The sequence below is a fragment of the Elephas maximus genome, chromosome 1 (genome assembly GCF_024166365.1).
Source record: "Elephas maximus indicus isolate mEleMax1 chromosome 1, mEleMax1 primary haplotype, whole genome shotgun sequence".
NCBI lineage: Eukaryota > Metazoa > Chordata > Mammalia > Proboscidea > Elephantidae > Elephas > Elephas maximus.
The window spans coordinates 96706106-96778194 of record NC_064819.1 but is presented as its reverse complement, the minus strand read 5'-3'; the positions used below and the strand labels follow the sequence as shown (position 1 = coordinate 96778194).

The following is a 72089-nucleotide window of genomic DNA, read 5'->3' as shown; positions in this document are numbered from 1 at the left end:
AAAAAATTATGTGGGCCAATAATTACCCTTTGCTCTTTAAGCCAGTTGGAAGTGTGTTTTCTAAAATATTCCTTCCTGATGCTGCTGGTCTCTGCTGCAGAGAGTATCAAGGGTCATTCCCATGTGGGACAGAAAGACGAGGTCCTGACACAAGATGATACACACAGAGAGTTACTGAAGATGGAACACTGCTAGGTGTGTTCCACTGATTCATGAGGGACATCTCAGGTTGCCAACTGCTCAGGGATTTGGTCTCGTTAGAACCCATGGAGAGAACCTGTTTCCTCAAAGGGGAAGACTTACTTATGCAAAAGCTCTGGAGACCCCACTGGCACCACACAGCACTGTGCTCTGTTGTGGGCATTTTGAGCACGTTGGATAAGGGCTCAGGGGTATGTACCATAGCCCAGGCAACTGCAGAGCCTTCTCTTACTCTGCGCCCCACACTCAACGCTGGAAGCTTCCAGGTAAATTAGAAAAGGTGCCAGAAGAGTTGATCTTAAGGCTGCTTCTGACATCCAAAAAGTCCACCAAGCATTGTGTCTCCTTTTTCAGAGGTAAGGTGTTCAAGTTGCAGCAAACTCTCCTTCACTTTGAAGAGAATATTTCAACATGTCTCCGACAACTGGACTGATGGGACCCTCACTGAGGTGTCAGGCCCTGAATTTTGTCCCACTCTCTGTCACATGTGCATATAACCAAGACATCTAGGGCACCTGTGACCTGTGACTTCTTTCTGTGGTGCGGTGAATTACTTAATATGGCCCTTCTAGCCATTCATGGTCCTGTGACTCCCACAAAATGATTTGGTGAAACTATGCAAATTAGATGCTTGTGGCCCTCCAAGGAGATTGGACAGCTTGCTAACAATGTAAATAAAGTGCATTGAACTCCTTCAGGGATAGGACCATGCAAATAAGGTGTATGGAACCCTAATGAGGGGGTTGGTCAGTTTTGCCATCCCACTAGGCTTAAAATGAGCCACTCCACAGGTAGGAAGAGGGGACTTCACTACCATCAAGAAGAAGAGCCATGAGCAGAGTGAGTCCTTCTGACCCAGGGGTCCCTGAGCTGAGAATCTCCTAGACTCAGGAGACAGAGAGAGATGTAACACCAGAAAAGGTGGAGGTAGCAAGATGTAGCAGTAAACTCTGGCAAGCACAGCAGAGGAACAACAGCAGCAGAACCAGGAGGCTGGCGCAAGATGTCATGGTGGGCTCACCAACCCACTGAGCAAGCGAGAGAGCTGAGTGCCTTGGTGCCCAGGCTTAGTGGTGGAATGGAGTGCATCCAGGTACTTATTGGTGGAGCTAAAGATCTTTGTAACACTTTCCTGAGCAGGGCAGAGGCCAGGCCGAGGGACAGAGAGGCTCAGGGAGAGGCCTGCCTATGGGCACAGCCAAGAAGCTGTCCTGACCAAAGAACTCTATCCCTGAATCATTCCTGATCCAAATTGTTACCTGTTACTTCTCTAATAAACCCCGTAACTGTGAATATGGTTTGTGAGTTCTGTGTGGCCGTTGCAATAAACTGTCAGATCCAGCAGAGAAGTAGAGAGTGCCATGGGAGGGAAAGCTGGTGTCAATTGGTAAACAGGTCGGAGAGAGGAGGTATGTCTGACCTCCACCTCCTGGGGATCAGCCTTGGGCTGATGCTGATCTTGATTCTCTCTTCCCCTCATGAACTTAGACAAGGTTTGATGTCCACATGCCATTTTTACACCTTCCAAGCTGGTTTCTGGGTTTTAAGCCCATTCTCCAGGTGGTGCCCTGTGACATGGTGACAAGGCTGAGGGAGGAGCTACAAAACCTGCATCCCCTGAGGCATGATAGTAGAATTTACTACTGTCCTTGTCAGGTGCAAGCAAACTGTTTCTGGTGTTTTCTGTTTATCAGAAAGAGAGTACATTCTATTTTCCAGGTCAGCAACTGAATACCAAATGCCAGAGCTGAATTAATTTGCTCTGCCAAGGAGACCACATTTAGAAAAGTGGCTGCAAATGGAGTCACCACCTGATTAAGTTTACAATACACCATTGTGATTAGCTAGGATCTAGCTATTGTTTACCCTGGCCAACCAGTGGGATAAAATAGGGATATGACCAGAATCCTTACATCTGTATCTTCCTGATGTTTGATGGTGACTCTCATCTTTGCACTTTCCCTGGGGTTGCAGGATTGCTTTTGGTTTGCTGTATTTGAGTAGTGGGACCTCAGATGGCTTCCTCTTGGCCCTTCCCATCTCAACAGGCCTTAGTCTTCTGGCCAGGAAGCCAATGTGAGTTGTCTATCACCTGACAAGGAACGCTACTCCTCTCAGGAACTTAAGAAGTAACCACTGGAGGAATGTTGTCTTAGTTATCTAGTGCTGCTGTAACAGAAATACCACAGGTGGATGGCTTTAACAAAGAGAAATTTATTCTCTCACAGTCTAGGAGGTTAGAAGTCCGAATTCAGGGTGCCAGGTTTCTCTCTCTGTCAGCTCTGGAGGAAGGTGCTTGTCATCAATCTTCCCCAGTTGAGGAGCTTCTCAGCACAGCGACCCCAGGTCCAAAACTCACACTATTCTCCTGGCTCTTGTTCCTTGGTGATATGAGATCCCCATGTCTCTCTACTCGCTTCTCTCTTTTATACCTCAAAAGGGATTGACTTAAGACACAACCTAATCTTGTAAATCGAGTTCTGCCTCATTCACATCGTTGAGGTAGGATTTGCAACATATAGGAAAAGCACATCAGATGACAAAATGATGGTCCATCACACAATTCTGGGACTCATGGCCTAGTCAAGTTAACACACAATTTTGGGGGGACACAATTCCATCTAAAATGAGGGTCCAGTTCTCTGGGTGGTGCAAACAGTTTGAGTTTGACTACTAGCCGAAAGGTTGGTGGTTTGAATGCACCCAGTGGCACCAGGGAAGAAAGCCTGGCAATCTGCTTCCATAAAGATTATAGCCAAGAAAACCTTATGGAGCAGTTCTACTTTGTAACACATGGGGTCACCATGAGTTGGGATCAACTCAACAGCATTTTTTTTTCCATTTCAAGATGAGTTTAGGGGATAACGCAGTTATCCCTGGGCTCCTGAAGTGCCACCCTGACCTACAGACCACAGTCGCATCCCTGTCCCCAGGAGTTAGAGATGGCTCAGATCATCATCAAATTGTCTACTCCATTTCTCCCGTGCTAAGTGACCAGGTAAAGAGCAGCAGGTTCCTCTGGGGGACGCTGGATGGAAGATTCACTGTTTGCCTATGTGTGTGGTGTGATAACAGATCCCTGCTCAAAGCACTAGCTGTCCCTAAGTTTGAGAGGCTCTGGGTCTGTGAACCAACCCTGGCCTGGGAATGGGGTGAAGGGTCAGGAGTCAATCCCAGTGTACCTAAGTGAGCTCTTTGTTCAACTAACCTAGAGGGTTTTGGTTATGAAAATCATGTAAGACCTTAGTGGGCTGCTCACTCATTTCATCTCATGGGACTCCCTGATCAACTATCCATACTCAGAGATCTCTGCCTTGCAGATGAATCTTTTGGCCTCCTTCCTCACCCACCCTCTGCCTATTAGGAAATGACCATGCCCATTTTTCCCGCATGGTCACTTCACCTGAGCTGGGCCACCAAAGCTTCTCCCACCCACTAAGATTTCTAAGATTAGAAATTCCATTTCGGCAGCAGCCCTTTGACTAGGGTTCCTGGACCATAGAGACTAGCCAGCAAAGCTTATTTTAAAGGTTTGGGAGGAGTTAATAAGGGGTTTTACAGGGAATTGGCAATGTTTCATGTGGTGGCCGTGAAAATACGCCTCTCACCTGGCCAACTGCAATGCACACGGTTGACTGACGGTCCCAACTCTGCGCTCTGACTCCACCACGTGTTTGTGCCAAGGCTGTGCTTCCTCAGGCTGCTCTGAGCCAAGGACTGAGCATGGCAGGGACACCAAGGTAGGCCCATTCATGTGGGACTCAGGACTCCTCCCAGTCGCTTTTGGTTCAAGGGCTTCCCATTGGCCTTGCTGAAAATTTCCTAGAAGTGCACTGCAGGCTGAGACTCTTCCTATCCAGCCCTACTCCCTTCCCTTGGTCCCTCACAGGGGTCAGACCCACATCGCGATCTGACGGCTCTCCCCACTCTCCCACCCTCTCCTCATGTTCCTTCACAGGTGTTTTCTAGCCCTATCTTGGTGTCTGTTTCTTGGAGGACTTCAACAAACACATTCCATTTCTCAAGTTGGATAATAGGTTCATGGATGATGGTTACATTACTCTTTATACTTTTCGTATATCTGAAATATGTTATTAATTTTTTGGTAAAAAAAGAAAAGATTATGGTTCTTATCTCACTGATGCCATCCTCAAGGGAAGTTAAGAGCTGATGTGGAATGATGGATCCTATTCAGCATTCCCGTCTCAGTTATCTTTGACTCCGTTCCTCTAATTATGCCAGAGATTTTCTGGTCTTTACTTTTTTTCCAATTAGTGTGGATCATCATTTTGGTCCAGTTTCATGTTAGTGACTTCTGCAAAATGTCAGAACTTCTGCCAGCTGCCTGAAATAGCATAATGAATGAAGAATTTCTACTATCCATCAGCTGTCACTGGGGGGGGGGGGGGTGGTGGTGGGAGGGTGCAGACCATACCAGGTGACACTGTCAGAGTGAGTGACATCTAAATGACTGCCTACAAAATTTCTGTGCAGCATTTCAGCAGAAATTTATGATTTTTTATAAAAATATCCCTGTAGTTAGTTGTAACGAATTTTTTTGTAAATCCAGCTTACATATATCAGTATACCTATAAGGCTAAAACTCTGCTAATTTATTTTTTGAACCTTCTAGTGCACTCAGGAGCCCTGGTGGTGCAGTGATTAAGAGCTTGGCTACTAACCAAAAGGTTGGCAGTTCGAATCCTCTAGCCCTCCTTGGAAACCCTATGGGGCAGTTCTACTCTGTCTTATAGTGTCACTATGAGTCGGAATTGACTCGAAGGCAACTGGTTTGTTTTTTTTAATGCACTCTGGTCAGAGCTGCCTTTATTATTCAATTATAATGATACTTTGAATCACCTGTTTTTGTCTGCATGGTCTACAAGCACAGGCTATCGTTTTAGTTGCTGCTGGTATTTTTACAGCTGCTGATTTTGTCAAATATTCTGGTGTTTTAGCTACAATATTGTGGTAATTGGTATTGATGAACTTATATCAATAACTTTTTTTGAGAATGAAATAGTAGCTAAAGGAAAAGGAGAAAAATCCAAAGGCTTCCGCTCAATTTACTAATAATGTTGTGATCCAATGTAGAAAGATTTTACAAAACAGTTTTGTTGCTAGTATTCATATAATCTAAGAAATACTGAGTGTCATGCTCTACTAACTGAGCTAGCCATGGTTGAAAAGCAGGAAAGATGTGCATCAGGGTTGTATCCTTTCACCATATATACCTAACGTGAGGGCTGAGAAAATAATCTGAGAAGCTGGACTATGTGAAGAAGAACGTGGCATCAGGATTAGAAGAAGACTCATTAACAACCCGCATTATGCAGATGACACAAGCTTGCTTGCTGAAAGTGAATCACTTATTAATGAAGATCAAAGACTATAGCCTTCAGTATGGATTACATCTCAACATAAAGAAAAAAAAAAATCCTCACAACTGGACCAATAAGCAGCATCATGATAAATGGAGAAAAGATTGAAGTTGTCAAGGATTTATTTTACTTGGATCCATAATCAACGCCCATGGAAGCAGCAGTCAAGAAATTAAACACATTACTTTGGGCAGCCTGCTGCAAAACACCTCTTTAAAGTGTTAAAAAGCAAATATGTCACTTTGAGGACTAAGGTGCGCCTGACTCAAGCCATGATATTTCAAATGCCTCACGTGCATGAGGAAGCTTAACGATAAGAAAGGCTGAAGAAGAATTGATGCCTTTGAATTACAGCGTTGGCAAACAATATTGAATATAACACGGACTGCTGGAAGAATGAACAAGTCTGTCTTGGAAGAAGTACAGCCAGAAGGCTCCTAAGACGCAAGGATGGCAAGACTTCATCTCATGTACTTTGGACGTGTTATCAGGAGGAACCGGTCCCTAGAGAAGGACATCATGCTTGGTAAAAGACAAAGACCCTCAATGAGATGGATTGGCACAATGGCTGCGACAATGGACTCAAACATAGCAATGATTGTGAGGATGGCGCAGGACTGGGCATTGTTTCCTTCTGTTGTACATAGGGTCGCTATGAGTTGGAACCAACTTGATGGCACTTAACAACATTGACTATTACATTTAACCAAGTTACAGCTATATTTATCACATACTACTCTATGATTAAAACTTACAATAATCGTTGCTAAGAATTCTGTATGGCCTGGTACAGGAGGAGGTCCGAGGCGGAGGTGGGGGTGTGACACCATGAGTCACCACACTGGGTGACACCAACCCGTGACACCACTGCTATCCATTTCTATCTATGGAGCCCTGGTGGTGCAGTGCTTAAGTACTTGGCTACTCACCAAAAGGTCGGCAGTTAGAACCCACCAGCTGCTTCTTGGGAGAAAGATGTGACAGTCTGATTCCATAAAGATCGCAGCCTTGGAAACCCAATGGGGCAGTTCTACTCTATCCTATGGGGTTGTTATGAGTCAGAATTGACTGGATGGTGATGGGTTTTATGAATCTAGCTAGGTATCCACACTATACCCGTATCCACACTTACATCTCTCCCACCTTGATCAAAGCGTTCTCAAAATCCATTCTCACACGTATTCTTCATACCTTAGAATAAATGAGTGAATTCCTGCAATTCGTTCTGGGTATAACTCTTCCCTATCCTGATTCTGCATTTTATCACTTGGACCATGTTGAGTTCAGATCCTGAATACTCTTGGAGCAACAATGAGAGGTGAGGCATGAGAAACTCAAGGGAGGTACAGTGAGGTATTGAGGGGCATAGGGTCCTCCAAGTCCTCATAATATTCCCAGATATCACCAAATAGAATATGAATATTTCCTGATCAGTGTCCTCACTTTTACAGAAGAGACCCGGTGAAGTGGTGAATTCAACTGACACTGTAGTTCAGTAACTTCAAAATCAATCTCCAAGTTCACCCTTCAGCAATTTCAACTTGATGGCTGTAAAAGATTCTTTTAGCATGGTCATATAAAGGTCTTGAGTTTTATTCTGTGTCTTGAGGCGAACATTTTGATTTGAGCCTGTCATTTTTTTGCTTTAAATTATCCAGCATTGTTAGAAACAACCACCCCAGCCTGTGTTCCCTGTATTCCTCATCCTTTATAAATTCGTCCATGGCAGCTGCTACAGCCTTTCACACTTGGTTGGCACATGGTCCCAGGTGACCACAGGGTATAACATGATTAGCTGTTTCATCACTGTGTACCACTGACAATCATTTTTCTAACCAACAATATGAACCAGCATCCTGCTGCTTTTTGCCCCATGGAGTTCTAAAAGCCAATTCCAAGTAGTCCACATGTCCCCAAGGGTTTCTCACACATCCCACTCCTGGTACTAATTTCTGAATCATGATTTTTGGTTGCAAACACCAAAAATTGACTTTGAAAAAGTTAAACAAGAGCAAAACCCAAAAACCAAACCCAGTGCCATCGATTCAATTCCGACTACAAGAGCAAGGCATTTATTAAAGAGCTAGTGGGACAGGTTACAGAATGGAAAGAAAAGCCAGGCAACAGGCTCAGGAGTAACAGGAACCAGGGCAGCTCTGAAGGTCTGAGTAGGATGGACGATCATTCTGGGCACTGTCACAAGATGCCTCAGCTCTTACCACCTTTCATCCCTGTGAATCTCCATCAAAGATGTAGAGAGATTCTGGTTGGATTAGATTGGGTCATTGACCTAAACTTACACAGAGGGATACAGGGACTGTGTTTGGCTGCCTGAGCAAAGCCGTACAGGGCTGTGGAAGCTGTGGTCCCCCCAAGGAAAAAACGTTGAGCAGGCAAAACCAGCATGTGGATGACACGCACCGTTCCCATAGAACTCTGAGACTTCTGTTCCCTCTTCCTGGAGTGCTCTGTTCTCCTGCAGGCCTTGACTTAGATGTCACCTCCTCTAGGAAGTTTCTGTGAGTTACTAAGCTGGGGATCAGTGCCCCTCCGAAGTGATTCCGTAGCACTTATCTCATTTTATTGCAATTGTCTGTTTACTTGTCTTCCTCTCAATGATAGGGGTTATGATTGCCTTGCTTATAGTTATACCCCCAAACTGACATGATTCGTGCCACATAGTAAGTCCTCAATAGCGATATGTTACATGAATAAAGGATAAAGACCCAGTTCTTTCCCTAATTTGTGATCTTAGGGAAGGCCCTTCCCTTCTGGGTTTGAATGCTCTTATTTATAAAATGCAGGGTAGGAGAATGTTCTATTCAACCACAGTCTGGTGAGAAGAAATGGAGATCCACTCATGCTAACTCAACAAATCATTTGCCATCAAGTTGATTTGAACTCACAGCAACCCTGTGAATGTCAGAGTAGAACTATGCTCCACGTAGTGGAGCTCCGCAGTGGCTGATTTTTCAGAAGTAGATCACCAAGCCTTTCCTCCAAGGCACTTCTAGGTGAACTCTAACCGCCAGCCTTTCAGCTAGCAGCCAAGTGCACTAACTGTGTGTACCACCTAGGGACTCAGCTCAACCAGCAGGGAGGTTATTATGAAGAACCAGGCGTGCCTCATGGAATCTGAGGGTTTCACTAGGAGCTGACCCCAGGAGTTGGACAATGTTCCAGAATCAGCACAGACACTTGCTTCATCTTGCTCCTTCCTTGGGGCCATGTAGTCTTTCATGCCTGCCTCTCACTAGGCTCCAGTTTTCCTCTTCTCTGTCCACATGTCTCAGGTCCACCTTGCTTTTGTGTCACAAGTTGGGAGGCCAACTCTGAGTTGGAGCTAATCATGGAGGATGTTTATTAGGGAGTGCTCTCTGAATCAACATCTGTGGAAGGAAAGCGACGGAAGCAAGTGTGGCCAGAAGGAGAAGAGTTGTGATATGGTCCCAAAAAATGTCCTCAGTTGATCCCCTGGGAAGCTCTCCACCTGGGACAGTGAGAAGACCCGGTCTTTAAACTCCATTTCTATTAGTCATTGAATGCAAACTTGGGCAAGGCAACTCTCTTCAACTGAAGCAATCTTTGAGTGGTCTGATCACTGAGGGATATCTCATGTCCACAGCACTTCTGGCAACTGGGGGAGTATGTCCTTCATTCCTACAGGGGGATCTGGGCAGCACATCACAATGTGACCAATCCCAGGCTTGGTTCAGATTCTTAAGAACGAATCTGATTGGCTCAGCTCTTGGATCAGGTGTCCAGTCTACTGCCAGTCAGTTGTGGTCAGGCAGCCGCCAAGTTACGTTGGACAAACAACCCTTCAGTTAGGGCTGAGAGGGCACCAAAAAAAGGATGTGACATGAAGAGACCCAAATACAACCTCCACAAACTCAGGGACTGGCAGGACAGGATTGCTAAGATCTTAGGTTCTGGAGCCAAATTGCCTGTGCTTGAATCTTATGAGCTAGGAGAGCATTAGGTAGAGAGTAACAGGAAATGCTAGCAGAGAGGCTTAAGTAAGGGCGTAGTTTATTTGGCTCATCCAAAAATTCTGGGAGAAAGATATCACTGGGCACCTGGGCTCCTGTTTTCCTACTTCATAATATTTAGTATGTTGATTTCCTCCTCATGGTCACAAGGTGGCTGCTGCACTTCTGGTCATCACATCTGTGTTCCAGGTTTGAATAAGGGCAAAGGAGAAGGGCAACAAGAGAAGAAAGAAATCAGGAAGGGGAAAGGGCTTTTCTCTAGCTTGGTTTTGTCTTTTTATTTAGAAAGGGATGCTTGCGCTCAGGAATTTCACCTCTTGCTCATTGGTCAAAATTATGTTACAGGGCTACTCCTAGCAGCAAGCGAGTCTAGGAAGGTGAGCAATTCAGCTTTCTAGCCATAGAAAAGGATGGAAAGAGAAAGGAGGTTTGACAATGGCTTTTGGCTCATTCACTGTGTCTGCCACAACCACTTACTGCCTGTGTTACTTGGACAAGTCACTTAACCTCGCCAGCCTCAGTGTCTCCATGCACAGAATGGAGAAATAATAGTATCTACACCATTTTTTTTTTTCATTAAGTGGGTTCATACAACAGTTCCTGATATATAAAAAATCCTCAATAAATGCTAGCTATTTTTTTTTTATTATTACTCTGACAACTGATGATTCTAACTGTGGCATTTGAGGCGCAGTGGCATAGGGTTGAGGATGAGGCTTCTGTGATGCCTGTTAGCCTGTGGGGTTCTGCTGTGGAAAGCATGGTTGACTGAGGCGTAAGAGACTTACCCATGGGGAGGGAGGTGGGATCAGGATTTGGTTTTGATTTGAAATATTCAGGGTCAGTGAGAAGAGCCCAGAGCCTGACTGGGTTCAGGGGTACGGTATTGCTGGGCAGAGCATTCCACCGTCTTCTGGCCTTCACCATGGGAGCTGGGGCAGCTCAGTGGAGTGGGGGTGGCACGTGCCCGGCTGGCTGGGCCCCCCCAGCTGCACAGGCTCATTTTGATGGGTAAAATTTGGCCCTGGGGCCCCAATGTCTCATTTCTCTTCTTCACCGTTCTTGAATCGGAACAAATTGATCATGAGTGACTTTAATAAATTGATTCAATTTGGCGAACAAAAAAGGCAAAAGGGGGAAAATATGTATTGCTCCCAGCCATAGGGACAGTGGTTAATCTCAGCTTCATAACCCTGTCCCAGTGGTGGCTTAAATAATTAAGTGGAGTGAGGACCGGCTATATTATACCTCCTCCCCCACACTGGCTTATTCTGAGAGGCCCATGGAGATGACATGCTCTGCTTCCCAGATGCCCTCAGGGCCCTGGGAATAGTGTGTTTGGGGCACCCAGGTGGGCTCAGGGCATATGTGCACCTCCATACCCACCCACACGTCCATACCAGGTCAGGAAGGAACCGGCTCCCATCCAACACGTCTACACTCGTGCACTCATAGGCCTACGCCCAGCTCCTGCCCCCACGGGCTTGAGAAGTTGGCCTGCACCTCACCACTTGGAGCCTCTGTTCCCCCAATGGTAACATGGGCGTCCTAACAGGACTCTGAGAGCTTCTGAGGGCCTCCAGGTGACGGGTGGGAAAGCTGTTTGTGAACAGCCAGGGCCTTTGATCAAGGCTCCCTGAGGGCTTTCTTTTGTACTCCTTACCCTCTTCTTGTGACCCCAGCCCCTTCCCTCTCCTGACTTGAGTCTGTTCATCACTCTCAGACAAAAACCCACTTCCTGCTCACCTGTCTATGTGTGCCCCATATCTTCTCTCAAGGGACCTGTAGCTTAAGCCCTTTTTGCCAGGAAAACAGGCGCCCACAGAGCTGTTAAAGAGATAGGCTCAAGAGCCCCACTGCCTGCTCTTAAGCAGCTGTATGACCTTAGGCAAGTTACATAACCTCTCTGTGCCTCAGCTTCCCCACCTATAAGTCGAGGGTCATAATAGTACCTGCCTCATTGGGTTGATGTGAAGGTTTAATGAGTTACTGTCTATAAAGCACGTGGCACACAGCAAAAGCGCAGTAAGTGTTAGCAGTTCTTGGGAGCTGGATCTGGGTGGTAGGATGAGGATAGGGAGTGCTAGGGTAGGCAGGGGTGACAGGCTGGCAGGTCTTCTCAGCCTTAGCTGTACACTGGAAGCACCTGGGAAACTTTAACAAAATATTATTACCCACAACAGGGCCCTCTTCTTGAGCAATTACATCAGAGTCTCCGGGTGAGGGGCCTCAGCATTAGCATTTTTTTTAAAACCCTCCCAGGTGGTTTTGACCTGTAGCCAGGGTTGAGAACCACTGAATTAGATAAAAGGAGGCCTGGTGGTACAGTGGTTAAGCACTCGGCTGCTAACTGAAAGGTTGGCAGTTCAAACCCACCAACTGCTCCATGGGATGACAGATGTGGCAGTCTACTTCTTTAAAGAGGTACAGCCTTGGAAACCCTATGGGGCAGTTCTACTCTGTCCTCCAGGGTCAATGTGAGCCAGAATCGACTCGAGAGCAGTGGGTTTGCTTTGGGTGAGATGATTATGGGGAGAACAGCAAGTTTTCGTGACAGGCACAGCCTAGATGGAGGCCATGGCAGCCCGGCAGTGCAGAGGCTAGGAGGCAAGACTTCCGGAGCCTTCCTGGAGGAAGGGCAAGGAGGTATGGCGATCAGGCTAGGGGGCAGGGAAGGCTGGTGGAGCGGCTGAGGATGGGGAGGGGGCTCTGAGGCCATGGGTGCCCCTTGCTGTCTACCTGCCAGCCTCGCCCACCGGCCAGGCTGTTGGCTCTTCCCCAGCAGCCTCTGCAGCAGCGACTCTCCTGTCTCCAGGGCCCCTGCGCTCCAGCTGGTGCCTGCCTCGTTAATAAAGGCAGATTGCTGCTCAGCTCGTCACCGGCACTCCTGACGGGACCATTAATATTCCAGGGAAGATTAAATCCCCCCCTACTTCCTCCCCTGCAGCTGCTGGGCCCTGCCTGACAGATGAGGGCCAAAGGTGAACACAGAGACCCTAGCCCCGCTGCCTTCAAAGACCTCTGGAGGTCAGGTGCTTTAGACCCTGCAGGGCCCTTCCAGGTTTCACTAGTGAAAGTAGGAAAGGGCCAGCAAGCACTTGTGCTCACCTGGATGGCGTGTGGAGCAGGTGGTACAGTGCTGGTCATGGGACTCTAGGATAAAATCTTCAGTCCTTTTATTTGGCTCGGAGTCACCCAGCAGGAGTGGAACCTGGGACTCTTGACTTCTGGCTGAGTGACCTTTGCATACCAGACCTAAGATCCCAGGCAGGTGGGCAGTGCCCCCACACCCCCACGAAGGCCTCCCTGGCAGAGGTAAAGGCGTAATAAGAAAGGCGGCAGGGTTTCTGCCCTCTGGGAGCTACTAGCAAGATGTAGACCTGCTGCCATCGGTGAATGGGGGGTGGAGAGGGACTCACAGGCTGGGCAGGACCAGGTGTGCCACCCCAGGAGCAGCCGGTGGAGGGGTCTAAAGGTGGCAGAGGCCTTGAGGGAGGTAAAGTGGGAGGCAGCAGAGAAGGGAATCCAACCCTTCAAGATTCTAATCCAAAGTCACGTCCCTCTCTTGAAAATCCTACTTATGTTCTGCTGGCCTCCCAGTGTGCAGGCCCATATATCTCCCCATACAACACACATACCACTGCACATGCCACACGTACCACTGCACATGCCACACACACCACTGCACATACCACACATGCCACTGCACATACCACACACGCCACTGCACATACCACTGCACATACCACACACACCACTGCACATACCACACACGCCACTGCACATACCACACATGCCACTGCACATACCACACATGCCACTGCACATACCACCGCACATACCACACACGCCACTGCACATACCACACACGCCACTGCAATACCACACAATACCACGGCACATACCACACACACCACTGCACATACCACACATGCCACTGCACATACCACACACATGCCACTGCAATACCACACTACCACTGCACATACCACACACGCCACTACACATACCACACATGCCATTGCACATACCACACATGCCACTGCACATACCACACACATACCACTGCACATACTACACATGCCACTGCAATACCACACATACCACTGCACATACCACACACACCACTGCACATACCACACACACCACTGCACATACCACACATGCTGCTGCACATACCACACATATGCCACTGCACATGCCACACACATGCCACCACACATACCACACACATCACTGCACATAGCATACACATGCACAGAGGCACACATACCACAAAACACCCCCCACACATATACCACGCACAGTCCATGCCACACACATGCACACATACACACACACACACACACCTGCACTCACCACACCTACTCACACATACCATGTACATACTCAAGTGCACAGAACTCATCTATTCCTAGGGTTTTAATTAGCAAATAAACACTGATGACTCCTAGATTTGTGTCTCTGGTCCGGTCCTCCCTCCAGCTCCACACTCCAATCTCTGTGACTAGGTGAGCCCCAATGAACCGTGCCTCCTGATATTCCTGCGCTTGCGTTGTCCGCTACTGTCCTACTCTCCAACCTGGGCTAGCTCTAACTATGAGGTAGAAGCGGTGCCACGTAACCTTGTAGGCTGAGCTATCAGAAGAAGCCTTGCAGCTCTCACCTGGGTCTTGCAGACTGCTCACTCTTGGGCCGCTCCTCGGAATCCAGCCTGCATGCCATAAAGCCCAAACCACAAGGAGAGGCCACACACAAATGGTGCTGCTGACAGAGCCTCTGAGTGCCTAGTCAGCACCAACTGGCAGCCACGGAGGGAGCCGTCTTGGACGTTCAGCCCAGTCGAGCCTTCAGACGACTTCAGCCTAGTCACCATCTGACTGCAACCTTACAGGAGACCCTTAGTTAGAAATGCCTAGTTGAACCCAGAAGCCCCACAAAACCATGAGAGAGAATTCTTGTGTGAAGCCACTAAGTTCTGGGGTGGTTGGCAGTGGATAAACACAAGGTGAGCCCAGGTAAGTCTTAAGGCAGAATAGCCCAGGCTATGAAGACTCCCAGTTATCACACTACTGTCAGGGTGTCTTGTGGGACCGCTGTCAGGGGGTAGGGTGGGGTTGTCAGGGTGCAGGGTGGGGTTTCTCCCGCAGAGAATCAACAGTCACTCATCTTGGGCACAAATGGGTTCTGGCAAAGGAAAGAGGGCTTGGGACCAGGTCTTGGGCTAGGACTTTTAGGACTAGATCCAGATGCAGATAACAGGGAATCCTCAAATAGCGGTTGATCATGATGGAAATATGTTTCTCACTAGGACGATGACCAGAATAGGTAGTTGAGACTGATAAGGCCCTCTGGTGTCAGGCCCAGGATCCAGAGCTGCTGCTTTGCAAATTTCAGGGGTGCCATTTCTGGAACACACATAGAATACAATGTGAAGGGTGACCCTTGGAGTTGAACAATGTAGGGTACTGCCAGGCTTCTATCTTGTTCCACTGTGTGTGGCTTCCATTCCCAAGATCACCCCTCCCCACCATGATCCAAGGTGGCTGTTGGAGCTCCAACCATTACATCTGCCTTCCAATTGCCAGGAAGGAAGAAGGACGTAGATCACATCTCCTCCCTTTAAAAATACTTTTTGGAAATGACATGTGACACTTCCACTTATACCCCATTAGCCAGGACTTAGTCACGTGACCGCATTCCCCAGCAAGGAAGGTTGGAAAATGTAACAGTTATTCTGGATGGGGACCTGCCCAGCTGCAAATATGGGGTTCATAGAGGAGAGTGGATTTGGGGGACACTAGCAGACTCTGAAGGAGCCCTAGTGGTGCAGTGGTTAAGTACTCAGCTGCTAACCAAAAGGTTGGCGGTTCAAACCCACTCAGTGGCTCCAACGGAGAAAGATGTGGCAGTCTGCTTCTGTAAAGACTGTTGTTAGGTGCCATTGAGTTGGTTTTGACTCATAGTGTCATGGACTGAATTATGTTCCCCCCAAAATGTGTGTATCAACTTGGTTAGGCCATGGTTCCCAGTACTGTGTAGTTGTCCTCCATTTTGTGATTGTAATTTTATGTGGAGAGGATTAGGGTGGGATTGTAACACCAGCCTTACTCAGGTCACCTCCCTGATCCAAGGTAAAGGGAGTTTCCCTGGGGTGTGACCTGCACCACTTTTTATCTCTGAAGTGGTAAAGTCAGGAAAGATGTGCATTAGGGTTGTATCCTTCCACCATATCTGTTCAATCTGTATGATGAGCAAATAATCTGAGAAGGGGACTGACCTCATACCACCACGAAAGTTGGGGACCTCATACGACCAAGAAAGCAGCGCCCGGAGCAGAGTGCATCCTTTGGACCTGGGGTCCCTGTGCCTGAGAAGCTCCTCGACCATGGGAAGATTGAGGACAAGGACCTTCCTCCAGAGCCAACAGTGAGAGAAAGTGTTCCCCTGGAGCTGACTCCCTGAATTTGGACTTTTGGGCTACTTTACTGTGAGGAAATAAACTCTTTGTTAAAGCCATCCACTTGTGGTATTTCTATTATAGCAGCACTAGATGACTAAGACCCTACGTACATAGTGACCCTGTGTACAACAGAACAAAGCACTGCCCGGTCCTGCACTACCTTTACAATTGTTGTTATGCTTAAGCCAATTGTTGCAGCCATTGTGTCAATCCTTTTCCTTGAGGGTCTTCCTCTTTTTCACTGACCCTCTACTTTGCCAAACATGACGTCCCTTTCCGGGGACTGATCCCTCCTGATAACATATCCAAAGTATGTGAGACATAGGAGCAGTCTGGCTGTACTTCTTCCAAGACAGATTTGTTCGTTGTTTTGACAGTCCGTGGTATATTCAATATTCTTCACCAATGCTATCACTCAAAGGCGTCAATTCATTTCAGTCTTCTTTATTCATTGTCCAGCTTTCACATGCATATGAGGCTTGAAAATATCATGGCTTGGGTCAGGCACACCTTAGTCTTCAAGGTGACATCTTCGCTTTCCAATTTAAAGAGGTCTTTTGCAGCAGATTTGCCCAATGCAATGCACCTTTTGATTTCTTGACTGCTGCTTCCGTGGTTGTTGATTGTGGATCCAAGAGAATGAAATCTTTGACAACTTCAATCTTTTCTCCGTTTTTCATGATGTTGCTCATTGGTCCAGTTGTGATGATTTTTGTTTTCTTTATGTCCAGGTGCAATCCATACTGAAGGCTGTGGTCTTTGATCTTCATCAGTATTTCAAGTCTTCTTCACTTTCAGCAAGCAAGGTTGTGTCATCTGCATAACGTAAGTTGTTAATGAGTCTTCCTCCAATCCTGATCTTACATTCTTCTTCATTTAGTCCAGCTTCTCGGATTATTTGCTCAGCATACAGATTGAAAAGATATGGCGAAAGGATACAACCCTAATGCACATCTTTCCTGACTTTAAACCACACTGTATCCCCCTGTTCTGTTCAAACGACTACCTCTTGATCTATGTGAAGTTTCCTCAAGAGCACAATTAAGTGTTCTGGAATTCCTATTCTTCACAATGTCATCCATAATTTGTTACGATCTGCACAGTTGAATGCCTTTGCATAGTCAATAAAACACAGGTAAATGTCTTTCTGGTATTCTCTGCTTTCAGCCAGGATCCATCTGACTTCAGCAAAGATTACACCCTTGGGAACTTTGTGGGGCAGTTCTACTCTATCCTATAGGGTTGCTATGAGTCAGAATCAACTCTATGGCAACAGATTTGTGTTGTTGTTGTTGCTGTTAGCAGACTGCATTGTCTGGTGTCTTAGGCTGGATTCTCTAGAGAAGCAAAACCAGGAAAGCATATAAATATATATAGAGAGAGATTTATATCAAGGAAACAGCTTACTCAGTTATAGAGGCTGGAACATCCTGGTCAGGATAGAGGCTTCTCCTGATTCCTGTAGCTGCGGGGGCTGATGAACCCAAGATTGGCAGGCAAGACAGCAAGTAAGCTGCTGGCTCAAGTCCCAAGAACCAGAGGTCGGATGGACAGGATCCAGCTGCAGGATCCAGAGAGAGAAAAAGTTCACGGGCCTTGCCAGAATGCCTGCTTATATTCGACGCAGGCCACATGCCCAAGGCTACTCACAGCAGATCCCATCATGGAGGTGATTACATTATATCAAATCTCATCATGAAAGTGATCAAGACATCATAAGACTGCCAAACCACTGAGAATTGTGGCCCAGCCAAGCTGACATACAACCTTAACCATCACATCTGGTAAGGGGCACCCTTGCCTTCTGGGTCCATGGATCACTTTGGCCCAGACACCAAGGTATGGAGGGGTGGGAGATTAGAGGCCCGTGGCCATGTAGAAGCAAGCAGAGGGTGAGTGGTGAGGCTGAGAGTAATGCAGGGAACTGGCCTCAGGAGAGACCCTTTGGTGTGATCACGTTGTTGAATTATTCCCACACTTTCAGGGACTTGTTGAAAGCCACAGCTTGGGCCCCACAGGAAAGTGGGGAATCAGGGCCTATCCCATGCTAGGAACAAGACAGATGAGGAAGGATAGTGGTCCCTCCCTAAGGTCAGCACCAGGCCAAGGGGCCCAGAGGACTTGTCCTGAGGACATCCTGGCCCAGCACCCTGGGTCCTCCTAGAAACAGGCAGCTGTTCCAAGAGTCTCATCTTCTCCCATCTGCCACAGGACCTGTGGGTTCCCTCCTCAGGCGTCTCCAGCCCAGTGTGTTGGAAACAGAACACCTCTCCGCCTCCCTCTTTTCTCCTCACTCAAACCCGCTGCCCTAGTCTTCTCCAGTGTGGTCAGCTGTTTGTGCCTAAGCCCAAGCCAGACCCTAGAGACATACTAGGCTCCTTTACTTCTCAGTCACCAAGCTGGCCTCTCTACCCTTTAACATTGCTCACTGCTGTACTTTCTTCTCCCTCTGCCTCCCCAGCCTCCCCCAGGCAGCTTCCCCTCAGGCTCTTATAATCCTCCCGGGTTACTGAAATCACATTGAAATAACTTGTCCCTTCCTGTGGTCTTGCCTTACTCTAACCTGATGAACTGTCTGGCTGTCCTCCCCAGCCCAGCTGAATTGCTGGGAGTGGGGGAGCGCTGTCCTCCTCACACCTGCTACTTCCGGCCCCTTCAACTCAGGTTCTTGACATACATTATTGCTAATCCTCAGACCCTCCCGTGACTGGGGTGCAGTTTCTCCCCATTTTACCCCAAAGGAGACAAACTCTGAAAGGTTAAGAAACTTGCCCCAAATCCCAGAGGCAGAGTCAGGACTTGAACCCAGGTTGTCTCCTCCGGCTGTTCCCTGAGTGGCCAACCTCCATTCTGGTCCCATACATCCTAATCTCTCATGCACACCATCACATATATCCCACGGAACGTGCCATCCTACTCTTGGGGCGTCATTCTCTTTGATGACTCATTTTCATCATCTCGCAGATAGCTCAGTGTAAAGAATCTTATCAATTTCTTATAACAGAATCAGCAACTCTAGCTAACTAAGCTTTTACCCTTTTCTGGCCTCAGGGCCTTCACACTTGCTGTTGCTCTGCCCCCTCTCTGCCCTGCTGGGAGCCCCACCATTCACTGCCTAGGGGGCTCCTTCTCATCTGGTAGGTCTCAGTTGAAATGTCACTGCCCCAGAGAATGTAAAATGGTGACACTTTGGAAAATGGTTTGGCAGTTTCTTAAAAAAACTAAACATAAATGAACCACATGACCCAGCAATTCCACTCCTAGGAATCTACCCAAGAGAAATGAAAACACACACTCACACAAAGACTAGCCTGTGAATGCTCATAGCAGCATTATTCATAATTGCCAAGAGTTGGCAACAACCTCAACGTGCATCAGTTGGTGAATAAACGAATAAAATGTGGTATATTCAGTACTATGGAATACTATTCAGCAACAAAATGAAGTATTGATACATTCAACAACATGGACCTCAAAAACAGGATAAGTGAAAGAAGCCAGACACAAGAGACTGGATACTGTATGATTCCGTTTATAGGAAATGCCGAGAAACAAAGTAGAGTAGTTGCCCACAACTGCGGGTGGGGGTGGAGATTAGCCGCATGTGGACATAAGGGATCTTACTGAGGTGACGAGAATGTTCTCAAATTGGATCACGGTGATGGCTGCACAACTTGGTAAATTTAGTTAAAATCATTGTATATTTTAAATGAGTGAATTTCATGACATAAAAACTCAATAAAGCTGTAAAAGGTATTTCTTAAAAAGCAGTAACTTCCCCAGCCTTCTCTGACACCCGTTTCTCGTCCTCATTTAAAGGGATCCTCTGTCGCTGTTTCACAGACCCCTCTACTTTCCCATTATGGGGCGAGGGACAGTTGGAAACTGTACATTTGTGGGGTAATCTCTCCGATGTGAATCTCCTCCTCTAGACTGGAGCCTCCATGGGGGACTACATATGTAGTTTTTCAACATTTATTGAGATGTAATTTACATATCATACAATTCACCCATTTAAAGTGTATAATTCAATGATTTTTAGGATTCTCAGGCATGTGGCACTATGACCACAGTCAATTTGTATCACCTTGAAAAGAAGCCTTGTACACTCTAGCAATCACCCCCTTGTCCTCTCTTTCTCCTACCCCCAGCCCTTAGCAACAGCTAATCTACTTTGTCTTTACGAGTTTGCCTAGCCTGGGCTTTTCATACAAATGGAATCATGTAGGGTCTCTTGTGTCTAGCTTCTTTCAGTCTGCAAAATGTTTTTGAGGTTCATTCATGTCATACGTAGCATGGATCAGCACTTCATTCTTTTTTAGGGATGAATACTATTCCACTGTATGGATATACCACTTTTTATCCATTCATTAGTTGCTGGACTCTCCCACACCCCAACCCATTCTCTCAGGGCCTAGATGCGTACTGTGCTACCATTCCTTTAAAAAGTGCTCGTGTCACCAGAGGAAACCAATCAGCAGTGTTTCTAACTTTTGGCTATTAGAAATAATGCTGCTATAAATATTCATGTATAAGTTTTTGTGTAGACATTATGTTTTCCTTTTGGGTATATACCTGCGTTGGAATCGCTGGGTCACACGATAGCTCTATGTTAGACTGCTTGAGGAACTGCCACACTGTTTTCCCAAGTGTCTATACCATTTTACACTCCCCCAAGTAGTGTATGAGGGTTCCAATTTCTCCACACCCTGGCCAACACTGAATTTTTATTCTAACCATCTTAGCGGGTGTGAAGTGATATCCCATTGTGCTTTAAATTTGCATTTCCCTGATGACTAACGAAGTCAAGCATCTTTTTATAGGCTTATTGGTCATTCATGTATCTTTCTTGGAGAAATGTCTATTTAGGTCCTTTGATCATTTTAAAAATTGGGTTGTCTTTTTGTTATGTGTTTACAAGCAGATGAGTTATAAGAGTTCTTTATACATTCTAGATAAAAGTCCCTTCTCAGATATATGATTTACAAATATTTTCTCCCCATCTGTGGGTTGTCTATTCGCTTCCTGGATAGTGTTCTTTGAAGCACAAACGTTTTCAATTTTGATGAAGTCCAATTTATTTTTCATTTTTTTGCTCATTCTTTTGATTTTGTTAATGTGTTACTGATTGTCTCTTCCCCAAAATGTGTGTTGATTCCTGGCCCTTCTACCTGTGAATGGGATGCTGTTTGGAAATAGGGTTTTTCTTTTATGTTAATAAGGTCATACCAGTGTAGGGTAGAGCCTAAACCTAATCTCTTCAGAGTTATAAAAAGGCTAGAATAGACACAGACACACGGGAGGGAAGACAGATGCCAAGGAGCACCAAGGATTCCCAGCAGAGACCAGAAACTAAGAGAGAGGCTCATAGAAGGAACTGGCATGGAGGAGATCTGATTTGTGCTTTTTTAGTCTCCAGACTGTGAGGAAATTAATTTCTGTTCTTTACAGATACCCACTTGTAGCATTTCTGTTATGGCAGCATTATGTAGCTAAGACAATATCTAAGAATCCGTTGCCAAATCCAAGGTCATGAAGATTTACCCCTACGTTTTCTTCTAAGAGTTTTATAATTTTAGCTCTTACATTTAGGTCTTTGATCCATTTCGAGTTAATCTTTTATGTGGTGTGTGGTAGGGGTCCAACTTTATTCTTTTGCATGTGATTATCCAGTTGTCTCATTTGTTGGAGAGACAATTATTTTCCCCGTTGAATGAACTTGGCTCACCTATTGAAATCAATTGACCATAGACACATGGCTTTATTTCTGGATTCTCAACTGTATTCCATTGATCTATAAGTCTATCTTTATGCCAGCACCACATTATCTTAATTACTTTTCCTTTTCTTCATCACCACATTGCCTGGAACACTGTAGTTCAAATATTTGTTGGATGTTTGAAGCTCAACGATGAACGACTAATAAAAAAAAAAAAAAGTTAGGTTTATTAAGCTTGCTGTAGCAAGGGAGAACACACCCCAGAGAATCTCCAGAGTATCTCAAAAGGAAGAGTATGAGACAAACCTCTTAGAGAGTTTGGATTGGTATCAAGTGATTCCACAGAGAGCTTGGGGAAGCAGGGGCCGGTCCAGGGTTGGGTGCTACTGAGAAGTGGGGCAATATGGTGACTGTTGTTAGTTCCCACCGAGTCAACTCTGACTCACGGTTTTATCTAAGAGGCAGGAGAATTAAAGTGTGGCTAGAGTTGTCACTGGCCAAGAAGCACTGACCACTCAAAGAACGAGGCTATTCCTTTTGTGGTCCTGGAGTGGCCTTGTCTGCGTGCTGTTCTGAGCATGGTCTCCATTCCTTTGGGAATGTCTTAGCCTGATTGTTAGCAGGAATGTTTTTCACTTTCTGAGAATAAACAAATGCTGTGGCCCCTGCTATGGAAGAACTGGAGATTCAGTAGGCCAAGGCTGACCCCACCTATCTCATGACATCCATTTGGATGCTCGTTTTAGGAGCCAACACACGGATGGGGGGCAGGTAGGGCAGGTAGGTGCCCTCAGTGTGCGATAGCCAGAACTGAGACCACTAACTTACCATTCAGCTGAGGCCAGTCATTTCCCTTTCCTGGGCATCAGTTTCCTCATCTGTAAAATACGGAGATGGGACAGGATGGTGTCTGGTCCTCCTTCCAGTTCTTTAGTCCATGAGCTAGCTGTCTTCTTGTGCTATTTCAGAGCCAGGGAAACCACTGCTGATTAAATGCCATCATGTCACCAGCCTCCCACCATCCACACTCACGCCCATCATACCGCCTCCACCCCACAGCTGACTCACCAGCCTGAAGTCCCTCATTCAGCAATTCCCAGGCACTTGGATTTTATATCTTGAAAAAATTTCAAAAAATATTTTTGGGACCAACATAAGGTTGCCAATATTTTGTTTTGTTAAAGAAGATGCTAAAAATAGTAAGCACCACCGTTACAAGCACTGCTTCATAAAAGGAAGGATAATAAAATAAAAAATAAAATAAAATATAGGCTAAATTAAAATAAAGAGAATGTTCTCAAATTACTGGTGTTCCCCTCATTTCTTGGACAACAGTGAATGGTCCTGCTGGAATGAACAATTGCTCTTCTTCCCTGGGTTTGGGAATGGCTGCTCTATCTTATGGGTTTGAGTCTTAATAAGATGCAAATACTGCGAGAAGGCCAGCCTCAGCTATTCACAACAGAGTGATGGGGCTTGGGGTGGGGGGTGGGGAGGGGGGTGGCAGTAGGGTCTGGAATTGCTCAGAGCTAGGCTCTGAACACCAGGTCTCTGCATGGCAGGGGCCACAGCATAACCCCAGAGGGAAGGATCAGCACCCACAACCCCAGGGGCCATCTCCATGGCTTCCCTAATTTTGAGGTTAGAAATGAAACGAGGGCTTGGTAGATGGCGTTTGTTAACTAGTAAAGCTCTAATTAGGAAAAGACTGACCTAAACAATCTCCCCTATGGCCTTGAAGCTGAGCCCTTTGAACACCTCCCTGGCTGACACCTCCTACTTCTAGCCATTTCCACCTCATATGTTTGCCCAGAGCCTATGAGAAATACTGTGTGCGTGCATGCGTGCGTGCGTGCGTGTGTGCGTGCGTGTGTGTGTGTGTGTGTGTGAGATTCCAGTATCCTCCACAGGAGCTTTTTGTGGGAGGGAGTAAAAAGTGGAGGGTAAGTTGTTCACCCCCAGAACACTGTTGTGGGCCCTTTTTATTTATTTATTTAATTCTTTTGGGTCACAGATCCTTGGGTTCTGTCTGTCTGGACTGTGAGGAGCTGCATTCAAAGAGGGGACTCTCCCACACCCCAACCCATTCTCTCAGGGCCTAGATGCGTACTGTGCTACCATTCCTTTAAAAAGTGCTCGTGTCACCAGAGGAAACCAATCAGCAGACAATGGGAGGATCTACTTTGGGGCCTGACCACTATTTGTGCCAATAAAGTAAGAGTCTTTGGGAAAAATCCAAGAGTGACAGCCTCCTGGGGGGAACATGGGGCAAGGCTGTTTAAAGGGATAGTGCCACAGATGGGCCACTCAGGGGGTGTGAGAGTCCAGAGCCACTGAACTGACCAACACATCCCCAAAGTGGCTGCTGTCCCCCGATGATAATTTGCTGGGGAAGAGTGATTTATCTGTCTAATTGGGCTTTTATTTGCATTTTAAATCATGCTCTTTGCTAAACTAATGGACCCCCTATTTATAGATGACTTCAATACAAAGTGACTACTAATTACTACAATTAATATCACGTTAAGGGCTTGCCAGCCAACTTCACGGCAACTTGTATCGCCTACTCATTTTCAATTAAGGCACATTGACAGGGAGAATACGTGGTTATTAAGAGAGGGCCCAGGGGTGTAATTATTGCTCATGAAGGTCATTAAGCAACTCCCCTGCCAGGATGGCACCTTGGTGCCTGGGGACTGGGGGCCCAGATCCGTGTCCTACCTGGGGACCATAAAGGCTGGGCACCCCAGGCTGCTGGGCAGGTGGGGAGCCTGGCTCTGAGCTGCCGGGAGGTGGAGCTGATAATGCCGGGATGGCTTGGGGCTCACAGGACAGGCAGGCAGGAAGGCAGGGGCGCCGGCCCTCCCTTTCCTGAAGATAGCACTTTGTGTCAGCCACCAGAGAGCTGATGGGAGAACTGCAGCCTCCCTCCAGCAGCTTTTGGCATGCATTGTGGTGGCCTCCCCTGGGACAGGCAGGAGGCTGGCAGCAGGGACGCAGGGATGAGGGGATGAGAGTCCAGAGGAGAGACAGATGTGAAAGCAGACCTGGCACAATGCACTGTGAGGGCTGTGTGTGAGGGCTGAAGCCTGGGGCAGTCAAGGATAGGAGACTGCTCTGGGGCTGGGAGAAGGCCAAGCTCCAAATGCTGGGACGCTTTAAAGGAGGACGAGGAGGCCTCAAAAGTGCAGGAAAAGCCAACAGAGAAGAGGAAGAGCGGGGGTGGCGGTCACAGAAGTGAGGGGAAGTGAGCACTTCAAGACACAGGGCAAGGGCACTCTTGGGACTGTCCATTGATTCCTCTTCTCGACCCAGTGGCCACAGCCTGCCTGCCACGAACAAGTTATAGGCTGGTGGCTCCAAGGCCCAGTCTTTACCTTCCCAGGGGCCAAGCAGGGGAAGGCCAGGCAACATGTGGGATATGGGGCCAAGACATCACGGTGGGGGTAGGGACCAGGACAGGTGATAAGAAGCCCCTGGCAGCAGTGTGCTGGCTGGACCTAGCTCCTGGGAGCTGATCTCACTTTCCCCCGACTTTGCCTTCAGGGGCTTCATGTTTGCAGCTGGGAATTGGCCACCGTGGAAGGTTTCAGACCACAGAAATCTGTAAGTACAAACCAGGGCTATTCCCCTTGGAGAGCCGGTTGTTAAACATTTTCCAGCGCACCCCCGTCCCGGGTCAGCTGCAGGCAGGGTGCCCTCAGGACTGCAGTGTAGGGCCTTCTCCCAAGTCATTTCCTTAGCACTGGGCATGTGTACATGCTTCCTTCCTCTGGCCTCAGCCTTCAAAGACCCCCCTCACCAGACCAGCACCCCACCCTCACTGGTTGCCTCATCGGGGAAATGGGGGCCAGCTGCGCCTTGATGGGCAAGTGGGCTCTGGAGAGCTGAGAGGTGAGGGTGGGCACTGGGCCCTTGGGGGGAAAGATGTTCAGAGGCAGGCAGCCAGGAGCCAGGTCCCTGCAGCCGCCATTGCTCGCAGAAGCTTCCACCCACTACCCTACACTGACAAATCTTCCCTCCCCAGGCTCTGTCCTCTGTCTTCTGCCCTTACCACCTCCATTGCCTCGGTCCTTGGCTTTTTTTTTTTTTCCTCTTTCGAAATCTCTTCGAGCAGCTTCTGAAACAATCCCTCCTCTGCTGCTCTCCACGTGGTGGGTGTCTTGGTCATCTAGTGCTGCTGTAACAGAAATACCACAAGTGGATGGCTTTAACAAAGAGAGATTTATTTCTTCACAGTAAAGTAGGCTAAAAGTCCAAATGCAGGGTGTCAGCTCCAGGGGAAGGCTTTCTGTCTCTGTTGGCCTTCTCATCAGTCTTGCCCTGGTGGAGGAGCTTCTCAGGCACAGGGACCCTGGGTCCAAAGGACACACTCTGCTCCTGGTGCTACTTTCTTGGTGGTATGAGGTCCCCCGTCTCTCTGCCTGCTTCTCTCTTTTATATCTCAAGAGATTGCCGCAAGACACAGTCCAATCTTGTAGGTTGAGTCTTGCCTCACTAGCACAATTGCCACCTATCCTCTCCCATTAACATCATAGAGGCAGGATTTATAACATATAGGAAAATCACACAACACCAGGAATCACAGCCCAGCTCACATTTTTCGGGGGACATTATTCAATCCATGACAGTGGGTTTTTCATCAGCGTTAGTGGAGGGAAGGAAGGAGTAGGGAGGAATTAGGGTGCTGTGTATTGGGATCAAGTTTGCCTGCACAAAAATGATAATGGCTTCAATAATACAGAAGTTTCTCTCTCACCTTAACGTAGGAAATCCAGGGCTGGTTCTTGGTGGTGCTGTGGCTCTCTGGTTGCTCTGCCAATCTCAACATGTGACTTCCACCTCACGGTCCAAGATGACAGCCACTACTTCTGTCTGCCTTCCAGCCAGGGGGAGGAGGAAAGGGCAGAAAGAGGAGCACACCCATTCCTTTGAGGCACTTCTGGAATCCACACCTAACAAGTGTTTGTATGGCCAGTCACCCGGCTGAGAGGGAAGATGTGGAACTGTGCAGCCAGGTGTCCAACACAAAAGCAGGGCTGTTACTAAGAAAGGAGGCGGGCTGGAGCTGGAGGGACAAAAGTAGAGTCTGCCTCATGGTGGCAAGTCTGTCATGTGGGTGACTCCTAGATAGCATGATCAGTGCTGGTGACAGTTGTGGTACGATGGATCTCCATGGTCTCGTGACTCCCACACAATGATTGGGTGGGACTATGCAAATAACAGTTTTGTGGCCCACCAAGGGGATTACATAGCTTGCCAATAATGCCAATAAGGTGCATGGCACCCTTGTAGGGGTGGGACCATGCAAATAAGGTGAATGGAACCCTAACGAAGGGATTGGTCAGTTTTGTCATCCTGCTAGCCTTAAAATGAGCCATCTCAGAGGTGGAAAGGGAGACCACACTACCACCAAGAAAGAAGAGCTAGGAGTGGACCACGTCCTTTGGACTCGGTATCCCTGTGCTAAGAACCTCCTAGACCCAGGAGACAGAAAGAGAGAGCTGTTACACCTGAGACGGCAAGAAGTAGCGGAAGAGGAATGGCAGCAGCAGAGGTTGCAGAACCAGGAGACCAGCAGGAGACGGCACTGTGGGCTTCCTGACCTAGAGAGAGAGGAAGTTGAGTGCCTTCAGGCAGGAGGCTTGCTGGCAGAGTGGGGTGCCTTCGGGTAGTTGTTGGTAGAGTTAGGCTTGCTGACCCATGGTGCTAGAGAGCTGAGCACCTTTGGGCCAAGGCTTATTGGCAGAGTGGGGTGCCTCTGGGCATTTATTGGCAGAGCTAAAGAGCTTCGTAACACTTGCCCAAGCAGGGCAAGGGCCAAGAGGCCGAGGGGCCAAGGGCCAGAGGGAAGCGTGCCCGTGGGCACAGCTGAGAAGCTGCTATCCTGATCAAAGAACTGTGTCCTGAGTTGTTCCTAATTCTGAATTGTAACCTGCTACTTCCCTAATAAATCCTATAATCATGAGTATTGTCTGTGAGTTCCGTGTGGCCATTGCAACAAATTATCAAACCCAGTAGAGAAGTAGAGAGTGCCGTGGAAGGGGTGGCTGGTGTCAGAATTGGTAAAAAGATTGGAGAAAGGAGGTATGTCTGACCTCCACCTCATAGGAATCAGCCTTGGGCTGCTGATAATGATTCTCTTTCCTTCCCCATGTGAAGGTAGACAAGGAGGTCAGACGCCCACTCGCTGCCATTTTTACAAAGGTGGACAGACTCCCTATCAGAGAGAGAACCACCCCAACCTGCTGCCAGTTGCTGCGCCCATAGTCCCAGCTTTGGGCAGCTGGAAGCACCAGCCCGCCTGGCTGCTGTTCTGGCTCCCACTTCCTGTACCCAAGAAATGGCCTTCCTGTACTCATAGAGGAACTTCCTCTGCCACTAGGTCCAGCAGTGGTCCCACAAAAGCAGCACTTCCCTGGAAGGGGACTTCAGAAAGCCTAACTTAAGGTGGTCAGGGAGTGTACTGTGGGGGGCTTGCCTTCCTCCCTCCTCATCAGGAAGCCCTCCCAGGTGAGCATTGTGTGAGTCGGTAGGGAGAGGGAGAATTGCAGAGCCTCCCTTGTAGAGCACTGGGTCCCCAAGGAGCACACAAGATGCTGGGAACATCATAAAGACCAGGGCAGGGGGAGCAGGAGAAAAGTCTGCCGTTGTGTGCGCTGGGTCTTGTGCCAGTTACTCCTCTCCCACTGTAACTTTCCTTCAGGAAACTAAAATTTTCTTGGCTGAGACCTGAGGGACTGCGGGTATGATTAGAGGTGTCAGAATCCAAGAACCTGGGAGCCAGGCAGACATCGCCTCCTTACCATGCCACCAAGACTCTCCCTCACCTCCCCAGGGCTGGGGACTCGGCATTCTCACCTGGTCCTCCTCAGAGCTGAAGAACATCCAACTACAACAGGAGTTCACAATGGAGGACGCCAAGGGGACGTGGTAGCCTTCCCCAGGGTGCTGCTGAGGGTGGCCAGGGAGGAGATCAGGAAGGAGGTAGGGTAACCATGGGCCTCAAGTGGAGAAGAGGAGGAGGGTAGGAAGGTGATATGAGGGAAGGGCATTTCAGACCCACGGGATTAAGACTAACACAAGCACAGAGACCATGGAGGGGCAGGGATAGAGGCCAGCATATTGGTGGGACTAGAGGCATGGGGCTGGGTGGGGATCTTGGGGTGGAGTGGTAGGTTAGGGCCATCTGTATTGAATGTACCCTAAATCCAATTATAATTGATCCATTTTTATTGAGTACTTGCTATGCATCAGGCATTACACTCAGAATCTGAAATGCTTTATCCTATTTTTCCCTCAGACTGTGGCCAACCCTCCAGCTACCCCATGAGAGACATGCTATCCTCATTATACAGGGGAGGGAACCAGGCTCAGAGGGGTCTCAGCTGCAAGTAAGGGGGCTGCCACTCAACTGCTGCCAAGTCACCCGCTAAGCTGGAAGGCTCATGAAACCCAAATGCAGTGGGGGACAATGGGGAACCCCAGAGGGCAGGGAGTCACACTGCCCAGAGGGGTGCACCCCAGCCCTGCAGAGGGAGAGCCTAGGACTCTCTCCCCAGGTTGAGTCCCTCCAGGCTGCTCACCCTCTCCTCTCCAAGTGTAACTTTTCTCCAGGCCCAGCCCGGCCTCCCCCTGGATACCTGGCTCCCTTTCCTCCCCAATTCTCCAAGCAGCCCTCTCCAGCCATCTGCCTTCAGGGGCCTCCATGAATTATGGATCATGGGCTGAGCAGACAGAGCCGCACTGGCTCTGCGGGGTGGCTCTAGACCTGGCCAGGTAGGCTCCCCTGGGCTCCTGATGCCCTTCTATTTCCCTCTACCTTCCTTGCAGATGAAACATGTCCCTTGTTCACCTTGCCTGCCCACCCACTCGTCCAGAAGTGGGGCTTTGAGGCTGCGGAGACAGGCTGTGTATCTGGGAGGCGGAGAGGGGTTCGTACCAAAACCCCATTGCTGTCGAGTTGTGTCTGTCTCACAGTGCCACCAGGGCTCCTGAGGGGCACATAGTAGGCACTAAATGTTACTTATTCATCCCACCTTTCTCTTCCCCACCATAGCCCAAAGTGCTCTGTGAAAATTTCTGGACACCCACAAAAATCTTTAAACAACAATCTCATTTTATGACAGTTCAAACGAACGCAAAATTTTAATTTTTTCTCACATTTCTTTCTCAAGTGCCAGCAGAAACCATGTTTACTACGTGGTTATGACGCTGAAAGAGGGTTTTGGTGCCCATGATGCTGGGGGCCTGGGATTTTGGGCATGCTGATGTGAGGACTATGGCATTGCATGGTTAGCCTAGTCTCAGCCAGGCTTTCACATCAACACCCCCTTGCTGAGGCCTTCCCAGACCGTTTCACTCACCGATTCTGTGCCACCAAAAAGTAACCTCACGTTCACCTCCATACCTGGGTCCCTCCTCTTTCTCTCCATCAGCCTTCCTGACCTCATTGGGTCCTCTGGGCCTCAGGACCTGCCTAACGCTCCAGCCTCGTGGCCATATCCCCATACCCATCAAATCAATATCTTAATGCCCCAACCCTCCAGCTACCCACGGAGCCACCTTCGGAGCCTATCCCGAAGTGCTGGTCATTGCTGGGGAATCCTGCATCCTGGGAGGCAGGTCAACCTTCCCCCTCTACCGGGTAGGCTTTTAGTTAGCCCCTAATTAGCCCTGGACAGAGCCTACTCAGTCCCAGCCTGTACTCGAAGCCCCTAGGGCCTTTCCAGCTCCCCACCCTCTTAGCAGAGACCACATCTCCTATTTCAAATCAGATCACCAGCCTCCCTAGAGACCCCCATCTCCCCCATCTCCATCCTCTACCTCTCCATTGGCCCTGTGACCACCACCATTTAAAAGCCCTGAGGTCTCCCTCTCCCCAGTGGGAGTGCCACATTCAGTCCCCGCAGGAACCAGAGCCAGGCTCTGCCCTGTCGTCTCCCGCCAGCCTCCAGACCCCACAGTGACCTAGGTAATTAGGCCAGAACCTACAGTTCCCTCTGCCTGTCTGCTCTCCCCATGACACCCTGGGGCCCCTCCTCCTCCCAGGCCTGCCTCCCCCTGCAGCTCTGCCAAAGCACCCTTGGGCTTTATTTCCTTCATTGCACCCACAGCCCTTGGAGGTCATACCATTTGTTCTGCATTTCTTTGGTCCCCCACACCCACCCTCCCCACTGGTAGGTCAGCTCTAAGAAGGTGGATGCTTGTCTGTCTTGTCCACAGATGTATTCCCAAGGCCTTGGGCTCAAAAAATACTTGTTCAATGAATGAATGAATGAGTGAGAGTGAATAAATGATTATCACCCTCAATATACAGATAAGAAGCCCTTCCTGGCCCCTCAAGCCTTCCAGCAACCAGCGAGTACACCCTCGTTTTCTGTATGGAGCTCCCTTCCTGCCTCCATCTGTGCTCTGGCCTGGGAGGTCCTGCCCACCCACTCCAGTCTTGCCTAACCCCTGGAGCCTCTCATCCGTGAAGTTAACTGGGCTGTTTCCTCCCCACACTCCCTGCTATCGGGGACAGGGTTCTCAATAACAGCCCCTCAAGCTGGTTTATGAGAAATGGGATTTATTAAAAGATGCCCAGTAGTTCACACCCTCTCAGGACAGGCCAGTGGCCAGATGTGGAGGCTGCCCAGACAGACTAGTGCCCAGCCATGCCTTGGGTCTCACTCGTTAACCCTGGACCCCATCTTCTTGGCACCCAGGATACTCAGGGCTGGACTCCAGAAGCTCTACCCACCCTCACACCCCTGCCCCCAAGACTCAAAGGTCTCTCATCTTCTGCAAAATAGAACTTCCCAGACAGCCTTACAGCAACACTTCTGATGAAGGAAAATTCGTCCCAGGCTCCTTTAGGACCTGGTGATAGCAATTTTCTGGATTCATGCTTGGGATGGCTGAACTCGCAATAGCGGAAAATATCACCCTTCTCCCTAGGCAGGGAGCCTCGGTGTTATGCGCACTAGGGCCCACAGCAGGAGAACCAGTACCATGAGGCAGAGCTGTCTGCCCTTCACACATTCCTCAAAGAAGAGTCGGAAAGGTTCAAAGATACCACCACCACAGCCTTCTCTGCTACCCCAAACCTTACGTCCAGGTGTGGTCTTTCCACAATGGAGCCAGGATGCTGGCAGGGCTGGGGGACAAGAAGGCAGAGGGGGCCCAGGGGACAGGAGGCTGGGGGAGGGGAAGGGACTCCCAGTTGCCCACCCAAGGCTGACTGTGCCAGGACTGGAAGGTGGCCCCAAGAAAAAGCAAAAATATCCCTTGTCCTTCACCTGTTTCCCCAGTTGCCACTTGCAGGACTGCTTTGTCCCTGGCTGGATCTTCAGGCTGAACTGTTCAGAGCTTTTGTTGCAGATACCTGCTTGTCTTCCATCTGTACCTCAACAATCCCCAGGCCCCTTGAACCTAGCCTCTCTAATCAGACGTGGCCTCTTGACCCCATAACAGCCCCTCCCCGACATTTCTTCACTCGGTGAGGGCTACCACCACACACTGGGTTCCCAGGCTAACAGTCACTCTCTCTCTCCAATCGCCACCCCCACCTCCCCCTCTAAGTATGCCCCTTCATCAGTCTCCAAGCTTGTGGGGCCTGGTTCCGAAGTCTCTCTCCATCTCTGCCGTAGCTTCCTGAGCTCAGGCCTCTGTCGTCACTGGCCTTTATAACTGCAGTAGTCTCCTAACTGGCCCTCTGCCTTCAGCTGGCCTGCTGGCCAAGGCCTCTCTCAAGCCTTCAGGGATCCATCTCTGCCCACTCCTCTTCTAAGGGCCTCAAGGGCCCTGTGTGGCCAGGCTTGGCCACTGCTTTCCTCCTCAGCTGCAGTTCTTGATTTTCAACCCACTCTCTACACTCTAGCTGAATTCTTCTCAGTTCCTTAAGTATGCCTCCTGCTGCCATCCCTGACTCCTCCCCCTAGCTTGTTCCTGTTCATCCTTTAGGTCTTGGCTCTACTTTCCAGAAGTCTTCTCTGCTTGTGCCCCCTCCAGACAGGGACTCGTGTCTTCCCTCTATGTTCCCCAACACCGCGTGCTCCCACAAACTAAACTTCTCACACCACATTGCCCACTACGTGAGGGCAGAAACCTCTGCTAAATCCCCAGTAGGAGGCTAATAACTACTTCAGGCAGGAGCAAGAAAGTTGGGGAAGCCAAGCTCCACTCTCAACTTGAGGGGCCTTTGACAGGAGGATCTGGGAGGAGCTGGCTGAAGGAAGCAGCTGTGTCAGAACTGGCCCCTACACAGGCTTGCCCTTCTCCCTGGCCTTCGTCAGTGACTTTGCATAGTGATGGCTTACGAGGCAGTTCTGGCTGATGAGATGTAAGCAGAAGGTGCTAGATCTAAAAGGGGCCAGTCTGCCCCATCAGGCCTTCTGCCCCTTTCCCCAGGCATGCTGCCTAGAGGATTATCAGCACCTTATGACCACGAGGATGAACATGACATGCTAAGGATGGCAGAAAGGTAGATAGGACTCAGGTCCTGATGGCCTGGGCTCCTGCCTCATATGGCCTACCTCCATACTTCCTCTCCCTGTGGACATGGCCACTAAGCCTGGGCCACCAGGCAAGACCCTTAGAGAGACTCCCCAACCCTCCTCAGATGGTTGCCCACGAGAGGCCAGGCAGGGGCAGGGAATTGAGTGCATCCTCCACACTCACCTGTCCCATTACCCTGCTCAAGACCCCACTCCCTGCCAACCCCTATGCCTAAACCCCAGTCAGAATGGTCTCAGGCTCTTACAACATTTTGCTATTTTATTTTTTAACCATCTGTCTGAATTGAGACGCTTTTAGCCCTCCCTGATCTTGGAGGAGGGGTAAATATGCTGGTCTAATCTCTAACTCTGGTCTGGTCTGGCTCCCTACCCTCAGCTGTGGCTGCCATGGAAACCAGAGTCAGGTGCCCTCTACTCACATGGCTCATCCCCTCTTCCTGGAGAGTGGATTAGGAGACCCTGATGAGTCACTTTTCCCCTGATCCAGCCTCTAGGAATCATCTGGACCTCAGGGCTATGGGGGGCATGGGGAGGGAGCATCCAGGTCTAACCCCCTTGAGTTTGAGCCCAGCTGAACATGTTTGACTGATCCATAGTAGAATTTTGGGCCCAGCATCATCTTGCAGGATGCAGAAATTTCAGCCCAAGGCCAGGCAGGCCCCTGACACCGTCTGTGGGATCGGTCAGAATTAACACTTGGCTCTACGCTGCAGCACTAATGATCCCTGTAATCACCTTGGAAAGAGCCTGTGGTGAAAGGAGTTCCTTTATGTGGTATTTGCCTCGGTTCTTTGGAAAAACAGCTTAAGAGATTTTCCCCCTAAGCCCTGGGCAGTTACCCTTGCCTTTGTTCTTTAGAGAAGCAACTTGGGGCAGTGGGTAGTGGAGGTGTGGAGAAGGAAGCTCTCAGGTTGTTTTCTACCCCAGAGAGTTTATTACATGGATTCCCTAGGTTAACTAATATTTCTGGGTAAGCCATAATCGACTTGATATTTTGATACTTTTTGTCTGGCCCTAGACTGCAGGTTGCCCTGTGACTGGCATATTTTATGCACCTTGGAGGAATTGGTCAATTTGTTATTCCAATAGTGGCTTGAAAATCCATCCAATAGGTTTGAGTGACTCGAGGTCTGCCAAGGAGATTGGTCAGTCTGTGGTTCCACTGGGATAGCCATGCCTTGAAATTGTCAAGGAGTTTGCTTACAAAAATGGCCAACCCCAAAGAGGTTTTTTTAAAGAAGAAGGGAGAGAGAAAAGGCAAAGAGGGAACCTCAAGACCAAGAAGAGCCTGGAGTGGAGCAGTTTGGGCCCAGATTTCCTGTAAGAGGAACTTTTTGAAAGAGCTGTAATATGGGCCAAGGGCTGTAACACTGAAGATGGTGGGAAGCCCAGAAGGGGACCCCCAGTGGCAGAGCTGTCAGTGAGAGGCCTAGGAATGGAGCCTGGTGGCAGAGCTGACGGTGATGGCAGACAGCTGGGCCAATTGGCAGAGAAAAGGCTGATGGTGCAGAGGCCAAAGGTAGAGAGACTATCGTTGCAAGAGGGGGTGTGCACAGCCAAGAAGGGTCTGTATGCATGGTGGAGAGGAGCTGAAAGGGCTATCCTGGTTGGAAGCTGTCCTGACTGATGAAGTTGATCGTGTCCTGAGTTGTATCCTGTTATTTCCAAGTTGACCTGGATCTGAGTTGTTCACATTACTTCCAAGTGGATCCTGATCTCCAGTTGTAAGCTGTTAAGTCTTTAGTAAACCTTATAACTGTGAATATGGTCTGTGGTTTCTGTGTGGCCATTGCAATGAATTACCAAATCCAGCAGAGAAGTAGAGAGTGCCGTGGGGGTAATGGCTAGTGTCAGAAATGGTGAAAAAGTTGGAGACTGGAGGTATGTTTGACCTCTACCTCATGGGAACCAGCAGCTTTATGCTCATCCTGATTCTTGTCCCTCATGAATTTAGGCAATTCTTGATGCCTAAAGTATAAAAGCATTGCATGCCGTGACAACAATGGTGGCTGCAGGGGCAGGGCTGCAACATTTAACTGACACAGTTGGGCAGAAAAAATGAAATTTCTTTATTTAGACTGTAAGTTAAAAAACCAAACACCTGCTCCAATGCCCATCTGGTTTAAATGTTCATCTCATTTGATAATGGAAATAGTTTCTCCCAGGCCACCAATGTGACTGGCTCCTGTCTCCAGGACAGAGATCTTTGTCCAGCTGTGTGCAGGGTCTCAGCTCCCTCCTTTGGCTGGAGCAGCGCTCCTGCTGGCACTCAGTGGTGCCGTGACCCCTCACGCTGGGCAGCTCTGCAGCCAAATGGCCAGCCTCTTTAGGGTCCTGCCAATAGCACATGGGAACAAGGGCAGGTCAAGGAAACTAAAACTATACCACCCCCTCTTTCTGCCCACACAGGGTGGCCATGGGCAGGTCTGTCCTAGGTGGCCACAGGGCAGCTCACCCTCTGTTTTGACCTTACTAAGCTAGCAATGCTCTTTGTGCTGTGGAGCTGAAACCTGGAGGGGGGTTTTATCTCTTTTCCTCCCCAGGACCCCCTGGTGCAGACAAGGTCAGCCTTGCCTCTCCATTTCTAACTTGGATCTCACCTATGTAAAAATTCCATGGTCCGAAGGTCACCAAGCTTGGCCTTCAACATACTACAGAGAAGATTAAGGAACTTAGATACTCTTCTTTCAAAACAAAAGCCTAATTTGCTACATTCCGGAATTGTGGCTAATGCGTCGTCACATAATCAGAAACTGACAGTTTCCTCCATTGCCGCTCTCATTCTTTCGAGAACAAATCAGAACTCGCCTACCTTCCAACCTTAGTCATAATGTTGGGTCACCTCTCCATCTGGGTTTGATTCCTGGATTTGCTCCCTTGCTCCCAGATAGATTTTTGACATAGAAATTGGCTACTCCAACATGGTTGTTGGTATCGCCCTATCCCATGAAGATCCCACAGCTTCATCCCACCCCAAAACCACCCCCCGTCCCTGCTCTTGTGTATATCATCTTCCCCCAAAATTGAGCCTAGCAGAATACAAGTCTCCTGCAGAGGCCAAGGAGTCTCTGGCCATCCGGGCTGAGTTCAAGGCCTTAGAGTTCGAGGCCAGGCCAAATGATCAGAGGGGCCTGGCCACATGACTGTCCTAACTCACAGCCTTGCCATCACTCCTCCACACCTCCAAGTTCTTCTATCAGGGACAGTGCTTTAGTGCCCCTTCCACCCCAACATGGTCTCTTAGGAAGCAATTCTCATCCTCTTTCTGCTGTATCATTCTGCTAACAGGGCACTATAGTTCCCACTGTCAGGGTCCCAAGTGCTCATGGGTTCTGCTTTGGTGGCTCTTTTGAGCTAACCCTTAGCCCCCAGTCATGGATTGAATTGTGTCCCCCCAAAAAATACCTGTCAACTTAGCTGGGCCATGAGTCCCAGTATTGTATTATTGTCCACCATTTTATGTGATTTCCCTATGTGTTGTAAATCCTATCACTATGGTGAAATGAGATGGATTAGTGGCAGTTATACTGATGAGATATACAAGATCAGATAGTGTCTTAAGCCAATCTCTTTGAGATATAAAAGAGAGAAGCGAGCAGAGAGACAGGGGGACCTCCTACCACCGAGAAAGCAGTACTGGGAGCAGAGCGCATTCTTTGGGTCTGAGGTTTCTGCATTGAGATGCTCCCAGATCAAGGGAAGACTGATGACAAGGACCTTCCTCCAGAGCCAACAGAGAGAAAAAGCCTTCCCCTGTAGCCGGTGCCCTGAATTCGGACTTCTAGCTTACTGGACTGTGAGAGAATAAACTTCTCTTTGTTAAAGCCATCCACTTGGTATTTCTGTTACAGCAGCACTAGACGATTAAGACACCTCCCATCCTTTAAACTTTACTTGCTCTAACTTCCTAAACCTATGCATCTCCAGAAACCAGAACAATATTGATGTCACATCTCACAAAACTTAATCCCTAATCCTGACAAAAATGACATTCCCAAAACTACTGCAGCCAGATAACCCAGCTGGGATTCCACTACCCTTACCCAGGGGCACACACAAACCAGGTCATTGGGCAGGATCAGTCCCAAAGGTAGTCTCTCCTTTTGAAGGCCTGTAGTATGGGCATTCCAGCCTGGACATCTCCTCCCCCTGCCACCCACTGAGGGTTGCATTAGACCCTTCATAGGTCTGCTAGGATCTGTGGTGATCCCAGGGCTGCCAGGGAGGCTCAGTGACTGATATATGGATCCTGTCACTACTTCGATCATCTGAAGCTCACTGCCTCAGTTTCTACCATTTGGGACAGTTTGCCCAACTTTCCCTGAGGACCTCCTATGCTGCTTGAATTGGTTGATTCTGGCCTTCCATCTGGCCCCACTGACTTCCTTCTGTGGGTCCACGTGCAATATCCAGGATAAACCAGATCTCAACTGGCCTTCAGGAGACTCAAGAAAATGCAAAGTGGCATGAAAGTTAAGACAGAGCCTGAGGACCCAAGAACAATTCAACTAGAGAAAATAGCCCTTCCCACCCAATGAACCGTTCTGGATGGTCAGGGACAGACACTTTGTGATTGTTTCTGAGGTTTCTTCTCAAACTTCCTTATATTATTTGTTTCCTCACCATTCTTACCAGAGAAATATTAAAATGGACAGGGACTCAGTGCTTCAGTGGGAGGTGACAAGGAAGTGGAGAGCTGGAGCTCCCCTCTGAAGCCACTGCTGAGGGCTGGGGAGAGGAACCTCAGAAGGTAGGGTAGGTGGTTGCAGCTGTGAAGGGAAGAGGAAGCTGGGCTGAGACCCTGGGGCCTTAAGGAAGAAAGAGATTCATGCAATTGGACCCAAGACCAGGAAGCAGGCCCCATCGCACAGTCAGAGAGAAGGGACAAAAAGTAGGAAGCTAGTGGTTGGGAGCTGGAGAGTAACACGGGGACAAGTTTGGAGGGCTTCAGGCCCAGGCAGAGGAAAGGCCCAATGGGCACCTTGCTCCATGGAATGATGGGGAGGCTGTTGAAGCGCACCATATGGACACCTGGCAGGGAAGGGTGGAGTGTTCAAATCCATGGCTCACTCTTCCTTGTCCTGGGCCCAGACAGTAAACCCCAGAGATTCCCCAAGGCTCAGAACTGAATGCCCTTTGGGAATGCAATGAGATACTGGTGAACCTCCCATTAGGGGTGTGCTGCCCAGCCAGAGCTGGGCAGAAAAAGAGGACAGACATACCGTGGGGCAGGGGGGTGGGGGGAGTGTGAAGGCAATCTTCCCTATCCTTACTCCTTCCATCCTTTCTCTTCTTTGTGGAATTCTGTCCAGAGTTGCCCAGCAGACACATTTTTATGAGAAGGGCTCCAGCCCTAAATATTCCCACCTAGACCAGTACCAATTTGGGGCTCCTGTTTCAGATATTTTTTCTCTTAAAAAAAAAAAAAAGATTTGAACTCCCTAGCAAGTATAGAGAGAAGGTTCCCCTTAGAACAGGCACCATCAGCCTTTTCTAGAAATCCACCTTCAGGATTCTTCTCTGAGCTTCCCTTCCCTACCTCTGCCTCTAGTGTCTGACATTTCCTGAACTTTTGAGGTGGTGGAGCCCTGAGGGTCGTGGGGGGCAACCTCGAGCTGTCTTCTCTTCCTTTGACATCTCACTGCGTGGGCCAGGCTGAAGGGTTACATGTGGTAGTGACAGCGCCATTAGCTAGAGAAGAAAATGGGGCTGGAGCCATTCATGCTGTGTATGATCTGATGTGCTCAAGCAGGGAAGGGGTCCAGGGTGAAGTCTCCATCCCAAACATCCATTTCTGCACCTAACTCAAGGCCTTTTCTTTGGGGGCCCAGCCCTCCCAGCTGTCCATTGCTGGCCTGGCCACTGTCTCCCAAGACTGTGACACTTCTTAGGCTCACTGGGCACAGCATCATGCCTCCCACTCTGTCAGACCACCCTGGACCATGCTTCTCCTTCTTCCATCCTCACACACTCTTTCCACTGTCTGGCACTCAAGAGCAGGCCCTCAAGGACAGGCCTCATGCCTGGCTAGGAAAGCAAGGTTACACATTCCTGGTCCTTCCTTTGCTTTTGGGCTCAAAACTGGGGTTGTATCCCACTCCACAGAACTTTGATCATGCCATCTGCTGGAGACAAACATTGGCTGGCCCCAGACCCAGATGCATTCATTACCAGTGCCAGCGGGCCCTCCCCACAGCCAGAATGAAGAGTCAAGGGGGTCTGATAGGACCTCCATCCCACTTGAGTCCTAGTATTTCTCCGTCTGCTGTTATCCACCCATTCATCCATTCAACAAATACTCAATGAGCGCCCATCTGTGTCAGGCCCAGTTCTCCGAGCCGGGGTACAGCCGCAGTCAAGAATGACCAGAAACCCCCTGCATGGCACTTCCTTTCCAGGGAATAGAGACAGACATCCAACAAGGAACAAAGATGAACAAGAGAAATCCAGGTAATGATAAGTGCTATGAAGAAAACAGGACAGACAGGGTGACAGGATAGAGTTGGGGCAGGAGGCTGGAGCTCAGGGGCATCAGAAAAGACTTCTGAGGGCATGTTTGAGCTGAGCCAGAGGCATGAGGGTGAGCCAGCAGTGCATAGAAGAAGAAAAAGTGCTTCAAATGAAGCCAGATGGTTTCTATTCAGGGAACCAATCTATACCTGCTGAGGCCACAGGAACATAAGCTCCTGTGGGGAGAGGGAGAGACACCAAGGGGAGCAGGAATGGAGGTGCAGGGCAAAGGCCTGCTCTCCAGGGAAAAGCGGCTGGCTGCCGAGCCTTCCCCAGAAGCTCCTCTGGATAACATCTGTCTGGCTGGGTGCCAGGCTCTGATTCCTGCTGGCCTTGTGGCCATTCTGGGGGCATGTGGATGTTTAGGCCAGAGAGGCCTGAACAACTTTCTCCTCCCTTTGGCTTGTCAAGACAGACTAGCTGAAAGCTGAGCAGTTCTGCAGATGGGTCAGCTTGCTGGTGATAAGGAGGCAAGTGAGGAAGAGGCCCTGGCAGCGAGGGGTGTAGGCTGCTTTGAGTTGGGGGCATAGAGGAGGGAGAGAGAGGCATTGTATGCCCACCTTAGTGCTGAGGGAAGAGGCTCCTGGGTCTGGCTGGGAGTGAGATGACCAGGGACTCTGCAGTTGGTGCAGGTGGATGGTCAGGAGGTGGGGACAGGAGGGTAGGAGCTGGAGACGAGCCCCTGAAGCAGGCACAAGGCGGCACACAGAACAGTGAAACACCAGCTGCAGAAGAGAGGTTCCCATCAGACAGCAATCACTTGCTCACCCATAATCCAAAAGGTCAGCCATCATTTCCCAGGTGCGCTTCTCTGCCCTGAGCCCCAGAATGCCTTCCCCCTAGCTTCCTCAAGTCAGCTGTACCTCTACTGGACATTGCGCGCCAGCGCCATCTTTACACACTCTCCCTTTCTCTCTACATCTTGGGTTTCCATCGGCAGCCGCTGCTACCTCCTCCCCATCTTCCCAGACCCTTTATTAATTCACTCCTGGATTCCAGAACCTCATCCTCCAGAATAATCCATCGGTAGCTGAGTGCCCGCTGGTGCCCTTGGCAACCCAGGGTATTTCAGCCTGGGTTTAACATTTCATTCCCTTCCTCCCACCGATGCCTGCCAGCTTCATTTTTTCAACAGCGGCATTTCCATCCTACAACTCTCCTGCTCATCTCAAATCCTCAGTTCCACTGCAGGACATGGGCGTAGCCGTGCCTCTGAGACTTCATGCCTGGCTTGGATGAAAGGCTCAAGGTTGCTGGGAGCGAGACAAATGGAATCAGGGTAGTTTCTCAACTAAAATAGGAGAAAATACCAATCAGCGTCAAAATGTACAAAATGAGAGATTCTCCCTGGCACCAATCCTGTGATAGTGGTCAGGACGACATGCCAAAGAGGTTGAAGAAAACAGGGGTGACAAAGAAATTTTTTACCCACCAAAAATGACAGGCTGGAGACATGGCAGAAAAGCAAAGACAACGTCTGAAATGGTTCCTACACACATACCACAAGTCAAGAAGATAAATCAGGAAGCTTGGAATGGTTGGTGCAGAGTGGGTGGGTGGACCAGACTAAGTGAAAGGCACTGACCAATGGCAGGCAGCCATGACAGACTAGAAACTCTACAGGAAGGAAGAAAATAGGAGGGGGCTGCCCCCTATGTGCTGGTTACACAAACACTTTCACTTCATAACCACAATGTGCTTGTTTTCAGTAACTAATTCTCATTTTGCTAATTGCCCTGAAATGTCTCCAAAGCCTTCTAGAACTTTCTCTTTTCCACTTGAACCGCTTTTCTGGATAATGAGTTCAATATGTCATTCCCATCAGCTTGCCCCTTCACTACTCAGTATAAAACCCCCCTCTCTTCAGGCGTTCTGGACTGCTGAGCGCCTCATCAGGATGAGACTGAGGTATGGCTCCTGGTTAAGGTAAATGACTACTTCCTCAAATACAGAGCTTTCAAATCCACAGAGAGAGGTAGGCTGGGAGCAGAGGGGCAGCACTGGGGACCTGTAATGGCCACACAATAATATTTAGTACTCTGGTGGCAGGGGAAGGCCCCAACTATCCACCTCTCAGCTGCTCAATTTCAGGCAAAGGAATGACGATGAAGTATGGCCATTTGTTAGGAAAAAAATCAACAGGAATTGTTTAAAGAGCAGAAGGCTCACAGAAAGCATTGGAGAATATTTGAAAACAGGAAAAACTTGTCCTACAGTACAAAAAGACTAGGCCTATGACCAGATGCCACTGACAGCTAAATACAAAGCCATAGAGGCCACTGTGAGCAGAAAGCCTGCCTGGGAGAGAGGCCCTGGGAGCCCAGAAGCCTTAGCTATTCACTTGCACCCAAAGGGGTTCTTCACAAACATCAAAAGAATCCTTGGGGCTGCTGAAGGATTCCATGGATGATAGAACAAGGGTGGGTACTTAGCACCCCAGACACACACATTTTGCAAACCAATGGGAGACGTCCATTCAGTCTGCCGATGACACAAGGACGACGACAAGGGAGAAGGACTGCTGACCAGAGTGTCTAACCTGGCCCTGGCACACGGCCATCCAGAGTGACGTCCATGAAACTGTAGGAACTGTGGGAAAAGTTGCCTCTACCTTTCTCACCAGAACCTGGACAAAGCCGTGGTCATAGATAATGAAAACGCAAGAGCATTGAAAAAGAAAAGGTGTTATACCCATCAAAGGTATTATTACTATTGTTAGTGACACACTGTGGTTAAGTCCTCAAATCCCCTTTTTTCTGGCCCAGACATTATCAGACCTCAACAACGTTTAACCAACAACCCCTAGGAGGGCTGCTGTGAATCCACTGGGCACCTTTGGGCAAATTAGAAAAAGGCACCCCCTCTGAGTGGATCCAGGGCAGCTGGTGCCCTGCTTGGTGCTGAGCATGGCTGGGTCTCTGCCCCTTGGATGGGCACCCTGTGCAGGACACAGCTTGTAGAACCATACGTGTAGGCCTTGCCACAGGAGGAATCTGATGCAAGGCCAGTAGGATTCCAGAGGGAAAGTGGTCTTTAGTATTTTTGCTTGCGGTTGATCATCTGGAATGTCTTGCCATAACTGGTGAAGGCAGGGGAGGAGAGGCCAAATGTGGAAGGCTCTTCACCTGGAGCAGCTGACAGGAAGAACCACTACCACTTTGATGGCTGCCATTTCCCGCTGGCCAGGAGGAGGCCCAACACCTGTTGGAGGTGACTTCAGAGGTGACTGACTTTCAAGCCTGATGGAATGGCTTCTTGTTAAGTCTTTTTTTTTTTTTTTTAATATATTTTGATTAAAGTAGAATAAACATACAGAAAAATTCACATCATAAATGTACAGGTCAATGCATTTCACCAACTGAGGAGACTTGTGTAATTAGCACCTAGATCAGCAAGCACTTAGATAGGGCCAGCCCCCCACCTTGAGGATCCCCTCTTGTGTCCTCTCCAGTGGTCTCTCCCCAAGAGTAATCACTATCCTGAAATATAACCCCCTGGATTGCTTCTGCCTGTCTCTTGAACTGTACATAAATTTACCTCAAATCATATCTAGTCTTTGTCTCACTTCTTTCGCTCAACAGATGTTTTTGAGATGCATGTATTGGTGCTATTGCATAGAATTCCACTGTAAAAATACATCATCATTTATTTACCCATTATACTCTCGATGGGGACTTGGGTAGTTTCGCTTTCTGTTTAATTGACTTTTTTTCTGATTACAAGGACAATCAAATGGTCACTCTAAAAAATGTCTCCTTTGAGACCTCCAGGTCCTAGAGCCTCGTTTTATTCTCAATGTCCAGGGTTCATGTCCTCCTTCACTGCTTAGAGCCTAGAGCCCTTCTCACCAACAATAACCCCCTTGGGTCCTTGCCCATGAGGCTCAGCTTCTCTATACACACCCAGCCCAGGAACAGTCCCCCATGCTGCCTTTCAACCTTAAATCATAGGCCTCTGAGTGCTTCCAGAAAGCTGCCACCTGGACGGTGTTCGCAGGAGCACCACCAGGAACCTGGTGTTCCCACCAGGAACCTGGTGTTCCTCAATGCCTACCCTTTCATGTGACTTTGATCACAGCCTCACCCCTTGCAAGCCTCCACCAGACTTCTCACAGCCTCTAGCCAGAAGCTTTGAGAATGCCCTCAGCAGCTAGTTCACTGAGAAAGGAAGCCCTGGAGCCTGTCAGCCTCTGCCTGCCTCTCCCACCCCTCTCCACCTGCCCCTCACCTGGTCAGCCTCCCTTCTGAGGTCTCCAGAAGCCAGGGGTCACTGAGCCCTCCACCAGGGCCCGGGAGCACCACCTGCTCACCTCTCCAGGACTTGACCCCTTCAGTCCTCTCCCTTTAGCCAGAAATTCTCAGCCCCACACTCTCTAATGGCATCTCTCCCTCAGGCTGCTAATGGGCCCACTTAAGCGTGTGTCCCCTCCTCCCCACCCCCTCGCCCCACACCACCCAGTGAGCCATGCTCCATGGAAGCGGCTCCTGCCCAGCTCCCTGCCAGCCTTGCTAAGTCCATAGGACACTGTTCAGGCTTTTAAAACTTAACCTCTGAGCAGCATTTGATATTGCCACCCATTTGCTCTCCGATTTGAGATTCTTTCCTTAACTTCCAGGGACATGTTTATCACCTAATCTCCCCCATGACCCCTACCTCCACCCTTTGCCTCCTCATCCTTCACTGGTGCACTTGCTGTGCATATGCTCCTGAAATGACAACTTTCCCCCAAAGTTCCAGGTTAATCTCTTTTCTCGACCCCCTCCTCTCAACAACGCTGAATGTTGGGGAGTGTTCCACCTCTCCTTCCCATTCCCAGTCCCAACCTCCCCCCACAAATTCAGGCTTCCTATCTAGCCATTCCATCTGGAGGTCCCCAAAGAGCCTCAGAATCTCAGGGAGATGCCTTGTGAATAAAACCATAATTTTACATTTAGAAAACAAACCAACAAGTGTTTTCACAATACAAACTGCAGAATGTAGAGCTCAGCAAAACCTTGGCAGGTGGGTTGCATAGCAAACAGCCTGCCCTTCCTGAATACCCATGGTGCCTAGCTGTGCAGGGCAGGGGGTGCCTCCCACACTACCCAAGAGGTGCATCAGAAGTTCTGGCAGAGTGTGAGACTTTGGTGCTTATCCAAAGCAAATGAGGGACTTAAAAAGCTGAGGAGCCATACTGGAGAGGAGGACAGTATCCGTCAGGGAGCCAGCAGGAACAAAGGCCCCACCACACCAGGTGGTTTGAGCAAACAAAGCTCAGTGACCCGGCTATTCACAATGGCGGATTTAGTTCATGCTGCAGGAAGAAATAGACGACCTAAAAGCAGGGAGGGCACAGAGTTATGACCCAGAAGAGTGCAGGTGCACAGAAAAGGCAGCCAGGCCAGGGCCATGGGACATGACCATCCTTGGGACGCAGCAGGGAGAGCCCCAGAGATACATATCTCCCCAACTTCTGCTCCTCCTGAGTTCAGCCAGTGCCTCTAAAACCAACAGGAAGACACTTATGTCATCCATTCAGGTCAGTCTCCTGTGGTCTGACAACAGGGAGGGGGCTGGAGAGTGTCTCAGGAGGGACAAATGGAAAATGCCAGGCACATGGACCTCACGGGGAACCAGCCCCGGAGAAGAATGTGAGAAGGAGCAGGGTGACTGGTCAGCTCTACCCCGGACATAAAAAGAAGGCAGAGGACCATCACTGCCACTGCCACAGAGACCAGGAAGTAAAACCGAGAGGACCTGGTGACATCCCTGAAGCCTTCATACCTTCCCCTTATTTATCCTCCTTTTGTATTGTCTAGAATGATTACCAGTCAAACCCCTCACTAGATACGGTCTGTGTGCTTGTGCTGATGGAGAGAAAGCTAAGGGAAAGATGGGATGGGGCAGGGTAAAACTGGACTTCCTTCCTTTCTCATGTAGTAAAGGTGCCACCAAAGTAAGAAAACAGGTAGAGGCAGCTTGGAAGAGATGAAATAGGCAGGTCCCTCAGGGCCGGGTTTTAAGGAAGAAGAAATCTGAGACACAAAGAAGATGTATTAAAAACTCATATGGATAAGAGAAATGGATCACGAAAAGCAAAACTCAAAAGCAGAACTGAACATCGACATTTCTGAATGGAGGACTGTCACCAGTGGGGTGGCCTAAGGAAACTGTCTTGTTCAACACTTTTTTAATGGAGGAAGGAGGTACACAATACTGACACCCAACTCTGGGCAGTTTAAATTCCCATCCACGGGGGCAGAAGCTGCAAAAGCCACAGTTTGGTGAGTAGGGAAGTCAATGACCGTCGTGGACTTTGAGATGGACAAATGTAAGATAATGTGTAGGAGCAGTGTGGTCTCCAGTACATGTCTGAGATAAAGGCCAGGATCTGGGCAGCTCCTGAGTACATGAGGCCAGGGAAAGGGTGGCAGCACCTACTGAAAGCCAAGTGGAGCAATGTCTGACCCTGACGTCATCACCCGAGACCAACTTGAAGTTCTGTTCGTTCTACCTCAGAAAGATGTTACCAGGCTTTTTCTAGTCAGAGGAGGGGCCAGGGAGCTGAAGAGGTTCTAGGGAGAAGAAGGTTGAGCTCGGCTGTGTGTAACATCTCTCCAGTCATTGAGGATATGTCAGCAGAGATCATGAGTCAGTTCATGAAATCCTACAATATGAGGGCCAGGACACCCCTTAGGGCTGTAAGGATCTATTTAAGAAAACGTTTCTTTTCACATGTGGTAGTTTCTCCCAGGAGATTTTTCTAAGCTGAAAATAAATTGAAAGTAGAGCTTAGATACAGTGAGAATTTGAGAGAACACCTCCCTGTGAGGTCTGCCACGGGGGGATGGGAGGCCAAGTCCTCCCCTGCATCACAAGCCAGCACTTCTGCCCTTGGCAGAAGGCCCAGCCCATGGCATTCCGTACATTCTAGGCCACTCTGGAGAGCACAGAGTCGTCACCTGTGAGCTCTTCCTGTGTGTGGTGAAGAAACGGAGGTGAAGAGGTTTTGGTCTATAAGAAATCAGAGTGGTTTCCAAGCAACCATCATTGTGATGGTGTCAGCAGAAAGCAGAGATCAGTCCCGAGCTTGGCCCAAGGCTTGGAAATTGGCCTTGTCCAAGGCCAAGCCCAGAGTGTGGAGGAAGGGACAATAAACAGTAAGAGAACCCCAGCTCCACACTTCCAGTTCATGGCCCAGGCCTGAAGCCCTTGGGAGACCACTGGTGTTGTTTATGAAGCTTCTTTAAGACCTGAAACCGCATAAACACCACCAGTGTGCACACAGGAGGAGTAAATTGAAGAGAGCTAGGATAGGAAAATATAAGGGCACCTGCCTTACACAAACTCCCTCTTCTTCCTTCCCCAGAGAAGTCTCTGTCGAAATTTCACTGCAAGGTTGAGGGGTATAGATCTATGTTGCACCCGACTGACCCCAGAAACAGATCCGTTTCCAGGATTTTATGTTCTCTACTGTTCCACTTCAGGCCCTCTTCTAAGAAGCTTCAAGGTTTTTAGTGGTAGTGCTGTTAGTGCACTATATACCCACTCCTCACTTATTGGCATGGTTCGTTTCCAAAGACCAAGTCGTTATGCAAAAATTGGCATTATGCAAAAATGGAGGATGACCACATCAGATCACAAAATATTATGTGGGACAAACATGTCCCTCTGGACCCGAGAGGCAGGAAATGTAGGTGGGCACTATATGTCCCACTGGTAACGAAAGGGTTACTGCCAGGCATATGTCATTAATGTGCAGAACAGTAGGATAGTAGATTTTTTTTTTCACAAGACCACCAATAACATTTTATTTCATGTTAACAATGGTATAGACATGAAAGTTACATTACATTCAGCTTATATTTATTTCTCCCATCTTTAATCCTTTAACTTTTTATTTATCTCTCGGCACATACATTTCAAATTTGCCCCTTTTCAATACTAAGAATACTTTAGTATTGAAAACAGCTATCCTGTCTCAAAGTCTTCAGGATAGTAGATTTCTTATTATTCTCTTAAATGCAAAATGTTGAATAACAAGTGAGAAGTAGGTGTATATATCCTTCTGTCCCAGAATGATCTACTGTCCCGGAATGATCTACTGCTACTCATAGGTGGCTACCTATAGACTGAAAGGGTTGATTTTTCTTCCAAGCACTGTTGTCCCTTTCTTATCCCTCTTTACTCAGGACCAAGAGTGCCCCTACCCAGGGGGCTCTCACCCCTGCACCTCACTTCCTGTCCGCTTTCTCTCTCCTCTCCCAGTCAATCTCAATTGGCTTTGTTTTCTTTCTCCCGAAGCAGCAGTTGCTGAGATAGGAGACAGGAGAAGAAAAAGCACCATCTGACCACCTATCGGTGAGGCTGCTGAGGTCTCAAACCCAGTCTGCCACTGTCTGGGGGCATGTCAAAGACTTTTGAGGGCAAAAGGAGGAAAAAGACACCCACAAGAGGTTTTACTCCTCACCCCTCAAGTGAGGAGCCTCCAGCCATTCCAGAAAGACCATTCCAGAATCAGAGCCAGAGTGGCCCGCCTCCTAGAGGCCAGTCTTTTTTGTTATTTATGGAAAGTCAAGGCTCCAGAATGCTGCCTTGTAGCTTTGCTTGAAATCTAAAAGAGCACAATTTGATTGCCAACGTCACGCTGGTGAGCAGATCATGAGTGCTTGGGGGCTTCTCCCCTGTGCTCACTGCCCAAGCAAGGGGGAATGAAGACCAGGATGCTCAAGTCAAATTACAAGGTCAGTAGTGTAGGAAATGAGACACAGAATAAATGACTCTAGAAAGTGGAGCTCACTCTGAAAGGTGGCATAATGGGAGGGGCCCAGGGTGTACAGGTAGAAGGAAAGGTATCCTCCCTGAGACGCGCTGATGTAAACTCAGGCCATCGAGTCATCACCGCCCACCTCCCTCCAGGTGCTTTCTGTATCATTGGCCCCATCACTGCCCTGTAGACCTCTCCCTGCCCCATGACTTCAAGGTGGCCTGAAGGATAGGAAGAAGCCATCAGAGGGACATCTGAGCCTATTGAGGGGACCAGTTGAGCCTAACGCTCATCCCATCATAGCTCTCTCTTTTGGTCACATTTCCCTCTGGGCAACACTGTCTCCCAGTCCTGTTCATTCTGGGTGTATCTATCCCCTTCTGTCAGGAATGTATTTTGGCTTCTCATGCTCTGTCAACATCCTTGTCTGTTTCCCTCCTGAAGCCCTCTCTCTTACTGCTGTATTGGTTCTTACTGTTCCTCTCTGGCCCTTCTCATTTCTCTCCACTTTCAGACAATGGACAAAGGCTCAAATCCAGAACTGAAGTCACAGAGAAGAGCACCCCAATCCTGGGTGCACCCCAAGCCTCGTGATGTCTAAGAAGAGACTTGCCCTTCTCCTTGCCTCTCCCCTTCCCCTTAGAGACCCAAGGTGTGGGGAAAGGTGGGCGGGGTTGGAAGGAGGAAGCAGCACAAAGCACTTCTCCCCTGTCACCAGCTCTTCACCTCACCCAAAGCCTACCTTTCCCTGACACCGCCTCCTCTTACAACTCTTCTAAAAGAGAGAGCCTCCTATTTTTTCCTGTCTATCCCACACCCACCAAACCTCAGGCCACAATGTCAGCATCCTCCTGGCTTCTTGCATCATCTTCCTGACCATTCTAACTTCTTCCTCTGATCCTTCCTCTTCCTCTTGAAACCCCACCCCTTCCCTGTCCCACAACCTCTTCTTCCCATCTTCATCTATCAACAACCCAGTGGACTCCCGCATCCACCTCCCCACAAGGACTTAAAAGAGTGCCTGGCACATAGTAGGTGCTCAATAAATATTTGTAGAATGAATGGCGAGCTCTGCCCTCGGATTCACCAATTTTGTCTCTGTCCCAGTAGCTGCCTCCACCTAGATAACTTTACAACCTCCAGGGAAACTTGTCCTTCCTTTTCCACTTCTGCAACCTAATCCCAAAGCTAAACCTTGACCCTTGACATTATGTAAGTGGCCCTATATTTGGTGCTCCAAAATTCCCTTCACTGGAAATGTTTCCAGGGCTGCTCCTCCAGCTTGAAGATCTCTGGTTCTATAGCCAGTTGCTTCTCTACCTCATGGACAACACTTTTAAAGCTTTTGATTCCTTTTCCTTTATGCTGGACTTGCCTTAGTGGCCCCCCACCTTGGATCAATGTGATCTTTCACTTTCTCCAATTTTGCACTTCAGCTCTGTTAAGAGAAAAATGCCAGTTTGCACCATTACAAATGTATGATTAACAACTCAGCTGGGCCTCCAGTACTACTTATCGGTCAGTTTACTAACCTCTTTTGGCCCTTATTTTTCCCATTCCCTGAGTTTAGCTTTGCCCTCTAAGCCTTGTCTCCATTCCTAGACTTCTCACTTTCAGCTGAAAATGTCCCCCTCACGGTTCACTGATAAGAATTGAGGCTATCAGCTGTGAACTCCATCCTGTCATCGGTCCATACCCCCTTCCCTTGAATGTTCTCCTCACCCTTTCTTAGTGTAATTCCTCCACCTGGGCTCTGGGTCCTGCCAGGCTCCTCTGCTCATGCCATGCTGACCCTCCCCCGCAAGTATCCCTCTCCCTAGTATCCTGTTAAGTATCCTAGTATCCCAGTCCCCCTCCCCTCAGCCTACCAGTGTGCTCACACCTCCCCATGAGATGTAAAACTTCCCTCTACCATGCCTCTTCCTTAAGCTTGCATCCTCTTCCACAACTACCATTCACCAGAAAACTTCTGGTTTGTCTGTAGACAATGTGCCCAACCCTCCTGGTCACTCTGCCCAGTGTAACTGGCTTCTGCTCCCCCCAGTTTCATGAATCTGAGCTCTCAGAGGGCACGGCTCCCTCTTTATTGCCACATCCTACAACCTTTCCTTTTCCTTTTTATGAGAGGAAATACAGGCTTACCTGAACAACTCTAAAGAGAGTCAAAAACATGTGTTTCCCCCTTGCCCCACCCTGAGTCCCGTTCTCCAGAGGAAAGAGTGTTAAAGGAGAGTATGTATCCTTCCCGACTTTTTTCTCTGCACAAACACGTATGTAGTTTTACGCACAAAAGAAGTTTGTTTTAAAAACACAAATGGGATTCTATCATACATACTGCTCTGTAGCTTGTTCTATTTCAGTTAGTATATCAACATATTTCACCTCAGTACACACATCCCCAGTTGCTCTTTGTAATAAGGCTGCTTTGTATCCTGTCATATGGCTGTACCATGAATTTAGCCACTCCCCAATTATCTCTTAGGTTTGCTTCAAATTTTTTACCATTGCAACATTGTCACAACTATCATTGCATGTAGATCCTCCCAAAGTTATGTATTTCTGTTGAAAAGAGTCCCAAAAGTAGAGCCCCTTTTTATATTTAAATATTTGATACTGCTAAATGGCCCTCCAAACAGGATGCCTCTGTCCACACCTGGACCAGTACCTGATCACCATTCCCATGTGGCATCTGCAGCTACGCTCTGCCTGCCACTTCCACCTTTAAATTCTGCTGGAATTTGACCACGTAAACCGAACACGTCTCTCTTTTGGATTGCTTCTGACCTCTTTTTCTTACACCTCCGCCCACTCCCCAACACCAGCCCATTTTCCTTTGCCTACCTCTGGAATGTTGTTCTTAAGTTTCTCTACCTTTGCTTTTTTGAGTCACCTCCTACATTGTCTTCATGCTACTGGGCCCCAGATGGGTCTTCAGCCCAATTCCCTCTCTGTAGCTCCAGGCCCCTCTTCACCATGTGCCCCATGGAGCAGAGTAGCCAAGCAATTCAAGCGAACTGCCCAATGAACGAGGGTTGCACAGGTGAGTGTGAGGAAAAGGAGAACTCATAATGGTCCCTTCATTCATACATTCTACAAATATTTATTGAGGACTTATTAAGTGCCAGCAAGTTGCAAGAGAGGTTGGGGGAAATGGTGAGCTGCGCCAGGCAAGGTCAGTGTTGAGGGGGAGAGAGACATTAATCAAATAATCACACAAGTACACGAATGAATTCAAACAGAGCTAGCTGCCATGAGGGAGTGGTGTGGAGATGTCTCTGACCACTGCTGGTTCTGAGGGGTCAGAAAAGACCACCACCACCACCCCGGAAACGACGTTGGAGCTAAGATCTAAAAGATGGGCAGACTCTGACCAGATCAAGCAGGTGGAGGAAGATCTCTCCACATTGGAACAGAAGGACTGGGCCAGAGGAGAGTAAGGCACATTCCAGGAACTTCCAGAAGGAAGAAAGGAGTTTGATACTTAGCTGAGGGCTTGGGAAGGCTTGGAGGATAGGTAGACAGTAGGGGGTAGGAGATTTGTGTTTTGTGAGATTCCTGCTCTTCACCTTGCCTGCATTTCTATCCACTGGAAAACAAAAGAAAAATATTCATTTCCCCCCACCCCCTCTTCCCCTCTCAGACCATGGGACCTCGGGTTTAGGATGTACTGATGGGTGAGAAACCGGAAACAAAGGTTTTCAACCTGCTTTTAATTTATGACCCAGGTTACATCCTGATAGTCTGCCTTTGTAGGTACAGGTCTTCCCTTTGGCTGGGCACTCAAAATCTTCCTACAAGTCATTCAACCGAGAATGGTAGCAGCATCTAGGCCACAGCACTGGTAGGGAGACTTGGCTGCTGACCAATCTACCCTTCCGTTCTGCTTAGCCTGCCCCGGCCTCCAGATGCCTACCCTTCCCATCTCTACTGGGTCTGTGCCAGGCAATGCTTTCTCATTAGGTACATTTTGAGGGTTTTGTTTTTTCATTCACTGATGTCCTTGGCTCTTAAAGTCCGGGCACCTCTCAATAGAGGTTAAGAAATGCTGATTCCTGTGGATGAAACAATGCCACTTAATTGAGCCATGTACCACTGGTCCTATCATCTATCTAACTTACATCTCTCCAAATGCTGGACCACTGACTGTCCTGTCTGCCTGTCAGGGGCTTTCATAGGCACCATCCTAAACAACGGAACAGGTGACACAAAGTCTGGAGCCCCACCCCAGCTACCTGTCAGCGTCTCAGCCAAGAACCACCTGCTCTCTACCCAGAGAGGTCACACTGACCTCCTGCCAAGACACTCCCCCTCCTTGTCTCCCTAGGAAGGATACTCTGCCCTCTCTCCCATAAGAGATTTAACACCACCCCCCACACCGAAAGTTTGAGATACAATATTAGGTAATCCTTCTCTCCTTCACAGCACCTGGTCAATCCTATGTTGAGATGCCTAAAGACTCACCCTTTCAACAAACACAAGAAATATCAAAGCCCAGCATACTTCCCTGGCCATCCCACCTCCTTGTCTGCAGTCTGAGGCTCATGGTTCGTGGACTTAAAATATTCAAGAAATGAGGCCAACCAACATTCACTCTCATTCCACATGCAGCCTGGCAAACATTGTAGCCCATGCTTGATGCCACTTGAGTCCACCCCCAAGTCCATCCACACTGATTACCAACCACTAAGCCTTGCCCGCAAGAGGTCCAAGGAAGTCCCCAAGGGCTGGGTCTCTTTGAACTTGTAGTAAAGAGAAGACTCCCCAGAAGGAAGCACCTGTTTGGGATACTGACCCTTCTTTCTGGATTTTGGTTCTGAAAGTGTGGAATAAGAGCCCAGCAGCTCTTTCACTTCTCAATCTGAGAGACCTTCACTCCACATAGTTTCATTCCATTTCGAAGACCCCCTGATCAGGAGGAAAATGGCTGTTGCCAATAACAGCACTGAGAGATTCTGAAACAAAGAGTCAAGCCAGGCCCTTTAGGAGATAAAAGCTTTCAGGAATTAAACGCTCAGTTAATTCTCGGAGAAAGCGATGTGTGGGTAATTTCTGGACTCTTTTTACCTGGGCAGTCACTCGGCATTGTACCAGCACTCTCCCACCTGTTTGGGCCCCCAGCCAGCATTAATTGCCAGCCCAGGCTGGGTTCTGCTTAGGGCCCAAATACTCTAATGTGCTCATGAAGACAGTACTCAGTGACCTTGGGAACCCTCTGCTGCCTGAAGGGAGGGAAGAGCAGCACCTGCTGATGGGTTCAGGGCCAGGCCACCCCAGCAGCTTCTCTACTCCAGTCCTTTAGAGACTCTTCCAATATTTGATGGAGAGTAGACACCAGAAGGTATAAAGTACTCTTCCTGCCCATCTTCTCAATTCCCCAGTTAGTCTCAACGAGCAGCAAACTATTTGCCCGGGGAAGGTGGTGTGGACTAGCTTTCCCCTGACCCCCCACCAGGTTTGGTGGTAGTGGTTCCCTCCTACTCCACGGAAAACAGGACGTGGGCTGCTGGCCTAGAGAAGGCAGCCGACTCACTCTGTCCCAGAATGTAAATACAAAGCCCCTTGGTGGAGTCCCAGAAGCCCTGCTCCATCCAAAGTTGAAAGCAAGGATGGTGCTGCTAAAGAAGCCGGAACTCCAGAGGAAGCTGCTAAGACACAGAAAAGGGCTTGAAAGCCCAGAGAACCACACTGGAGGGGGAGCGTCTAAAGAAGGAGAAAGGGGATATACCCTAAGGGTTGGTCCGAGATCTCCCCATCACTGATATCTGACTTCTGCCCATTACCAGAGGTGCGTGTGTCCCTCTGGGGAGGGCCCAGGTAAGGAGGACTCCAGCAGAGCTTCCAGGCTGCGTGTAGGATAAGTTGCTTTTCACAGTCCCCAGCCAATGCCCGAGCAAACAGGGTGCTGGGATTGGGGGGCTAGGGGCTACCTTCCACTGCTTATGGTTCTGGGAATCCTCGGACATCTCTACGATAGCTGTGGCCAGTGCCAGTTGTGCTTGGGCAGCTGCCTCTAGGGGTGTTGCTGTGCTGGGGGGAGGGAGGCAGAGCTGTCCTGCTTCCTGTCTGCTGGGGACAGGGGTCAAGTGGTGTGTGCAGTCCCTGACTAAGGAACAGGAGGGAGGCAGTACTGTCATAGCACTCTTTCCTGTATAGGTTTTGAGTGAGTGTGCATTTCTTGGCAAAGAGGCTTCTCAGTGCATTTTTTAAGCTGGTGTCCCCTCCTCTCAAGACTTCCAATTAATATCTACTTTTTTTTTTTAAGAGAATTATTTGGAGCCCTGGTGATGCAGTGCTTAAGAGCTTGGCTGCTAACCAAAAGGTCAGCAGTTCAAATCCACCAGCCACTCCTTGGAAACCCTGTGGGGCAGTTCCACTCTGTTCTACAGGGTCACAATGAGTCGAAATCGACTTGACGGCAACAAGTATGTGAATTATTTAAGGAAACCTGGTTGCACAGTGGTTAAAGCACTCAGCTGCTTACCTACTAACTGAAAGTTCCAGGTTTCGAACCCACCAGCTGTTCCTCGAGAGAAAGATGTGGCAGTCTGCTTCCGTAAAGATTTACAGCCTTGAAAACCCTATAAGGCAGTTCTACTCTGTCCTGTAGGGTCACTATGAGTCGGAATTGACTCGACAGCAGTGGATTTGGTTCTTTGGGTATGTGAATTATTTATTGGGAACAGATGTTAGGAGTTTAAAGAGCATTGCGCAGAGATTCTTTGCTAATCAATTTATTTTAACAGGTTTATGTATTTACTACAAAGAAAATTGGAGATTTCCCAGCCACTGGAAGCCTGGGCTCCACCTGCCCCAAGCCTGCTGCCCGCTCTTTTGCTCCATCCCTACCCTGGCCAAGGTGCCTCCCACTGGGATTCTAACTTGATCTGGGGAAAGAATTGTTATCCTTCCTTCACGCTCCAACCAGAAAAGGCAAAAACATCACTCCTTTTTTGGGTTGGCTAAATGGTCACTCAGTGAGATCTGATCAGGCCTGGATGGTTTTGAGCCAAGTTTGCCTAAGCCATGCCATAAAACATTGCTGGGCTCAAGAAGAAGTCAGCCGAAAATTCTAAATGAACAAGGGCTGCAAGACTCAATTCCCCTACCCTATCTTTCTCTCTCCCAATGGCTCTTCTTCCTGGGATAGTCAGGGAAAGCTTGGTGGAGCTTTTGGGACTCCAGTCCTAAATCCATAGTGAACTCAAACTGGATAGTAGGTCTGCTAAGTGCTGGAGGCAGTTTCAAAGACACTATGGGGTAAACATTCCAAGTAGGCAAAGGCCATGCTCTCCATGAGAAATTGCAGTCTAGGAGGCAGCCACATTGCCATCCTCACATTTTTCTGCCCAATCAGGGTAACAAAGGTAAAAACAAGCTCTGCCCCAGGGACCTCATCTTTCCCTCCTTCTGCCAACCCCCATCTCGAAGCCACCCTAGGTCCTTAAATGGGCCCAAGCAGGGAGAAACTGGGGTGCTTTTGGAAGGCGACAGGAATTCCCACGCCCACCACAGCTAAGTTTCATCTGCCAGAAGTTGCTCTCAGGGCTCTGTGGACTTGGCACAGCAGACAGATGGTCTAAATAGCAGATTCAGGGGGCCAAGGAAAGCTAAGTCATGGCAGACTGACCTGCCTCTTTGCCCCATTACTAATCTTTTGTCTCCCAAACACCAGTCCTTCCTACAGCCCTGCCCCAAATTCTCTGATGGTTGTGTAGCCTGCGGTTCTGTTGCCTCAGAATGAGAGTATCTCTTCTCATGAGCCCATTTTTGAGGCCTAGGGGAAGGAAGTGCCCCAGAGAGGGATTGCTTTTACTTTTGCCTAGACCTCCCCAGAGATACCCAGAGATATCACTGTCCCTGGACCACTTTTTAGGTGATTTTCTCACTGTCTTATATTTGTACCGAAGTTCATCTGTGGACCCTAGCATAAATATTCTAGAAGACAAATTTACTCAGGGAAGAAAACTTTGTAATAACTGGAGATGTGGGTTTTCCCACCCATGGTATGAGGCCAAGGAGGGTTCTGTGCAGGAACAGGTACCTTGGGCTCTGAAGAGTCATACAAGGACCATACAAAACAAGGAGTAATACATTTCAAGTAGTTTAGCCCAAGTTCCATTTTAGACGATGCTCAGGTAAGAAGCCATTGTGTACTTTATTTTGTCTCCCAAAAGGGTAACTCATGATCCTGGAGTCAGAGAGAAGCCATTTTCTTTCTGGCCGGATGGTGGGGATGGGGGCTCTGCTTCTGGCTAAAGTACAGAAGAAACCATGACTATGACCTTAGATGTGACAGTCTCCCTTGGCCTTGACCAGTATATGGCAGTAGTCACTCAACACCTGCAGAGGTCCCTGTGAGATAAATTCATGCTTCCAAGCCCCTCACGGGGATCACTGTTCAGAGTTCTGACAGTTCTGAAGTTTTTTGGAAGCCTAATCTTGTGGTTCCTTGACTGTTCTTCTTGTGAAAAGCTCATCTTTAGGGGGCAAAGCAGGGAGCCGTTGTCCAAGTGGAGGCCTGGGCCTGTGATGCAAGGGCCAGGGCTCCCGAGTCCTCACAGTAAGCTGTGAAGAGAAGGCAAGGGAGCCTGCCTCCAAAGAATGTCTGGAAAGCACTCATATTTACATGACCTTCCCCGTTTCGTAGATCTTAAGGCCCTCACAGCACATGAGTCCCTATGATCCTTGAGCATCAAGTTCTCTCAGGTCGCGTTCAGGGACGTTCTTGTGGCAGATCCGTGTCTTGAATCTCTACAGCCACAGGCTCTACCATAGCCAGTGAAAACAAGACCGAGCGCAGAACAGCACAGCATCCAGGGAAGGATTGGGGCTGGGAGGCCAACAGAGGCCCGTCATGCCTGAGGAAGGGGCACCTCCAGAAAGCACCAAGGAGGCAGGCACCAAAACTAAGAGGTTCGAGACCCCAGCAAGGGGGCAGGGCCTTCACTCCTTTCCAAGCTCGGTGAGATTCGGTGTGCTGTAGGGGCCATTGGATCTGGATGTACACTTGGTTACCACTTCAAAAATGTTTCAACTCTAATCTCTTTGGGCCAGGAAGGCAGGCCCATGTTTTCTTTGGCCCCTTTCCTTTGGGAAATTGGCCCAGGCTGATCAGGCAGGCAAGAATATGTAGTTTCCATGCTCTTTTAGGAATAGGAAGGTTATCTGAGTGGAGCTGGGGTTACTGCCATGGCCAATAGACAACTCAGTGCCTGCCCTGTAATCCTTCATGGTAGGCAAGAGAGGAATTTCCTACTGGACCTTACATTCCTAGTAGGCGCATACAACTTATGTGAAAGGGTGATCAGATGGGGCCTGCTCAGGCTTCGTACTCTAGTAGTTAAAGCTGATTAATCTACCTCCTCCTGATGCATTTCATAATTTCATTCAGTTCCCCAGCCTTTCCCCATCCCACTAGGTGATGTCAATCTTATAAATGAGCCTATAGTTTTGGCCTTCTTCAAGATCTAGGTATGTGTATCGCCAATGCAAACCATGTGCCAGTTCAAAGCCAGGATCTGCAGGGGGCCCAGAGTTAAATGAGGCAATCCCTGCCCTAAGGAGTCTGCCCTCAATTGAGAAATCAGATGAACGTAAGGGAACACTGCCACCTTGGTGACCTTGCACGTATCCACATAATACCACACAGTCAGTGTTGAACCACAGCTAAACTGAGTTTTGGCAGGACATCTTGTCATCCCCCTAGATCGAAAGAGGATGGGATAGTTGCTCTAAAACTATCTCCCAGTCCTCTCTCCCTTCCCTGGGAGGCCATCAAGAGACAGTTTCTTATCACCTAGTGTTCTGATGAGATCTAAGGCTTTCTACCCCACGCCTTCCCTCAGGATACAGCCCCAGAATATAAAACCTCTTGGCTGTAGTCTAGAAGTGACTCATCAGCAATCGGATAGCCCAAAACTCATGCTGCAGTCATCAGTCTCTTTGGTTTTGGTGTTGTCCTTTTTGGTGTGTTGAGACAAGGACCCAAGGAGCTGGCACTTTTGGCTACTCTTTCTTTTGCTATCTATTAGGTAATAAACTGGATCTTAAAAAGGCTCATTGTAAGGTCAGGCCTTGGCCTTGCTTGTCTTATGTGCTTGACAATGAGCTCACAGGTACCAGTCATCAGGAGATGATGCTACAGAAGAGGAACAGACCAAGTATTATGTGCATAGCAAAGAGGTGGGGAGTCCCCACCTATGATCCACTTGGACAAAAATTCCTGAACATTTTAACAGGGTTTCTCCACATTAACTCTCTCCGGTGCCAGCTGCTTGGCATTATGAAATGATTAGCTTAATTAGACATTTGCCCTGATACTATATTTGCAAGAGTGGGCCAGGCCCTCAAGACTGTGCCCTTGGTGGCTTGGTGAGGTGGCTTTTTGCCCCCACCATAGCCATGGCTGCCCACCAGCCCTCTTTCCCTGCATTGCCGAGTTCAGAGGATAACATTATTCCTTAAAAGTGTTAGGTACCCACTCTAGCCAGAGGAGAGAATCTTGGGATGGAAAGAGCTCCTTTCCAAATGCTTATGAAGGGACAAACTAAGGTATGAACAGTCATGCCTGCTGGATTCAAGCCTTGGATATCCAGAACCTTTGGAACTCAAAGTCAGACTCAAAAATTTTCCTGTACTCGGGATTAATCTGTGAAGGAAAGACATTTCTCTGATTATCTTAGTAGTGAATCAGTTAAGTTTCCAAATTTCCTCTTTCCCCAGCCCCATTCTGCTGCCAAAGATTCCATGGTCAGAAGATGTCCCCCAAATATCACTGAGAACTGTGATAACAAGATAACAAGAAGCTGGTGCTGGGTGGCTTTTTGGGACACCTCCCTACCCTCTTCCCCTTCAAACTCTCCCCCACCCTTTCATTCTGTAACACTTATCCAGCCCTTATTTAATAGCTCTGGCTGGCATCTGCCCACCCCTGAAGTTTGGCAGTATTGTTAGCTGATTGAAATCCATTAATTTTCCAAATTTCCCAACCCTAGAGCCTATCTGTGGTGAGCTGTCTCTCACTTCTGAGTGCTCTGTAAGGCTGTGCTCCAGCCCATTCCCTGTATCACAAATGTTCCTTTTCGGTTCCCAACACAGGCCCTTCATGCTAGCATTTCTTCAAGGTGCCTACAGTTGCCCCTGATGAGGCAGCCCCAGCAGGCTCATATCACAGGAACGAAGCTGTAAGCTGATCTATATAGACTTGAACGTACACTTTTAAAAGGTATAAAGTTGGCAGATACCCCACCCCACCCCCGTGTACCCAACAACATTAAGACCTTTCTGGGGTGGGGCACAGTTGCTTGCCTTCCATTTGGAACCCAAATACTACATCCCTGAGCTGAGTGGCCTCCACCTCAACGTACTCCAACTAAGCCATCTCCCTGCAAGGCTCCCCTACGCTCAGATGACCGCAGGCCCTGTATTTTGCTCAAAGGTCCACCTTCTGCTTGCTTTGAGACCCTGAAGCAACTAAGAACATAGGAAGACCCTAGTAGCAGCAAAACTGAAGGAGCAGAAGCGGGCTGCGAGAGGTTCCCCTCAAGGAAAGAGCCCTCTCCGTCCCCCTCCTCTTCTTGCTTCCTCCCGCGTCCCCATCCGCGGACCTTCTACTGGCCAAGGCCCGCATTCTCCCTCGGGAACGGGGAGAGGGCGGCTCGGACTGCGCCAGAATCCTTAAACGTCACGCAGCAGGACCGAGAGCTGTTGGGAACTTCCGTTACACTGAGGTCTCTGCGCGGGGTCGACCGGCGCACGTGGAGCGGCGGGAGGAGGCTGCCCTTTAACGCCCCGCCCCTTCGCCCAACTACTTGGGTCGGCGGCCGGCGCTCTGGCAGCCAACGCCCCGGGGGTGGGGCTGAGCCAGCATCGCCCCGCCCCTCGCCCGCCCCCTCGCCCAACTCCAACAGTCGGCACCGAGCACCGCCGCAGCCACCTCCCCCGGGGGTGGGGCTAGTCCAGCATCACCCCGCCCCTCGCCCCGCCCCCTCGCCCAACTCCAACAGTCGGCACCGAGCACCGCCGCAGCCAGCTTCCCAGGGGATGGGGCTGGGCCAGCAGCACCCCGCCCCCTCGCCCCTCCCCCTCGCCCAACTCCAACGGTCGGCGCCCCGGGCTCTGGCGGCCAACTCCCAGGGGTTGGGGCTGAGCCAGCAGCACCATGCGCGTCGCCCCGCCCGCTCGCCCAACTCCGACGGCCAGCGCCGCGGTGCAGTCAGTGCGCTGAGGTCGGGGGTGGCCTATGCGGACTTCCCCCTCCCTGTAATCCTGGGCGGGGGAGGGGGGCGAGCACCTATTTAGACGACTTCCCGATACATCGCTCATTTCAAATATCCTGTCCGGTTGCCAGAATGAGCGGTCCTCCCTCATTCGTGCACTTACTAAAGGGTCTCAGGTTAAGCTGAATAGAAGCGTCTGAGGGCTAATGTGGAACTTAAATGTGGAAAGGGCCAGCTAATTCAGATTATCTTGCTCTACCAGGTTCTCCCTTGAGTCAGAAATAACTTCTTCGAGGAGTCTGTATAGACATTGTTTTCCAAAGTCTTTGGGCTTGAAGAGGAATGAACAATATTTGGCCAAGTTGGACTTTGAGTGAGCAGGAGAGAGATGGAGTGTAGGATGGACCCAAGACCTACTATTTTCATCTCAACCAATTAGACTAAAAGGACTGCCTAGAAGATTTTAGGGCCTTTAAGTCCCACTCCTCCCCTAAACCCTCTGGTTCCTTTCCATCCACCTTGAAGTCAAAGGATCTTCTTAGCTTCCTTAAGGCTTTCTTCAGGCCTCAGGAGTTTCTGCACTAGTGTACTCCTCCACCTGAGTGGGTGGGCTGCATTGCTCTCCGTCATGTGCTGTCCAGAGTCTTGGGTAATGAGCCTCTCTGTCCACTCTGAGGGGACTAACCCTCCACTCATGGGAGCCCCTCCTCTTCTACTGTGCCCTTCTTCCTCACTCAGGTCAAAACTCTGAGGAGATAGAGCAGTGAGGTGAAAAGAAAGGAAGTAAAAAATAATTTCCTTTCAGTCTGATGCTTCTAATCAGAACCTGGAGGATGTGTAAGTTAATAAAGTGGCTGCAACCAATCTCTGCCACACTTCCATCTCCTCCCTCTAAATCCTTACTATTAAATAACTAAGGACCTGTTAAAAAATGTAAAACGAATTGCCAATTTCTTGGGGGCAAACAAAAGGTGGCGCTGAAATTATACCACTTAATGTTGGTGTAAATCCATTAAAATAGAATGTTTATAACCATCCACATTTTCATGGACAACCCCAACTCAGTTACTTGAAGGAACTCCCTTCCTGTTCCCCTCCGCCCACACACCCCGCCACCAAATCCATCTATGACAATTCTTCTCACAAAAAGGCATGGTAAATTGTAAGGGAATACACCCAGGAAGAGGGCGGGAAAGGGGAGAAATCTGTTTTAAATTCATGCTTGGACTTTAAAATATCGAGAGTTAGAGAAACTTACCTTTAAAATGCAGATGTGTGTTGTCATGGTCTGAAGGGAGGAAATATTGAAAGATGTAAAGAAAACAAGGTGGATAAACCTTCCCTAAACAAGTAGGTTAACTGGGTTCATACAAGAAGCCAGAGAGGTGGAGCCCCACAGGAAAGAGGAAGTACCCCACTAGAAGGAACTGCAATTTGTCTCTGGTGGATGCAAAAGTGACCCGAAAGGACAACTGTGGAGGGACAGCACATGGGTCTAGAGCTCTCTACTGTGCTCTCTTGTGCTTTCACCTGAGCTGTGTGTGTGTGTGTGTACCCCAAACTGCAGTAGGGGAGCCAGCAAGGGAGGCTTGGGTTTGAAGGGAAAAATTCACACTCAGATTCTTAGAAAGGCCAACTTCGTATCACCTGAAAAATGAACTCTGGGTTCCATCATGTCGCATTCCCAAACAGGAGTGTCCTTGGAAACCTTGGTGATTGTGGGAAAGGGGCTGAAGCATTGTGGATGGACCAACCAAGCATCAGTACTAGATAACCAGACTTGGGAGCATAGAGGTGGCAAGGCCCCAAGGGTGGGAAAAGGCTTTGGCCTCACCAGGAGGACCTCAAAATATAGGGAACACTTAGAGTTCACCATGATTTCGCTCCAAAGCCCTCTGCCAGCCTCCTAGAGGGAAGGTGTCAGGAAAACCTCTGTACGGGGCAGGTTTTATTTTTTTGGTTAGTGCTCCCCTGGCATTAAAAGCAGGGGACCAAACTCCAGTGGGGCTTCCAGGAGGAAGTCAGAGCTATAAACTAGGAGGCCAGAACCAGTGGAAGCTTCGATAAGCTGTATCTTGTCATTTCTGAATGTTCCTATTTTGGTCAACTCTTTTGCTTCTCTGTAGTTAAAACAGCAAGGAAGTGGGGAGCAGGAAGATGTCCCTCTCAACAGCTAATCTGGAGAGAGCCAGATCCCCCCCCCAAAGAAAGTGAGAAAGACAGAATCCTTGGAGCTTGCTCTACACAGAAAGAATGGTGGATTGGAGGATGAATGTGGGCAGAGAAAGGGGCTGTGGGACTTCGAGTACAGCAGTTTCCTGTAAATATCATGGGGGAGCAGGAGAAACCCAGGGAACAGAGGACTTTGCACAGAGGTCTGGATGCCATGAGGCACATGAGAAAGAATGTGAGGGTCTGAGTTAGGGAGAAGCTGGATCATTATGGGGATGGTCAGTTTTATGTCTCCTTTCTTTGGTTTGTCACGTAAATTTGCATACAGTCTGACTTCCCTGGCTAGACCGAATGCCCCTGTGGAGCCAGGGGCTTCACCTCAATTCCTGGAAGCACATAGCTCAGTGCCTGGCATAGTAAGTTGAATGAATTTTATTTAAAACATTGAATTTGCCTTAAATGGTATATTTACAAGTTCATGATTCTTCATCTCAGTTTATTCTTTTTTCTGGTCATTTTAAAGAGATTCTGTCAGACCTTCTGCTGGGCAAAGGGAATTGATCTCACTGCACTTGAAACTTTCTTCCAGAACTGTCAGGAAAGGGGACTTGATAGCTTAGTGGGCTATTCAATCTAGTTTAGAATTAACACTCTCTAATTTAATAAGAGAGTTAAAAAAAAATTTTTTTTTTTTTAATAAGAGAGAATTAATTTATAATAAGAGAATAGGCCAGAATCCCACTCAAGGGCAAGGGTTTGTTTGGTTTTTTTTGTAATAGAATATATGTGAATGCCCTTTGGGAGTACATGAAGCGCTCTACAAATGCAAGATGGTATTATTGGCATACAATTTTTTGGACTATAATAAATTATCCTCTACTAAAACCCAGAAGGGCTAAGTCAAGGGAGCTTGCTGAAAGGGTAGGAATCCAAATAGAAGAACCAGAAGTTTACCAGAAATTTGCAACTGGGGATGGAAGACAGTCAGGGAAACTGGATCCTCAGCACAATAGGGGACCCACCTCCTGAACTGGGACTGCTTTGAGTCACATTCCTAGAGTAAGGCTTTGCCAAGGCAGGCCTCTTCTGAAAACTTAACCCCCATCTCTCTCCCTATCCCCACCCTGCCCGAGACATGCTGTCTGTCTAGGACCTACATATCCTGGATTGTCCAAAACCCTGGAACCACCCCCAGCATGATTTAATTTTAATGATTCACATTGCTCTTCTAGAAGCAGCTTTGCCTCAGGGTGGCCATTAAGAACACCACTTCCTAATTTAAGGAGCTCAAAGTAAAGCGCTTTCGGGGTTTAAATAAAGGACTTGTACTCTTATCTCGATAAATTGTAAAATGTCTTCCCCATATCTCACCTGACTCATGCCTTAGTGCTTAGTGCTCCTCAGTGTTCCCTAATGTTAAACACACACACACATACAATTATACATTTGGTGTGTTTTTTCAGAGGGGTGGAGTCGTAAGAGGCCACAGATAGGCATGTGACTTGGTGACGTACACTTGAAATGGAAATTTGAATTTATTTGAACAGACTGAATCTTGTTCTGTAAGGTATAGCTCTGACATTTGACTGGCCCCCTCCTACACACCCAGAGCAGCAGTGGAGGCTCCTCACTGACCTCCTGGCTCCCCTAAGAGTTGTTTTTTTTTTGGAGGGGGGGCGGGGAGGAGGGGAGAAGCTACTTTTTTAAAACAAAACCCAGACAGCAGCGTTTCCCCGTTTTTCAGTTTATCAACAAAGTTGGGTGCAGCTGTACCCAAATCTCCATTGTTGGGGGCTCTCTGTGCTATCTGTGATGCAAATGGTACAGGAAAGATCCTTTCTTATGAACCCTCGATCTCCTTTCCTTCTGCTGGCCTCATCCCTCCTCTCCACTCTGAGTGAGCTAGACAACAGGGGGTGCAGTGTAGATCCTGTCTAGCCTAACCCCCTTATTTTACAGATGAGGAAACTGGGGCCCAGAGAGGGCTCACCCTCACCCAGTCCTGCTCCCTCTACACCTTTCCCTTCTGACTGCACTTCTGATACCTTCCAGAATGGATAACAACAACCCTCTCCTAGCACCATGTCCTGTTATTCTTTGCAGAAGATTTTCAAGTAGGCGGCCTGCCACCATTTTACCCTTGGTTATTTTTTTATGGCAAAGGCGGCAGACCTTTTTCCCTCCTCCAGGCCCCTTTGCCCCGTCACTGTGAGAACAACACTGCCTCTCCCAATCCCCATCTGTGTCCTTCCATTCATCACTAACTCAGCGTGGACCAGGCTGCAACAAAGGTTATGCCGTAAAAATAGATACGGGAAAATAGTCATTGACGATTTAGTGTAAGAACTTTATTGAACAAAAATCCTCTTCTATTTGAATAATGACAGGAGAGATGACTCTGCAACTGTTTTGCTTTCCCCTTAAATCAGGGTGCAAAAAAACTCCATAAAACTGATACATCAAAGGCTCCTGAGCATCATTCAAATCCTCCCCAGCCCACCACCTTCATTTGAAAAGCCAGCATCTTGGTAAAAAACAGTACTGTTGTGCGTGACGCTTGACAGTACATTCGTCATGTGAATCTATCCCCTTACAAACAAATGCTTCGCCATTTTGTGCATATGAGAAAACCACTCTCTGGTTATATAGCATGACAGCACTAGAAGGGATTCTAGAAGTGATCTGCTTTGGCCGCTTCAACTTTACAAATGAGGAAACTGACACCCAGGAACTTTCTAGAGCCACTGACTAGTAGTGCAACTGGGACTGGAAAGCAAGCTCATGATTTTTACTTACTCAGGACCTCTACCCTGTCCCCTGCCTTCTCACAATGGTAGAACCACTGGGTATTCCCGGTAGAAAGGATCTCAGGGATCTTCCTAACACTTTATTCTAAATACTAAAAGGCTCAACCATTCACATCACTGAAAAATTTGCCACCACCTCCTGACAGCTACCTGAATTACAGGCCCAGTTCCAGACTCCAAATGACACTTTTCTCCAGAAACAGGTTGGGCAAGTCCACACAAACATGTGGATACCTGAGGCCTGGCATTAGGCAGCCCAACTCTTTAGTGTCCCCCTTAGCTCCCAGCCTCTGATGCTTTATTGGTCACTGAAGACCCCACCCTCACAGCTGCTGGGTCAGTTGCCAGGAATCCAAGGTGTCAGCAGAGAAAGATAAAGACCAGAAAACTGTTTCTAAGACAGTGGGCCCAGAGCAGAGAGTAAACCGCCAGAAACAGCCTAGAAGAGGCTATAAAATGAAAATAAAACAGAATGATAATTTATGATGTGCAGTAAAAAAGATCTGGGGAAGCTGAGCAGCCAGTGAAGGTTCATTTCCTCCTGCTCAGTGGATCTTTAACCAGGCCGAGCAGTTTCCTACCCACCATGGCAGCCCTGCTTTTCAGAGGGCTCCTGTCCCTCACGTCAAGGCAGGGAAGTAAGGGAAGGCTCTCTTCAGGTCCCAGAAAGCACTTGCTGCACCATTTCTCTGCAAAGACACCTGCCTTCCCACCCTCCAGGACCCCAAAGTCCTTATAATAAAACCCACTTCCATTGTACAACACCTTACAGATCATGAAACACTTTCCCACCCATTATCTCATTTGATCCTTACAGAAACTCTGTGAGGGGCCTTCTATGGAGATATGAGGGAACTGGCTCAAGGTCACACAGCTAGTCAGTGGCAAACCCAAGACCTGAACCCAGGACTAATTATTTTAAGATCAAAATCTTCCTCAAACTTACTCCATTATCCTTGCTAGGAGCAGACGATTTAAAAATTCAAGGTATAAGTGAAAGCTATTCCCGACTTCCAACCTCCTGCCCACCAGGGAAACTCCAAAGGCTAGAGCCCAGACCAGAGGGTACTCACTTTAAGCAGCCCAGAATGCCTGGGCAACTCCAAAGGGAGGCCTTCCTGTTATCAGATCCTATGGGCTGTGATTAGGGCAAGCTACCCTCTTGACCCTCCCGATCCTCATCAATGCTGGTCACCTCACAAGCCAATGAGTTTACGGGGCTTGTGGACTGCCACTGCTCTGAGGAGCTTGGTCAGCCACCCACAAGACCTGGCCAGAGGCAGCCTTTTCTCCTCTTACTGCTGGAGGTAAATTGCTCCTGGTGGTCTGATGGGTGGTGAATACCTATTGTCCTGTGCAGGGGGTATGGTGTGTGCTCCCTTCTACTCCTAACCTACAACGTTCAAGAAGGTGAAGGCAGGCCAAACTGGGTGAATGTGTTCTTGTCACGTCCTTGCTAGCTGGATTTGGAGGGTCTCTGAATTCGAGGGAGAAGCCTGGAAGCAGAGAGGGTGTTGAGCCTCCTGACATTCCAGTGGCTCATCCTTTGATTGACTTGGGGGATGCTTTATGGTGCCATCTCTTAGCAGCTTGGTAGATGGGGAGGGCAAAGGGACTGAGACAAGGGCTTCGGGGCTTGAAACTAGGGCAATGCTAGCACTTATTATGTGCCCTCAGGAAAGCCATCCCTCTGAAACTCAGTTGCCTCTTCTCATTCTGCCCATCTCAAGGTGCCCTTGGGAAGCTCCAATGAGATAATGAATGTGACAAGATTTTGTATATCATCAAATGCCCTCTAGTTGTAGGGGGGCTGTAATTATCATTGGCTGAGCAAAGAGGTCACCAAAGGTCATCCCAGCCATCATCAATTGTGAGGCCATTTAGGGTCAGTCCTCAGGATTGCTGCTGCCACCATGTCCCTGTACAATCTCGCACACCTTCCTCCACAGCAAGTCTAAAATTCAGGGAAAGCAAATGTAACTTCACCTCAGGAAAAGGTGGAGAATCTGAGGGTTGCTGATCCAGAGCGTCCCCCCAGGACCATCACTCCTGCTCCCACAGGCACCCTTTTTACTCACCCTTTTTCCCATGATCATACAGAGGCTAAGAGCCCTGCTCTCTGCCCTGCTTATCTACCTCAAGCCCGCTGTTCTGATCTCCAGTCAATCTCAAGAACAGGTGTCTGCAAAGACTTCAGGCATCCTCATCATGAGGCTGGGAGCTGTTGTTTTTCCACTCAGCAGTTGGCAAGAGGCCTGTCTCAGAGTTCTCAAAGACCCCTCCTGGTTACCAGGCTTGGTAACAGCTGCCCTAAGCCTCTCTTCAGTGGCAATATACTAATCTGTCCCAAGAATCTCAGATCCTGTGCCTGGTTGGTCCCTCTATTGAACCGAGTTATACTTGAGAAGACAATTCTTTGTCAACTCAGAGTACAGAATTTCAAAAGTGATTTTTCAGGGGTATGGATGCTACCACCAGGGTCTTAAGCAATATGTTTCCCTTAATCCCTAGACAGCTAGACCTCCTCTCTTGTTGAATTCTCTTGGGTGTCTAACCCTACTCTACAAGTCTCCAAAAATTGCTTCTCTTTCCTCTCTCTCACTCTGCAACCCTCCTGCCCAACAAAGCTTCTATTCCTTCAGTGGGTTGATACAAGCTAAGTTATAGACATAAAGTAACTAAGTTTTTAAAGTAACTTACACGAAGAGTTTTGGGACTGGGGGGGAACTTTCCAGAGGAATGAAAACCAGCAGTCTGGCAGGCCTCTTTGGGAGAGCCCTGCCATATGTGTAACCCTGAAGATGCTCACCAGGGGCCTGGCAGCTCTCTCCTCCTTACTAAGGACATGATCAAGGAATCTGTGACGTAGAATCAACTCAAACCCAATTATACACACCTCTGCAGAGGAGCCGTCCCATCAAGAAATCCCCAAACCCTTTCTCCTGGGTTTGGGCATATTTTTCTAAACTCTCCAAAGAAAAGGACAGAGGTATCTGTGGCCAAGTTCAGAAATGACTCCTAAAATTTCCCAACATTCTGTTTATTTGGCATCCTGACAAGTTGCCCATTTTTTCCAGCCCCCCCCCCCCCAGCAAAGGTCTGCCAACAGGACCACCCAGGCTCATCCAGATGCCCTCCTCACGTGGATGTGGGCACCAGGCTGATGCCTCCCTGAATGAATGCCTTTGGAGATCTATGGTGGCTTAGTCAAGACAGAGTTAGTGCCCATCACTGGTCTTGACATGAATATTTGGACTGCTGGCCACCCCTTAGAGGCCTTCCGTTCTCCTCTCAAGCTGAAGGAGCTCCAACCTCTGTTTTTTCACTGGTTGACCGTTGCATGGCTGAACTGCTCTCAGTTAAGCCAAGGCAATTCCTTAGGTATTTACTGGGGGCTTGTGGCACAAAGGCGTAGTGTGATTGGTTCAGGATCCTCCCAGTCCCTGTCCCTGTCCTCATGGAGCTTACAATCTGGTAAGAGACACAAGATAAAAGATAGAACCAAAAAGGCAATGGCTAGGAATCGAGAGCATAGCGCACCAGTGAGGCCTGAGGTGCAAAAGCCTGCCTCCAGGCTACCTAGCACAGCTGGGGTTGTTCTGCAAACCCTTCTCCTCAGACCTAGAATAAAGGTAAACTTCAGCCTATGCTAGATCTGAATCATGGTGGGTTCTTAATGAGTAGGACCTGAATCAATGAGTTGTTCTCCCTTCATTGGCAATGCAGGTGAGACGCTCATTGGAGTCCAGCTGTTCCCCAGACAAGGCTGTCTGGCTCTCTTCCTTCCAGAGCCCATTTAGCCCCCTGCCCCTGCCTCCCTCAAACTCCCTTTGTTTATGTTAAGCCTGATGCATCTATTGACATATTGATCTCTGCTAGCTGAGGAGCAATTCTGCTGAACAGGCTCACTGCTCAGTCTGTTGGCCAGAGGCTGTGGCTGACTGAAGTTCCTGAAGGGCTAGGACCTGAGGGGCAGGCTCTGGTGAGGGTGCCAGGGACAGCAGCCTCAAGCCTAGAGCTGGGGTGAGGAGGGGTACCTGGAGATTTTGATGGGAAACAGAGGAGTAATTATTTGTAGAGGACAAAAGTGTGCAAAGCAGCCACTTTGATCATCTGGCTGTGGCCCCTTATGACTGCTGCTCCAAAGGAAAGGGGTCACAGTGTGGCAGAGACACAGAAAGACCTGGAGCCTTTTAACTCCATGAAGTGGCTGCATGGCCTCCATCTCTCCCAACACAGTGAGTCCTTTTCCTCCTTGCTGCTTCCTCCATGGTTAATAGGGGACTCACAATAGTATGGGAATGTGCTTTAAAATGTGTTAAACACAGAAGAAATAAATGTAAGCTATGATTACTTGTATCTACCACCCAAGGACTTGGGAGATCTTTAGCCAAGTGTGGTCTTGGGAACACAGTTCTCTTCTTAGCAACTGGGCCCAGACTGATCAGCAATGACAGGTTACTAAAGCGGGCCCTTCAGCTTCCCACACTTGTCTCAGCACCACGGTTCACAAAGCAGCCCTCTCACCCTCCACCTGGTCGAGCCATCCCAGCAAATCTCTCATTTTTGCCAAATCCAAGCAGGCATTTAACCAAAGGCAACATTCAGATCGAGGGCAGGTAGGGCCAAACAAAAGGGACCATTTTCTTTGTCTCCAACTTGCCTTTGCTCCCTTTAAACATTTCCCTTTTTTTGGCTTCTTCTAGCTGTAGACACCTGCATACATGGCCCCTGCCCTCAACACTTGTTCTGTAGTCTTTCCACTCAAAGGAGCCTCAGCTGGCCTTTTGTGGGATGGTGATGAGATATTACCTCGTCATTACATACAGTATAGATTATTTCGCACTTGACACCATCTGGTAGCCCTGGCACTCTCCTGCACACAACCCAGCAAGACATTAGCAAATTGCATGTCAGGAAATGCATGTTCTCATCCTAGGTGGGATGTAAAGAAGGTGCACCGGTCCTGATCCTGGTTTTGCCATCAATGGGTGGGTGAGCAGTTACTTAATGCCTCCAAGCCTTGGTTTCCTCCAGGGCTGGATTCCAGACCACCTCCATTGTCTTTTTCTTTGGCTCTGACATTCTAGGCTTTAAGAATACTGGGGACTTGTGAAGAGTGTGCTTCCTATTAGTTCAAGTAGATTCATGACACTAAATGGGCAGCTCCTGTCCGGAGGTGAGATAAGAAGGCAGAAAGGGACAGGAGCTGGTTGAATGGACAGAGGAAATCTGGGGTAGAAAGGAGGAGTGTGCTGTCATTTTATAGGGAGAGCAACTAGGGTCACATAACAATGTGTTTATTAGTTTTTATATGAGAAATGAACTTGAGCTATAAGCTTTCACTTAAAGCACAATTAAAAAAAAAATACTGGGGACCCTTTCACCTTATTTCAAGTCAACTCCATGAGGAATCACCTGGTCAGAATTACTGCAGTCTGCCCAGGCCCCACCTCAGCTCTTGAGTGGGCCTCCCCTGCAGCAGTTAAGCTGGCACCTGCCTTTATCCATGTTAACCCTGAGAATAGCTGTTAAGGCAATGGGTAAACAAGAAAAGCACAGTATGATTGTGATTCACTTGGGAGGGAGGGAACTGCAGATCAAAGGAGAACCTAGGGTTGGGCTGCAAGCAATGAGCAATTAGGGGAAGTAAAGATTAGGCAGGGTTAGAAAGAAAAAAAATTGAATTCACCTAGACTTGCTTCTCCTCTCCACCAGAGCCCCATGGCCAAGGCCTACTCACACTTCCACGCCTGAGAACCAGATCCACCACCCGATACCTCTAAACACTAACACCTACCTCCTTGTGGCCTCCACTCCAGACTCTCAGAAGGAACTGGGTTCTCCTCCACACCGGTATCCATTAGGCACATCTTTGCACACTGCACTTTGGCCCCCACCCCAGGTGAAAGGTCCTCAGAGGAACGAGGTCCAGCCATCTAGGAAGGACACCTTCTCACATGGCACTGTTCCAAGCCCCAACATCAAGGTGCTCCTTTTCTCTGACCACTTCTGTGTGGGTCTAGTTGCTTTTAAAGCTGGATGCTCCAGAACCCAAGGGCGGCGCATCCAGCCAGCAAGGAAGCGGAGAAAGCCAGCCATCCCATTCCTTATCCTACTATCTCCCCACCACATGCCCTTGCCCCTGCCCCACCTCGCACCTAGACCCTGGAACCCTGCTCTCGAGCCCCTCCTTCCCTGGCCTGGCCTCAGTAATACACCTGGGCCCTCTCACCCCCCACCTCCATCCAACATCCACCTTTTGCAAGGAAAGCCCTTATTGGACTTGAATGATAGCAACACAAAGATGAATAGCACTAAAATTTCTGCAGAGCACAGACCTGTAAACAATGAAAAATGATAGCATGTGATACAATTT

General features: G+C 48.7%; 1 long non-coding RNA gene across 1 annotated transcript; it reads right to left on the bottom strand.

Moving 5' to 3' along the window:
* Positions 1-14561: 14561 nt before the first annotated feature.
* Positions 14562-62076, bottom strand: LOC126070830 (uncharacterized). The gene is made up of 7 exons (XR_007516323.1): positions 61990-62076; positions 26516-26711; positions 25811-25936; positions 22585-22715; positions 21766-21956; positions 17445-17598; positions 14562-14982 (listed from the first exon to the last, which is right to left on the bottom strand). It is a non-coding gene; the product is annotated as an uncharacterized LOC126070830 (long non-coding RNA).
* Between the last annotated feature and the right edge of the window lie 10013 nt (positions 62077-72089).